Source organism: Mytilus trossulus, chromosome 3 (genome assembly GCF_036588685.1).
Source record: "Mytilus trossulus isolate FHL-02 chromosome 3, PNRI_Mtr1.1.1.hap1, whole genome shotgun sequence".
NCBI classification, from domain to species: Eukaryota; Metazoa; Mollusca; class Bivalvia; order Mytilida; family Mytilidae; genus Mytilus; species Mytilus trossulus.
The window spans coordinates 11527148-11599236 of record NC_086375.1 but is presented as its reverse complement, the minus strand read 5'-3'; the positions used below and the strand labels follow the sequence as shown (position 1 = coordinate 11599236).

The following is a 72089-nucleotide window of genomic DNA, read 5'->3' as shown; positions in this document are numbered from 1 at the left end:
AAATGTACTGAGAGAAAAATTCACAGATCCTGCATAAAAACTATCTCACTAACATAAAAATGTGCCAAAGCTATATCCATAACAAAAAAAGCGAATAATGCATCTTACGAACAATGTGTTTGGTTTCAAAAAATTACACGCTATTTCAAATAAATACTACCATTTTGAAATATATGTGAACCAAAAAATTGAAATACGAATTTTTAGTTGAATTTTATTAGATTTTCAATGCAAAAGCTAATATTCTATGAATTAATTAGGGTTAAAAGCTTTAAAAAAACTGTAAAATAAATATTTGTTTTTTAGTAAACTTTTTTCTGAGAAAAATTTACAGATTTATTTTAATTTTTACTAGCATTATAATTATATATGATATTATTGTTATTATCCATTTTATTATTATAATTATTATCATTATTGGTGTATTGTTGTTCGTGTTGGTTTTGATTTGAATATATTTTTTTTGTGTGCGTTAAATTATGCTTTTTATACATTATGTAAACATTGCAATGGAAAATAAATTATACATACCAACAGTTGCTTTAATTCCTACAAAATAATTACATGTTTTAAAAACTAGATTTATCATGCAAAATTATTTTTTAATGTGGTAAAGCCATAAAATCTTAATGCAAAAATAGTAGACGCGCTTCTGATTGTTAAATTTGCGACAACTGCTTTAGGGCAGAAATGACCATTTAGATGTCTGTAGAAGTCAATTCCTCTGAAGAGGTGCCATGGTCAGTAACCTACGGTATAGTAGCTCATCATCTTATTAATTTGATAAAAATAATAATTTGTTTATGACGAGGCGCATAAGTGACTTTCGTCAAACGAGACAAAAGTCTGGCCATCAACTTGGGTTGATATTGAGGTAATAATCATTACTTCATGTTATCTACTTTGCTTCTATGATTGACATTCCAGTTTCATTTTGTGCAGTAATGAACTGCAAAAGTATAGTTCTATTCTCTAGTGTATGTTATGTGACGTCACGTATAGTTACATATACACCTCCCATGTCTGTGATCTTATATCAGAGTTACCATGATGAACTCTGCTTGATTCCCTTCTGTCCAAAATCACCACACAAATTAATATTGTAATTGACTGTTTGAAAAACTGTCTAAGTGACACAGGTAATCTATCTGTGTGGTATGATTTATTAAGCGATCAATGTGTGTGGTTAAACCATAAAAAACACACATCTTTATGAGAAAAATTATCAGCGAAACCTTGAATATTCATCCCAATTTGTTATTTGATTTCTTTGTCATCTTTAAAACATAAGCTTGGAAGAATGCTGATAAGGGTGTTTAATTTCGATTGCAAACAAAGTTTTTGGCTTTTAACTTATTTTGTAATAGAGCATTATCTACCGCTGTAAAACTCACGTACTAAGATCTAACGTAAACCGTTCAGTGATATGATTATATCATCGAGGTTTCACCTAACATTGATAGCATTTTCTTTTCTTCATATCAAACTTCTTTTGATCCACGTCCTCAACAACGACAGCGTAGACACTGATACACTAATGTTGAGCCACTAATTAAACAAAACCAATAATGTTTAATTATAAGCCAGTGCAAATCATCACAAATTAAGTGACCTTCCAACGAACTTATGAATAATACTAATTTTGAAGTGGAGAAAAAACATATGTTTATATTTAGCATGAATTGTGCAGGGGAAGAAACAACAACTAAAATCAAACAGACTATAAACAGGTTGCGAAATTCCTTAACAGATTATACCCATCACCTCACAACTGAGCTCCATAAATACATTAATACATACATATGTATTAGAAAACAACTACCGCTATAAAGAGTTCTGGTGAAGTTCCTGACCTGTGATAGTAACGTGAAAAGGTAAAAGAATTCAACAATTTTGGTACTTTGAGGTCAAGGTACAGATATATGTAGATGTCACAAAATTATTTTTTTCTAGAATGCAAGTTTTGCTTTTTAAACTAGTACTGAAAATAGGAAAATAATGCATCTATTTTGTTTATTTTATGAAATATTACCAATTGAATTATTTCATAAAATGGTGAAAACTTATATAACATGCACATAAATCAGCAAAAAAAAAATCTTGAATGTGTCTTTAAATCAAAAAATTTCATATCGATATTGTTTATTTCATAAATATAAGTAGTATAATATGTGTTTTCATGTCTGGTACATGTCGGGTTCGCTCTATCTTATTTATTTCTCTTTAGTGATATATTGACTTTTGTATGCATTTCTTTTATGGTTTTCATTGTTCATACACGTTTTATGGTTAAAAATTTTCTATAAAGGGCAATAACTCCTAAAGTGGTCAACTGACCATTTCGGTCAAGTTGCCTTATTTGTAAATCTGACTTTGCTGAACATTGTCGCTGTTCACAGTTTATCTCCATCTATAAAAATATTCAAGATAATTACCAAAAACAGTAATTTCCTTTAAATTACCAATTCAGGAGCAGCAACCCAACCAAGAGTTGTCCGATTCATCTGAAAATTTCAGGGCAGATAGATCTTGGAAATACTGAGCTTCTTAAAAAGTTAAAATTTAACTGTTGAGCGTGGAGAAATATCGTGATACACGAGTTACAGTGGTGGAATCTGTTCCTCTTATGATTTTTATCTTTTCTTTTCAAAGATTTGAGGAAAGCTGTGTACTTTTGATGTGACGTCATCAGGCATGGTCGCCTTTTCATGACGTCATAATAAGAAAAATCAGAAGAAAACAAGAAAATTTAATCACAATTAAATGTCAACCAATCTTTTGCCGAGAACAGATTTTTTACTAGTGAGGAGAAATATTTTTCTCACACCGGTTATGAAATGTGAAAATAGCACAAAAATTAGAGAAACTAGTATTCAAACTCATTTTGCGGAGAAAAACGGACAACGACGTAGATACTAACAAAAACAGACAAAAGATTAACAACAAACCACAAAAAAACATCGCAAGTGAGCAACACAAACCACATAAAAACACAGGATAATTTCAGAGCTTCAGAACGGTAAGAAGTTTCTGCTCAATATGTTTTCGACCTGGTTTTAGAGCTAAAGACTCTAGGCGAGATATGCATACGGTGTCGATCTAAAAGGAATGTTAGTATAAAAACTATGTAAGTGTCTATTCTCTCGTAACGGAATCAAAGCATTTAACCTTCCTTATTCATAGTCTTCTCCATTCTAAACTAAAGACAGATTGAAAAAAGTCCTCATTTTTTTCATAAAAAAGATAGACCAATTGTAGACATAAATATCTTGATTTAAAAATAAATTAATTATAATTTGAAAATAATACATTCCATTAAAAAAAAACTCTAGGTGACTAATTTGATTAGAATGCTTACTGTATTATTATTTTTATTTTTGACTAAATCTTTCTTATGAAAGAATACGTATAATAAATTGTAGGTACTGACGTTGTTTGTCATCTTAGTAACGTGTTATAATATTCTTTTATTTGTCCTTGTGAATATTGCTTTTGCTGGGTTTTTTTTTTTTTTATTGATATCCATTTAGCATGGCTCGGTACCGATACATTCTCTCATTGTGTTAATGTTCGATGATAATTCTCGTATTCTTGTTTTTCGTTTTTGCTATATAATGTGCTTTGTCTATATGCCTTTTTGTGTTTCTTTGATACATATGACTTTGCTCTGTACTTATACATCCCATTATTGTGCTTTTGTAAAATAAAAATGGAAAATTGTCTTTCATTTTTGCTTATGTGTTTTGTCTTTTTGCCTTTTTATGTTTCTTTGGTACATATATGTCGTGACTCTGAACTTATACATCCCGTCCTTCTGGTATTTTCCTATGGTATATTTGTGTATTTTTGTCTTAAAATTTTGCTAATATGATTGGTCTATATGCTATTTGGTGCTTCTCTATTAAATATTTGTTGGTTTAAATAGTGATTAAGATGTTGACTGCTGTGCCTTTTTTTTTTTTTGACATTTTAACTAGTGTGTTCTTTTTTTGTTGTTGTCACATCGATGTCAATATGATGGAATTTGATGCGACTTTCATACAAGTAAGAGGTTTAGCTAGCTTTAAAATCAGAATTAATCCACCTTTTTTCATAAGAAAATAACAGTACCAAGTTAGGAATATGACAGTTGTCATCCATTCGTCCGATGCGTTTGAGCTTTTCATTTCGCCATTGATTAGGAACTTTCTTTTTTGAATTTTCCTCGGAGTTTTTTTGTGATTTGACATTTTACGTTTGGAGGAAAAGTTTTTCACAAACAATCGGCGTTCCTATGGTAACCAATTGTGCTCCTCATTTTGTTTTCTGGTTCCTTTATTCACATAATGCAGATTCCATACAGGAGCTTCCCCAAAAGAATGGCAGTCTAAAATTCTCTTTTGATTCATGTTCCACCATAAAGATGATGTCCTTTTACTAAATATTTGAAATTTTGTAGATTGTTGAACGCATATTTCCAATCAAATTTGAACGAAGGTTCAAGTTAAGTCTGCTCTATACTTTGACTTACATCTAGAAATTAACAATATGGGTCGTTTGAGAACAGAATTATGAAAAATCGACGATTTAAGCTTTCAAATTCTGAACTTTCTATATCATTCCAACAGAACATTCATAATGAGTATAAACCTCATTGATGGTACAAAATTGCGTTTTCCATAATGACGGTATTGGTAGAATATTCCTGTTAAACAAAGAGTTATTGAACCAAAGGATTCATCTCTACAAAAGTCGTACAGTCTCTACCACGAGCTGGTTGGCTTGTATAAAATATATGTGTCACACATTATAACGTATATGTTTCCAATTTTTGTAACAACAATCATGTCCCTTTTACTCTATTCTGACATCGCCGAATAAAATAATCACAGAATTTTTACTTTGCATGGGTCTATTGTATTTTACTAATTGTAGCTTTTGACTGTGTTCGCAACCAATAGCTTTTTTTTTATATATTCTTCGTCAGCCTTCTGTTATTGACAAAGATTGGCGTATGAGTGAACAAAAAATAGAACTGCAGTACTGTGTATAAACAGGCAAATATACTGTCTTTTTTATGATTTGATGAAATCCATTTAAAAGTCAATAATAATGGCCCTTTTGTGGTGGTATACTTAGTTAAAAGCCTGATTTCTTTTTTACATATTACCATATCGAATGCAACAAAATAGTATGTATCTTTACCAACGTTAATAAATGACAATAATACTCACATTTGATGGTTCTGGCGCGCTTTTCATTGTTTAAACCCCTAAATAAAAGAGTCATTTCAGTCACGGAATATTTAATGCAACAGGCTAGAAAATTTTACCAAATTTGATAAAGCTGTGAAGTTATAATATTTAAAAAAGAAAACTTAATGAGTCTAATAACTCTCATGCTACATTGACCTTTAAAGACCCAGTTGTTGCTAAGCAAAAGACTTTCCTTCATGATATATACGTTGTCCCCGTAGATAACTCCCGAAAAACGTCGTGTCTGCGTGTAAACTGATATCCTATTATTCCTGGCAAAAAAAAATCCTGGATAATCATGTCTGTTCTATATTCATTTTGCAATTGGAAGAACTGGAATTTCCTTCGTTGAAATTGTTACTAGTATATGAGTGTCCTTGCAGACAACGTTATAAAGCTGGTTCTTCCCATTGCTCAAAGATTACTCTTTTGGAAGAATAAAGATTTGTTTCAACAGCAACCAAAGCGGGGACTTCAAATCAATTGTGAAACTACCTATTCCATCGGCGGTGCAAATGAGATGTGGATACTGAAGAATGAAATATATGTTATAGTAAAAACAAAAACAAAAAACTTCTAAGAAAGACAAAAACACAAATAAACAAAGGATGAACAATATTTGCTAAACGAATTAATAAAACAATGTATAAAGCAAAATGAAAAAAAAAACGTTTTTACTTAAAACGTTTCCTTGGGCAATTAAAACTGTTTATAAAATGCTGGTAGAAATTGTGAGTTTTAAAATTATGAATCATTATCGTTACTTGGCGACAAAAAAGTTATACTTGTTATTTTTTAATAAAGTGTCAAATATTTGTGAGTTTGATATTGATACGAACAAAAGCGATTGTTTTGAATAGAGGATAGATACAAGAGATTTTTTCACCATCTTTAAAGATCTTGATTCAACAATTCATCATCCATACAAAAGAGTGGGAATGACGAGAGTTGCAAGCAGCTGGATATTTTTGTTATTTGTGATTAATACATGTCCAATGTGTGTTTCTTGTGATGACGTATCACCGACACAACGTCAAAACCGTATCATGGTACCAAACAGACGAAAAAAAGTTATTACTAATCCCAGTAATTACCGGATCCTTTTTCATTTCGTAATCAATCTAGTATCAAATGTCGTGTAAAATTCATGGTTATACGGTGTCATCTATCTACAAGACACAAAATTATCTGGCGTAAATAACTATTTCAATACCTGATACTGAAACAGAAGATTTAATGGTCTAACAATAATGCCTTAAAGGATATCAAATCCTGCCGGTGGTCCCTTGATATCATAACGCAGCTACTAGTTAAAATCAGATTTACACCGCAAATAAAATATTAATATATTGCATTTAAAAATCCGATTTCGTTTAAAATGCAAATGGATTTCTTTTTTACATTTATGCCATAAAACTAGGATGTTTTCATTGTAAAATCTGTTAACTTGTGTATGACAAAACCACACAAACATCTAAATATAACACTGGTTAAAAGAACGTACTCTTAACTATTTTATTTTATTTTGGGAGTATACTTTATAAGTTTGATTAACTGTGTTTCATCAGTTTGCATAATTCAGCAGTGGTTAATATATAATTATAATTTAAGTAATATAAAACGTTATCAAAGAGATAAACATAAATAATATCAAGAGTACCGAAATAAAAAGTAAATTAAAAATCGTCCTTAAAACCTAAAAAAGTCAAACTTCGACTACTGAGGATTTTTTTTTTCTTTTTGTGTGGAGGCTTGTTTATTTTATTATGCCAAAGTCTGCATACATTCTTAAACAACGATTTTTTAAAACTTATAAATCGTTGTATAGTTGAATTCGTTATTCCCCTTTACCCAGAACATATACGAAAGTGTCTATTCAAATAGTATCAATCAACAGAACGAATAAGAATTTAACATCCCTATATGGTGACGTTTGACATGTGTCGCATGTGGAGCAGCATCTGCTTACCCTTCCGGAGCACCTGAGATCACCCCTGGTTTTTGGTGGGGTTCGTGTTGTTTGTTCTTTAGTTTTCTATGTTGTGTCATGTGTACTATTGTTTTTCTGTTTGTCTTTTTCATTTTTAGCCATGGCGTTGTCAGTTTGTTTTAGATTTATGAGTTTGACTGTCCCTTTGGTATCTTTCGTCCCTCTTTTGATATCGACTTTGGTGTGCACGATATGTTTTTCTGGAAGCAAATCACATCAACTATCTGGAGTATAAAGTGAGAGGTTAAGCGCTATAAAACAAGGTTCAATCCACTATTTGATACATTTAAGAATGCCTGTACCAAGTCAAGAATTTAACAGTTGTTGTCCATTCATTTGATGTGTTTAATCATTTGATTTTGTCATTTGAATGAGGACTTTTTGTTTTGAATTTGCCTCGGAGTTCAGTCTTTTAAATGTCTTATTTGTTTATATTTCTATTGAGAAAAAAAACCTGGGTTAAGGGAGATAGCTCATTACATCAATAATTTGATTGTTGAAGGCAGTTTAATCAATACTTTTCAAGTATTCTTGTGAAATAGAATTTAAATTGTCTGTTTTACTTAGAAACTTAAAATATATAATTATGAAATTAATTGATACAAACATTCGAGTGATTTGTCAGAGGAAAGTCCCTATTTTAACTACTTAAATACGAAATTGCACTTTTAGTGTACACGACACATATTCTTTTAAAAAAGTCAAAACATCCGCTGAAGACTGAATGTTTATTAAGCAAAAATAGAAATATTCTTATCCTTGAGGTATCAGGCTTTTTTTTTTCAAAAAATATATTTTATTTTTAAATCTCACTGGCAATTGAACACTTAAGAAAGTTAATTATTGACTTGAGAGGAAGGCGGAGTATACCAAGGAAACAGTAGTCGAGATAAACTGGAAAGGCCTTGTAAAAAATTAAAATTTAACGTTCACAAACCCTCAATAACAACTAAAGGCTGAGCAACACGGACCTTTCAAAGTCTCTCTGGTGCCTCTATTGCTCGCGGTAAGTGCACTGTATGCCCTTTCAGTAATGTCACAATCGATAAGGAATGGATTGTAGATATGTATTTATCCATGGTCATCTGTAAGATTCGTACTTTCGAAGCGAAAACTCCAATTGTACCCCTTTAGATCATTGTCTAAATATCTTCATTGTAAACACAAGCATATCTGAAGAAAAATCGAATATCGTATCATTCAGGAGCTACTCGAATGTTGTTGTGCTGTGGTGGGTTTTTATATTCCTGTCAGTCGTTTTGGGGAATGTGCTTTTTTCTCTTAGCCTTTTATGTTTCTTATGTTATATACCGGTATTTGAAAGGTTTTTTTAAAGTGATTAAGATTATAACACAATTTTGACTGCTGTATCTTATAATACATACTATGTCTGTTTGTTTTGTTCACAAAGTTTTCAATATGATGTAAAAACAAATTCGACTGTCATTCAAGTGAGAGGTTTAGTTAGCTATAAAAAAAAAGGTTTTATTCACCGTTTTCTAAATATCTGTACATATTAGTAGTCAGGAAATTGACAGTTGTTATCCATTTGTTTGATGATTTGAGCTTTTGATTTTGACATTTGATAACGGATTTTTGGTTTTGAATTTTCCTTGGAGTTCGGTATTTTTGTTATTTGACTTATCGGCAACCGAAAATCATCCCTTTTGTATGTTTGCCAATTTTAAGAGGTAAGTTAATATATGAGACATGCAGATTGCATAAAGTAAGTCACCAAACCTAAACTTATTAAGTCTAAGGCTATCATCTATATAACGAAATGTAAAATTAGTTGATATCCCTAGCTTCTTTAACATTATGTCCAAAAAAAATTCCTGTATGAAGTCTGTCACTATCATTCAAGCTAAAGGTCGGATAGTAGAGCAAATAAGTTCCGGTAGGAATGTTTTTTATCTTCAGACGTAAAAATATGCTGTCAATAAGAAAATATAGCATCCTGATTATATTATGTTAATTTTTTGTCTTAGGTTTTTTTAATCGTGAATTATCTCTTGAAAACATTATATTTGCATCTACGTTAGACATTATAAAAGAGAGCCGAAAGATGCCAGAGTACAATCAAACTCATAGATAAAAAAAGTAACTGACAACCCCATAGCTTAAAAAAGAAAAAAGACAGATAAATAATAGAACACAAGACAAAACGTAAAAAACTTACGACTTAGCAACACGAAATCCATCAAACACTTGGGGTGATCTCAGAGGCACTGGAAGGGTAAACAGATCCTGCTGCACATGTGTTTCTCATGTTATTACAAACCCGGTAAATAGTCTTATTCGGTACGTCACATTTGTGAAAAGGGAACATGATTGGAGTGACGACGAAGTGTACATATCCGATTTGTGTATCAATTTGATGACTTTATAAACTGATTTTCATTGTTTATCTTATGTTAAACTGCCACACTCCTGTCCAAGGTTAGGGGAAGGTTGAGCACTGACCAAAATTTTCAACCCCACCACATACTTTATAATACTGTCAGAAGTCAGGAACCTGTTGTTCAGCGGTTGTCTTTGGTTCATGTCTTTCATATTTTTGGTTTTTTTTGTAAATTGTTATGTTATGAATTAGTCCCTTTCTTTTCTCACTTGAATTGTTTCATTTTTTTTTTTTATGTCGGGACCTTTTATGACCAACCATACGGTATGGATTGCCCGTAATTGCTTACATCCAATTCATTTGAACTTTTTGTAGGCACTTGTAGTTGTCGCATTGGCTATCATACCACATTTCCTTATTTTAATACTAAATGTATATACTTAACAGATCTTTTTGTAGACATATCTGATTAACAATTCCTTTAGAGTAGATAGGTTTACAGAAACTGTGAAGCTCGATTTTTATAGCCAATAAAATTGATGTAAATAGTTTGGAAAGAGGTTTGAGAAACGATATCGCGTTGTTTGTAAGGCACTTACATCAAAATGTATCTAGCACAATGTAGAAAAATCACGTTGTTTATAGTTGGTTGAAACAAAAAAGAAAACAAAATATAAATTTTTGGTCATAAACTCTGATTTATAACATTACAGAAACAAGTCCGCTATTAAAGGGATACAATTGGTGCCCATAGGAATACCTACACCTTTCGATAAACTTGATTCCCGAAACGTTCATAACAGTTGTCAAAGAGAAAATGTTCAGCTTTTATCACCTAATCACACCTCTTTCAGTAGGTAAATCTAGCATGTAAACCTGGTTCAGCAGATACAGTTGGGTTTTTAACGACCATTTAATTACATAGGAAAACCTTTGTTTGAAAATATTGTGCAGAAGTGTTGTGTAAAGAGATGCTAAACTGTCAACCGAAATAACATGACCATTTAAAGCATGGTTTTATCAAAAGCATCTAGAGATTTTTTTTATTTTCCAAAAATAGTTTATTCTACTATCTTCATGTGGAAAGCATATCTCATTTTTATATAAAATTGAGAATTTTAATTGGGAATATGTCGAAGAGACAACAACCTGATCAAAATACAGACAACAGCCGAAGGCCACAAATGAGTCTTTAACGCAACGAGAATATCCCGCACTCAGAGGCGGTCCTAAGATGGCCCCTAAGTGAAATTGTGTACTAATTCAGTGAAAATGAACGTCACACATAACTTAAAAACATATGAATGAACTTAAATTACTTTAAAATCATAAAGACTAAAAAAGAACAGAGGCTCCGGACAGGCGCAAAAAATTAGTCGGGGTTAAACAGGTATTGTGAGATCTCAACCCTCCCCTATGCCTATATCAAATTTAGTATAAAGAAAAACATAGCAAAACGCACAGTAAAACTCAGTTTAAAAAGAAGTCCTAGTCCGATGTCAGAATAGGTAACAAAAGAAACTTAGTAAAAGACAAAGCTACATAAATTAACAAAGGACTACTAGCAGTTACTGACATGCAAGCTTTAAGCCTTAATTGAACCACCAGAAAGATTATGTCTGAGTTTTCCGATTAACTGCTGTCATTTAATGTTATGCTATATTTCAATTAATTTCTTAAGGGCAAAAAAACTAAATTAGGTTTACGATAAAGGTTAAGATCACTTTTATATTTACCAGTGGTTTTATTAACTGAATGCTATTTGGCTTATACGTGCAAAGCACATTTGTATTATATAATCGTGTTGAAAATGTCAATTCCTTCAAATAAAAAATGAATAAAACTACAAAAATACATACTTTTGCAAAAACAAAATGCCAAGACTTAAAAAGACAATAGAATAATGCATTAATTTGTTAAACTTTGAATTTCAGATTCCACTTAAATCCACCGTTTAAATCCATTTGAATTTTTACATCAAACGCTGACTTAACGTAAATACATTTGTTTGCCCTTTGGATTATTCAGCTGAACTTTGTCTTTATCTTTCTTCTCCGAAATACCAATTGCAGTCTCCTGGTTGTGAAAATGTATGCTATGTGCACGTTTGCCTTCTACGTATAGACCTTTTTTCTAAATAAAAGAAAAAATAGGCGTCATTATTCATATCAAATTATATTGCAAATGAAGTATATTTTCTATGATGAGTATGCTCTATCCTATTTGAGTTTCAACACCAAATTGGATATAAGTAGCTAGTAGTGTGCTCTTTGGAAAACGTCCGCTCAACAATTTGAGTTAAAATTACCATTCGCTTCAAAGAAGACAGTATGATAATGCAGCTTTTTGGTCTCTTAATTTGGAAAATTAATAAGTATAATACCTTATCACATATCTGCCAGATTTCATGACATAGTCATGCATTACCCCCTATCACAATTGAGCGGTCGAGAAGAAATGGAAACATGCTTTTGAGAAAATATTCAGGAATAAAATAGCTGGTTCCCGAATATTAACTTTTCTGAAGGTAGACAATCATGATTAGCGATAATGGGTCTTTCAATAATGGTATTTCCTTTTATCCTGATATATGTAACTATTCAAATATCAAAAGCACTAACCGAAATTATATTCAATGATTGTCCATTTTTAATTCTAAATGTGTGTTGTCCGTAAAAACAGTTGATGTAAGCGGCATATCTTTCTTATCTTTATTAATTTTATTTACAACTGTATTCGTGTATTGTTTAATTTGTTGTTTCGTTGCTATCACATTGCCATATACCTTTACGTTTCCTTTATTTGTGTAAAACATAATGTTGAATAGTAAGCTATTAATAACACATTTTAAAATGTATGAGAAAAGGTTTATTCTCGTGGTGTTTTGTCTGATGCTTGGTCCGTTTCCGTGTGTGTTTCGTTTCGGTGTTATGTCGTTGTTCTCCTCTTATATTTAATGCGTTTCCCTCGGTTTTAGTTTGATACCCCGATTTTGTTTTTTGTCCATGGATTTATGCGTTTTGAACAGCGGTATACTACTGTTGCCTTTATTTAATGGTTGTAAGACAGCAATCCAATACTAAAAGAGGAAAGACATTGTCTGCATCAAAGAGGGGCGAAAGATTCTGAAGGGACAGTCAAAGTCATAGAGCGAAAATTGTTTATAACAAATGTCATACATTTAGACAAGTTCTTTTATTGGTTCTAAGAAAGCACTGTTGAATTAGCACAAGCTGAACGATTGTAAAAATATTCTCCGGTTAAAATTTGTTATATAAAAAGAAAGGTAACTCTATTTGCTTTTGTGTGAAAAGTTGATTTAGGTGTGATACTGGTATCCAATAATTTGTATTTTTTTTAAATTAATGGTCTGCATCAAAGATCCAAATATTTCAGCTTTTCAACAATTGTAGTAAAAAGGCAATGTCCCACTTGTAAAGAAATATATGATTGTAAAATAATATTCGCATAAAAACTTTAAAGTTTTAACTTTAAATATATCAAAAGAAAAGTAACTCTATTTACTTTATGGAAAATGTTGGCCTTTACGGTTTTCCAATTTTGATATTGGCATCTAATTATCTTTGATCATAAAGCAGGATAAGTGACCAAAGAATCGTAAAAAATAAATAAATTCGCGACATGTTTCATTTGTCAAAATTACGAGATGGCTAACTTGTGTTTTATAGATGTATAGACATCTATTTTTCACTAACACGCACTTGTTGGAGGCAGCTATATATCACTGTGTGGCCTTCAACAATGATTTCGTAGGTAAAAGTTAACCGCAATTTTTTTTGTTTTTGAAAATAAATATGTGTGTTTAAACGCTCAACAGAAGTTTAAAAATCAAGAATCTACGCAAAAAACTAGCTGAATGAAAAATAAATGAATCCAAAATCATGAAAATGTGAAATTTGTCATTTGGTATTATGAATATTTGATTTATTGGCAAGTGTGCATCAGTTTAAAGTTGTTTGATGTCTTTTTTTTTAAAGTTATACATGTGCATAATACATATATCAAGAAAACGAAATATTAGGCAATACAAACCCCATCAACACCGGTGAATGAACCCAAGTACTCAATAATGTTTAGCAGGCCTTAGAGCAGCAGTGGCATCCGTGGAGGTTGTGCATTGATGATATATGAAGTTGTAATATTTCAAACGGGTACTTGCTGCACGGAAGATGTAAACATTGCCTACATTATATAACTACGCATTATAAAGCTAAATTATCCAATTTCAAAATCATTCCCTTCTATAGAAAAACACTTACCCTTAGGAACAGTGAAACTTGTAAATCGACAATAAACTGAATACGACATGGCTAAAAATTAAAAAGACAAACAGACAATAATAGTTCATTTATAAGAAACAACACACAAAACTAAAGACTGAACAACATGAACCCCACAAAAAACTGGGGGTGATCCCAGGTGCTCCGTAAAAGGTAAGCGGATCCTGCACCACATGTGGCAACCGTCGTGTTTCTCATTTTATAACAAACCCGGTAAATTGCCTGAAGACATAAAAATTGCCTACATTATATAACTAAACATTATAAAGCTAAATTATCCAATTTCAAAATCATACCCCTCTATAGAAAAACACTTACCCTTAGGAACAGTCAAACTTATAAATCGAAAATAAACTGACACGCCATGGCTAAAAATTAAAAAAAACAAACACCAAATAATAGTACATAAGAAACAACACAAAAAACTAAAGACTGAACAACATGAACCCTATAAAAAAAACTGGGGGTGATCCCAGGTGCTCCGGAAAGGTAACCGGATCCTGCTCCAGATGTTGCACCCGTCGTGTTGCTCACTTTATTACCAACCCGGTAAATAGTCTGATTCGGAAGGTCACAATCATGACAAGGGAAGGGGATTGTAGTTACGACGTAGGAAACATATCCGATATCATCTGTGAAAGGTTTATTCCATAACGGTCAACGAACTCGTGATGGCGTCCGTAAAATTTACGAAGGGATGATTTTCAAACTCTTTGTTTGATAGCTTCCTTGTGAACAGCAACCCTCTATCGGAGACATCATGATAGAAAATACAAGCGCGGGAATTTAGTATCAACGGGCAGATACATACTCCGTATGCCGGCGCTGCTGGAATATTGCTACATAGAAATGGAAAGTTTACAATTGGGAAGCTGAAATCCATCTCGTATGTCGTAAAGTTTTGTTTTCAACCGACCCTTATTGTCGATTTTGAGATGTAGGTCAAGATATGAGACAGACTTAATTGTGTTTGTTGTATTGAATATCATTGAATAACCCACTGGCCAGTCTTGAATTATATCCTAATTCTATCCTATATTTTTGGAAAATTTTAGAAATTCAAATATGACGTCACTGTGTGCGCCAACCTCTTCGGCTAATATTGCTGTTACTTTTTATGTACAGGTTGTTTTATGTATTCGTTTTTATTCTGTAGCTAGTCACCACTTCGGAGTTATCATGTATATCTATTATATAGTCATTTTTATAATTTTACTGTTTGCAAAAGTATGAATTATTCTTAATACTAAATATGTTCTAATCCCAGGCAGAAAACCTTATCCGCATGAGGCACTTTGTTTGAAACATTTTGTCATTAATGATCTTCTACTTTGTACTTGTTTTGACTTTCGAACTTTTTTATCTGACCGTCACTGATAAGTCTTGTGTAGACGAAACGCACGTTCGTCTGGCATATTGGATTATAAACCTGGTACATTTTGTTAGCTATTATTTGTGTGTTTCTCTGTCCTATATGTTCACCAATTTATTTGTATTGTAGTCCTGTCATGTAATGTTGTCAGTTTAATGTTATATTTAACACTGTCATAGAGCGGCAGGTTTTGCTAGACACAAGACCAGGTTAAACCCAACCATTTTTTTCTTGAAATGTTCTGTACCAAGTCGGGAAAATGGCCATTTTTATATTATAGTTCGTTTCTCTGTGTGTTACATTTAAGTGTTGTGTTTCTGTTTATCGTAGTTCTCCTCTTATATTTGATATTATTCCCTCAGTTTTAGTTTGTAACCCAGATTTGTTTTTTTTTCTAAATCGATTTATGAATTTAGAACAGCGGTATACTACTGTTGCCGTTATGTATCCTTGTACAACTTTATAATTGAATATACTTCGACTTCCTCTAGCTTGCTGAATATTGACACAAATTGCAACTCTTAAAATTTAGAATGGAAATGGGCAATATGCCAAAAGACAACAACCCGATAAAGGAGCAGAATACAGCCAAAAGCCACCTAGAAAATCCCGCATCTGGAGTTAAGATTCAGCTAGCACCTTAATACAAATGTGTATATGTGCTTGTTTATATAAAAAGTATATAAGCTATGTTCAAATCTTATAGTTGATGTGTTGCCCTCAGTTTTAGTTTGTAACCATGATTTGTTTTCTCTCAATCGAGTTATTACTTTCGAACAGCGGTATACTACTGTTGACTTTATGCATTACCATTTGCTTAATTTGGTTTAATTGGTGAAGGGTTTAGCTAGCTATCAAACCAGGTTCAATTTATCATTTTAACATAAGGAAATGACTTTACAAAATCAAGAATATGACAGTTGTTTACCAGTTGTTTCATGTTTGTGATTCTGATTATAAAATTTGATAAAAAAAAACTCTCCGTTTAAAACTTCCGTTAATTTCGATATTTTTGTCATTTTTTTTACCAAAAAAAATTATAACAGATTACTAAAAAAATGCAAAGAATGTCTGTTTATGATTAGATTTGATGACAAGTATACAATAGCGGTTTCTTCATTTGTGTCAGGCGACCAATCGCAATTTAATATAGAAGTTATATGAGAGTATAATATAATTATATTTAATAATTTTTGACAATTTTTAGATGCAGCTCCTCGAGTTTGGGTATACAAAAATTTCTCAAAAGCCTAAAAACATCTTAATCATATGAACATGAAGTTCACCTTTTAAATGAAGACTGTTCATTGAAATTGTAAGGATCGATCCACAAAATAAGCCGACACTTAACAATAGGATCGAATAATATAATGAAGTAAAACTGAAGAAAATCACGATTTGCTGTTAACAAAAATATTCATCAATCTTATTTAAAATTTGGGTCCTCAAAGTTCTTCAACTTTTACTTGATTGGCTTTCTACCTATTTCGATCTGAGCGTCACTAAGTCTTAATGTAGACAAAATGCGCGTCTCGCGTATAAAATCATTATCCTGGTACCTTTGATAACTATGTACGCCACTGGTTCGATGGCACTGCTGATGGACGTTTCGTCTTCGAATGTATCACCGGCCCAGTAGTCACCACTTCGGTGTTGACATGCATATCAATTATATAGTCATTTTTATAAATTTACTGTTTGCAAAGGTATGAATTATTCGAAAGAATAAAGATTGTCTTCGCCAAGGCATATATTAACTAAACCGTATTTGACACATCTTCGCTAGCCAAGGGTTACGATTCACTCCCGCTCTCTTCACATCTTCGCTAGCCAAGGGTTACGATCCACTCCCGCTCTCTTCACATCTTCGCTAGCCAAGGGTTACGATCCACTCGCGCTCTCTTCACCCTTGGCGGATTGAGATAAAATTTCGGAGACACAAGGTAAGGATTTTTATTGATTGCAGTCAAAACTCGCTGCATCAAATCAAAATGCGCCTATAACATGATCACGTGAAAATGTAGAAAGTGTTTGTAAAAAATTGCCCCGTGTTCTTTGTGCAACAAGCCTTTACATCCTTAAACATACGACTATATTTAGTGAAAACTTGAATGTTTTTAATCAACAAATAGAAGTTCCTGTGTATGTTCCATGCACAAATGCATGAATGTTGACGTATGCTTTCATTTCTGGCTTTACCAAGTGTGTAGAATCTAGACGCTACCGTGTTTTCACCTCCAAATTGAAGAGTGCAAGTGCTACCATTGGTCAAGACTACTGTATTCGGAATTGGCGTGATTTTTATCTTCCGATAGATGGCGCAACATTGTTATCACAAATGTTATCTCAATCCGCCAAGGGTGAAGACAGCGGGAGTGGATCGGAACCCTTGGCTAGCGGAGGAATTTCGGTCCTCATTTCTCTTCAACTTTGTGCGTATTTGACTTTCTAACAATTTTGATTTGAGCGTCACTGATGAGTCTAATGTAGACGAAACGCGCTTAGCATATTAAAGCATAAGCCTGGCACATTTTATAACTTATTACCATTGCACCAAACAACGCGTTAAGCATAAAATATTTTTCTAAACGACTTTTACTAAAAGGGGGTGGGGGGACTTTCCTATGTGTCATATTTAGATATTGAATGGTTATTTGAAAGACAGGTGAATTCAAAAATATGTAATCGGGTAGGTGCTACTACAAATCAGTCTGCAGAAATTAATAAATCTTGGTAATAGTTCCTGACAGATTATATATATTTTTATATCCACACAAACGTATTGACAATTTGACATAAGAAACGATAGGAAAAAAAGTGAAACAAAATCTAATAAATAAATATGGGTCTTTGATAGCAAATGAAAAAGTCAAACGAAAATGGTAGGAGGGGGAAAATACAATATTGGGAGGTTAAGAGGCAATAGACAAAAACAGAACAGTAAGCTGTGCTTGTTAAGCGGTTTGGCTTTCGTTTTTGGTTGAAGGTCGAACGGAAAGCTATAGTTGCTGAACTTGTACGTCGTTTTGTTTCTGGTGGAGAGCTGTTTCATGAACATTATACCATATCTTCTCGTTTTTATATTAAAGAAGATACAATCTAGAAATTGTCAACGAGGGTCGGTTGAAAAAAAAAATTACGACACAAGAGACTTTTTAAGCTTCTCAATTGTAAACTTTCCTTTTCTATGTAGAAACATTCCAGTAGCGCCTGTATACGAAGTATATATCTCCCAATTGATACGATATTCACGGGCTCGTATTTCCAATAATGATTTCCTTGATAGATGGTTTCTGGAGTTTGTTGTTCAACATGTGATTAAACTAATCATATGATTAATTTTAATCAGTCGTTAAACGTTAATCGCATGATAACTAAATACAATGATTAAATGGTCACTAGGAAGCTTTTAAACAAAGAGTTTCAAATTGTGATTTTTACAGACGCCATTACGAGATGGTTGGCCGTAATGGAATATCCGTTTCATAGATCTAGCGGATAAGTTCCTATTGTCGTAACTACAATATTGTCCCCTTTTCACGAATATGACCTACCAAGTTAAGACTTGTTAACGGGTTTGTACTAAATGGAGCACCACGACGATTACCAAATGTGGATCAGGGTCTGCTTAACCTAACAGAGCACATAAGAGCATACCAAGTTCTAAATGGGGTTCATGTTGTTTGGTATTTAGTTTTCTATGTTAAGTTTTGTGTACAATAATTTGTCATTTTTACTTGGCAAATAGTGAAAAAGACAAACACACAACCAATAAGGGACTGTGATAGTTATGTAATTTTATTTGGTTCAAAGTGATCTTTAACAGTCTTGTTACATTTGCTACATCACGCACTTCGGTTTAATTATTCAACGTCGGAAATATCAGCATTGTTCCAAACGTTTATTCCGAAACAACAGACAGTCGCATAAATTCCATTATATTGACAACGATATGTGAAAAAAAACTAGACATGTATATGAGGCCGTTACTAATTTAGGTCTCATGTAGACAATTGTATCATTGGCAATCATACCACATCTTCTTTTTTATATAATAGGTAAACGTGTTAAAAAGGGAGAACAGTTTGTTGTAATCTTATTCTTTAAACAGATAATCATATAGACAAAGCAATTAGGCAAAATTGAAAGACAAGTATACAAAATACGACCACAACACAACAACACATTGGTGGGATGCATAAGTACCGAGCCACACCAAAAGAATACAAGTATTACCAAATATTGACTAATCAGTAATGGTTTATATATCAAATTTAAAAGATAAATAAAGAACAAAAAGACCACATCTTCTTATTTTTATAGATTTTTTGACTGGTCCGTTTGTAGCATATTGCTTTAAAACTTTTGTCACAGGCCAACTTTTTTTTAAATGACAGTCTATATTTACACACTTTCATTCGATCGACCAATTTTGAAGAACAAATTTGTTGTACTCATGGTCACACTATATATGAAATTTGCAACGTGAGGTTAGGCAAACGAAAATCAATTTAAAAATAACCAAGTTAACACCTATTGTCTTTTTTGGCAGATCAACGTTTGAGCTAATTGGTGTAACAATTTGGCTAAAAGGAAATTCGTTTCGGCCAGAAAGGTATTATAAAACAGTTTTAAAAATATATATTAACAGAGAGGCGAAAGACCAGGAGACATTCAAACTCATAAGTCGAAAGTAAAGTGTAAACGCAATGGTTAAAAGAGATAAAGACCAACAGATAAATAATAGTAAACAAAACACATCTAAAGAGTAAGCAACACAAACCCCCACCAAAAAAAGGGGCTGAACTCGGGCAAGAGCAGACAAATACCTGCTCCACATGTGGCACCCGTCATCACGGTTGCTCATGTTAGCACAAACCAAGTAATAAATATAATTTTGAAGGTCACGTGTAGTCATGTTTGATAAAGCACATTCGTTTGCCAGACAATATATGCTCCTTGATCTCCAGTAAGGTCGAAGTTGGATAACGAGTCTTAACAGCAGCAAATGACATTTTTAAACTAAGTACTTAGTGAGGATGTAAAAAAAACAATTGATTGTTCTAAACACTGCTTGTGGCCCTCAATTTAAAGCTTAAAGACTTAAAAAAACATAATCTTGTGAAACTACAAACTACTTTTTACTTAAATGGTGTAAAGCCTTTAGTTTTATTCTTAAGATCAAATTATTTACTAGTAGTCCAAATATAATATTGACCCGCCAATGTTTAGCCAAAATGATAGCATACTCTTGTGATTAAATCCAAGTATCTTGCGTTCGTTTACTGTATCAACAGGTTTTCGGGCGACGTATATGCAAGGTTTTTGTTGGGGTTCATGTTCCGCCAATTTTTTATTTTTCAGTGAAGTGTTTTGTGGACTAAATATTGTCTTTTCTCCATATTTCTTTTTGGTCATCTTGTTGTCTAATATCATTGGCAGTATTATGTATTTATACCTCCTCCTTTTTTTCTTCTTATTCATGTTGTGGTTGTTGTTTCAGTTCTATTCTAATGAAAACTCATTTTTGTCTGAATATATGGGAAAAAATCACTAATAATTATGTATTGCTGATGATACTTTCAAATACATGTTTTTCACACATTTCATCTTTTCCTATGAAATTGAAAGCTGCCGACCGTAAATTATACCTTGATTCTCTATCATAATTTCCGTTAGTGCTTTCCTTTGGGTGTATATTCACACTATTGATTTACTAATCTGATCAGTCAGTTTAATAATAATCTGGATATAAATATTAAGACTTCTGGTTTAAATAGTCGTCATGGCATGAGGTAACAGTTCAGGTCATGGAAAGTTCACTTGCTTTTCTATTGACTATACGAAATTTTCTTATTTTCTAACTTGCACGGCGATGAAACTAACATATAACTATGCATGTTCAATGATTTATTCCAAATGTGTCTGCATTCTTGTCAAATCTATTGAAAATTACTTTTGCATCCGAAATATGAAAATAGGCACATAAACACAGACACTTGTTTCTATCCATACGAAGGTCAACTATCCAAAAAACTTCTATTTATATGGATAGCCGACCTTCGTATGCATAGAAACAAGTGCCTGTGCTCATAAACGAATTCTGAAGTCTGTAAACATTTCAATTCATTCATTTTTCATGTAGAGTTTTAATAGTAGAAAGAACCATGGGACATCTCAATTTGTTCAATTTTCCAGAACTTAATTATTATGATTTGATATTTAAGAATAGATGGCGAAAAAAAACATTTGCTGGGGTTTTTTTTCCTTTATGTCGTATTTAAATTTTAAAGATCTACTGCCTCCCAAATTCCACATCCGTTTAAAAAAAAGAACTCATCAAAACAAAGGCTACGACTATCTCTAACAAAGATTGCACTGATGAAAAAATACTGAACTCCGAGGAAATTCAAAACGGAAAGTCCCTAATCAAAAGACAATGGCAAAATCAAATGATAAAAAAAATCAAACGAATGGACAAAGAGTTTATCTACAACCAAAAGGTAGATGCTTATGTTTGCGGGTGATACCTCCCCGAGGGTACCACAAGCTGGGTAGTCAGCACTTATGTCTTAACATTAATTATTATTGATATGGCCATAATTATTAATCAACTGTTTAAAAAACTTCAAATGTCCGAGAAGATTACCTTAGCTGGATTTGGCAAAAACCTGTTGGAATTGTGTGTCCTCAATACTATATATATATTTAAATTCGTGCTTTATTTTACAGTTTTAACCTTTTTCATTCGAGCTTTACTGATGAGTCTTTTGTAGATGAAACGCACGTCTAGCGTATAATATTTTAACCCTGATATGAGTATTTATATAATTTATTTAGACAACTTTGGGTGTTCTGATTAGCTTTTGTTACTATAATATGGTTCGTTTGTTATGCATTTAACGTAACATGTACATGTAAATCCACAATTTCTTTTGACCCAAATGTACTCAATGAAGGTTCTACCAGAATCACTTATCATGTGCTCTATAGAATCGGTATCATATTTTTACATTATACCTACGAAGAACATATACATCTGATATCTTGCATGTGCTTCTGTCGACTTTTCCTTGTTATCAGCAAGACAAGTGTCTGCTGTCATAATAAATATAATGTATTTCACTTAATTTTATTGTTATAACATGTATAAAGCTACATATCATGATGTAATAAAAAGCTAACATAAAGGTATAAGTATTATTTTGAAATTTGTTTATGATTGTCTGTATTATAAGCTTTTATATTTTAGAACTATCTATCTGTACTCAAAGCAAGAAAGAATTGTGCAGAATAATAAGTTATCATCACAAAAAACTGTGTAAATGGTACGGAAAATTTCCATTTGTCAACTGCTATCAGGAAATCTGAGAAAATAAACAACATGCTACCGACACATGCAGCCAGTGCCGGAAATGTTTTTGTTCTTTCGTATGTATTTGTCGCTCTCCAAGACATCACAAGGATCAATGTCATATATATCATCACAAGACAAAACATTATAAAACTATCAATGTCTGCGTGCAATGTCACTGCAAGAGCTAAATATCCTAAAATATACAAATTCTGTAATCTGCTTTTGCCACTGGACGGTTCGAAGGCCAAGATATAGAACAAATGCGCAACACCAAAGACCAGCATACCTGGAATGAAGAGAGCGGTACGAGCCACTAAAAATGCGTCTCCCAGACTGGATGTTAGTAATCCAATGAAAATGAATTTCTTATAGTCATTGTCCATAAGTGCAGACAATTTTCCTTTGACGGTGGACCGCACAAAATATGCCAACGACAATACTGGAAGGATTTTAAAGAATGCGGCGAAGAATGTTATAGGAGGATACCCTATAAAGGGCTGGTATAACACGAAGTATAAAAGAAGTGTCCCATAGAAGGGGTATAGTGTAGGTTTAGGCAGGTATCCTAACAGCTTCGTCTTCATCATATCCATGTCCTGTAAAAATAATAACAATAAATTATTACATAAACTCCTTTGTCCTGATTTAGGATAATTTCTAGCAATTTGATTGGCTGATATTGACGTAATAAATTTCAGTACAATTTTTTTTATTTCGTCAATTTGAATTATCTCCCTTCTAACGTTGACCTAATAAAATTTTTTAAAAATTGGCACATGCAGATAACCACGAGTATATTTGGCGGCTTTATAACCACTTAGAGCATGAGCGGGAACTCCTTATCTTAGTTTTTTAGGTTCTCGATGGGGTTTATATCCTTCGCAATCTTTAGTTTCCCGTATACTGTTGTATGTAATGAAGATTAATTGTACGGGATGTATAAACATGCAGCCTCATCAGTTAAAAAATGGGACGGAATGCCAAGTTTCCAATACGATAAGAACCCATGCAGCCACTTTTTTAGGGGTCCGTTGCAATGCTAATTTATTCCATATGCAATTTACACTCATTTTTCATGGTCTGATCTTTTGTACTTATTGTTAATTAGTTATCGTCCTTGATATGCATGAACCATTTGTCACTGGACAAAAAGCAAACAGTAAACAATCAGTCAGTTTAAAACAAACTCCATATATTCATTTCAAATGTCTGCTTTCGGTCAATTTGTAGATCAAATTTACACGTATCGATGATTAATGATTCTGATGATGTCTTCAAGGTGAACAAGAGATATTTGTCAGCCCTGATTAACGGAGTAATTTATCTAACTGTTCTCAGCGGGGCTCAGTTTGATAAATGTTTGGTTTTCTGAATGTTTGTCTGTTTTTTGCCATGATGATTTTATTTTGTCCTCGACTTATGCTTGAGATTGCCCCTATCTGCTCCCTTTTTGCATTAATCAAGATGTCTCAAGGGGTATTTTTTAAATCTGATTTAAACATCGACTTCATTTGATAATTTAACCCTACTTGCAAGCAGCCAGGGATCAAACGAATTCAACTTCCGTGGACCATTTCTTTTGTGAAGTAATAATGGGTGGCAGAGCGACCGTAGGTTGTTCTGAGAATGATAATCCTGGCAGACAGATATTGGAGCAATATGATTATCGGACCAATAAAGGCCACCGAAATAAGATTCGATGTGAGATTACATTGATAGAAGTATAAGAAAAGATTGCGATAAAAAAAATCATCAATTGCTTATTCTAAATAATGAACCCGGAAATATAGCTTCGATTCTCTATAATATGACAATATCAATAAGTGACACCACTTCATTGAAAACTAAACCTGGTTCTTTGACAACAGGTTGGCAAATACGAGCGAATAAAACGCTTATTGACATAAAATGTTCAGAGTGTTACACAATATCGAACAAGTACCATTTGTTAAAAGTTCTTTAACGTTTGCGCATTGTGCAAATTATTAATCATCAAATTTTTTAATGAATGTTTTGAAAAAATTGTTAAACTACAAAGATATAAAATTTCACCTACCATATTTCAAGTACGGATATCCTTGATATAATGTGTACAATGGGGTGTGTCGACACTCAGACAGACAAAGATAAAATTAATATTTACTCACCTTGAATATATTATCAGCGAATCTATGCAGTAAACTTAATATAATATTTAGTCATGTGGTTGCAAATAAGGTACAAACGAGATTTAAATACATTAATAGCTTTACCTTTCACTTTCAATAAATTGTAAACTAAATCAAACTTAGTTCGGATTGTTATTAAATCGACCTTCATTGTACAAAGCTTACATATTGCACAATTGCGTATTATAAATATTGAACAGGTGTCTACGTATATTTGGCACTGTTTTACTTAAAATTAAACTTGATCTTTCGATCTTTATACATTCATATTTTACGGTCCGTATATAAAAAATTTAAATATACTATGCCATAAATATACCAATAAAATATTAAATATGGATTGTTTCTCCTCTTAGTAACGCTGAACGTCTTCGACGCATCATGTGGATAAATCCATTAACTATTCTCCTTTAAAGGGCATTGCCCTTCAAAATCTGGATAATAAAGTACTTTAGCTTATTCTACTATTCTTATTTGTATGTTTTGTATGCCTACTTAGCTGCGAAGTGTACGTTCTTTACTTTGAAATAGATAGTATTGAAAGACCATACAACAACCCTTATATGTTATTATCATATATATGCATAAAAATGAACAGCAACCCAACACACAGAAAAACACAAGAAATGTATGATCAACTATGCTAAGCGACATATCTTCGGTTTTAAAAATAGTTGCAGGCAAACAATGTAAGCTAGTCCCTCCCCCCTTAATTTTCATTTTTAACCGAGAGTTTTTCGTTCGTTATGATCGATTGTCAAATGTTCTATCGTCAATTATCGATGATCTCATGTTCCATCGAGCTCCATCTTACGAGACTCGATGTCAAGCCAGAAAAGAGACGTTAAATTCGAAGCTTCGTGTAAAGAGAGTACAAACCCCGTTAAGAACCCTTGCAAAAAATCTATGTGTTCCTTTTGTGATTTGTTGCCAGGCTAAATTTCTGTCCCTATTCAATATATCCTTATTTTCCCGTGGCATTCCAAATTTGCCACACTGCCTCTATTACATGACTTATTTTTTGTTTCTAGTTAAAAAAAAATCGTCCTGAACATTCATTATATATTTGCCACTGGACGTTAAGCAACCAACAATCAATCAAGCAATCCATTATCATACATGGCATGGCATGCGACAATCTGTTTCAATCGTATACTTTTCCGAACGAGTGGGTAAGTGTTTTTTCTTCTTCAGAAAATTGACTTACGGGGACATTTTTAAACGTTTTTTATTCTTATATATTCTCTAGTGTACGTTCATCCCACGCTTGAAAATTGTTTATCAATATTTACACAGAATTCTACACCATGTATCAGCAAAAACTGCACGGTTCAGCTACTAAATCTTTTAAGGGGATATCTTTATTGAGATATTCGATGAGGTCGACAATGACAAGATACCAATGGTGATTACAAGTATAAAGAAATTTGAAAATTAATGGGTTTCTTCAAATACTTATTTTATAAAACATCACTTATTTAAAGCAAAACTACTGTATATCATAAATATCTGGTATATTGTGAAGAAACATGTTAAATTAGCCTCTATTGTTTCTATATAAAATCAAATATTTCTAGAATATCATCTATCATCAGATACCAATGCGTCATCAGATAGATAAGCGGTCAATCAAAAACATTTTAAAATAGCAAATATAACGCTCTGCAATCTTACTCGTTTTAACAGAAAAACAAATAATGTACAATAATAAAATTCTACTGCATTGCTATTACTTACCTTTGAATGTCGCTATCAGATATCACCATTACGGCTTCACTGTTCAAGGCTAGCGCAACAATGTCCTTGATTCTGACAACTAACCTGCGCAACGAAGTTACATCAGAAACAATTATTGATTGTACTGGCAGTACCTAACTTTCTCAAATCACATGCTATTAAGCTTTACAAAGTAAGCTCATTTGTCAGCGGTAAAGTTGTAGTTGTCTAGATTATTGATTGAGTATTTCTACAGTTCATATAGATCTTAGAAAGATAAGAACGTGAATAAAATAGCACATGGTATATCATGCTTTGTTGTCTTGTTAATCAATATGTAGGTATGTCTGTTTTGTAATCAGTTACATAAAGAAACTGGATATTTCTTTAAAACTGCATTCAATCAAAGGAGCGTGTCTCAGGTTTCAATGGAAATATTAAATACATGTACTGTTCGGATGTTTTCTGCTCTTTGGTCGGGTTGTTGTCTCTTTGTCGCATTCCACATTTTCATTCTCTATTTACATAACTAATCGTTAAGTAGTTAAATGGTATGTATGTGAATACTTTTATCAACTACGGAAGGTCCTGTTGACATGCTTCTAACTGTATACAAGATCAGTTAAAAAGTTTATCAACGTAAAATATAAAGCTTTATGTTTTAAAGCGCTCTTCTAGCGTATCCTGCGATAATCAATGACACCAAACGCCAAAAGATGGATTGGTGCTGGTCAGATATCTAGCGACAAATATTACACATTTAGGAAGAGATCAGATTAATTATTAGCAATAAATGTAATTTGTAGAATATTGACTGTGCAGATAACATAATGGTAACTAAAAGAATGACGAAAGATACCAAAGGGACAGTCAAACTCATAAATCTAAAAAAAAACTGACAACGCCATGGCTAAAAATGAAAAAGACAAACAGAAAAACAATAGTATACATGACACAACATAGAAAACTAAAGAATAAAAAACACGAACCCCACCAAAATCTAGGGGTGATCTCAGGTGCTCCGGAAGGGTAAGCAGATCCTGCTCCACATGCGACACCCTTCGTGTTGCTTATGTGATTACAAATCCGGTAAATAGTCAAATTCATGAAAGGGAAGGGGATTGTAGTTACGACGTAAGGAACATATCCGATATCATTTGTGAAACGGTTATAGCATAACGGTCAACCAACTTGTGATGGCGTCCGTAAAATTTACGAAGGGGTGATTTCACCATTTGGAACTCTTGGTTTAATAGCTTCCATGTGAGCAGTAACTCTCTATCAAGAAAATGATGGTAGGAAATGCAAGCACGGGAATATCTTATCAATTGGGAGATATATACCCCGTATGCAGGTGCTGCTGGAATGTTGCTAATTAGAAACGGAAAGTTCACAATTGGAAAGCTGAAATCATCTCTTTTGTCGTAAATTTTTGTCTTCAACCGACCCTCATTGTCAATTTTCTAGATGTAAGTCAAGATATGAAGCCGACTTAACTGTATCTGTAGTATCCTTTATCTCAAATTCGATTGGATAGATGCGTTCCACATAGTCACCAAATTTTGAATTGTTTAGTGAAAGAACGTCATCTATATAGCGGAAAGTAGAGTTAAAGGATATTGCTAACTGCTTATCTTTCTTCCTAACAAGTTCCTGCATGAAGTAAGCCTCATAATAATAAAAAAACAAGTCAGCAAGTAGAGGGGCACAGTTTGTTTCCATTGGGATGCCGACAGTCTGTAGAAAAACACGTCCTCCGAACGTAACAAATATTTTGTCAATCAAGAAATCACGCATCTTGATAATATCGGTTTCAGATAATTTTTTGTTTGAATCAGAGTGATTCTTTACAAAGTAGGATTTATCCCTCCCTAAAACAAGATACTTGTATCTACGTTGACCATTCTTTTTTATGAAGCAAAGTTATACCAACTCTTTTAATTTGTCTTTTAGTTTGGAATGTGAAATATTTGTGTAAAGAGAAGTAAAGTCAAATGTGTTAATACTGTTACAAGATGAAAGAGAGTTAGATTGTATGTACTCTAAAAAAATCTTTGGAATTTTTAAGTATCCAGTAACAGTCATTTTTCGGTTGCTTTTTTTTTCCAATGGCGTTTTCAGTTTGTTGAAAAAAGCAAAATGCCAGAATACAAATACAAATGTTAAATTAAAAAAAACTTCCAAGATTTGTGGATCATTTACATCAAAAAGAAAATGTAAGTACAAACTAAATGTTGAATATAAGGGTAAAAGGATAGATAAATATAAAAAGATGTGGTATGAGTGCCAATGAGACAACTCTCCATCCAAGTATCAATTTATAAAAATTAACCATTACAGGTCCAGGTACGGCCTTCAACACGGAGCTTTTGCCTTCACCAAACAGCAAGCTATAAAAGGCCCCAAAAATTACTAGTGTCAAACCAATCAAACGGGAAAACCAACGGTCTTTTCTATACACTTACGAAAAACGAGAAACACCTATGAATCACATAAACAGACGACAAACACTGAACATCTGATTCCTGACTTAGGACAGGTGCATCAATTGCAGAGTCTGTTTATCTAATGATGTATACAATGTATGAAAAAACACTCAGAAGATTATTTGACATCACACGCGACAATGTAATCAGTCAGCTTTGGAGCAAAAGATAAATAATATAAGTATCATAAATTTTCATACGCAATCATCACTAGTTTACATTAATATTAAAACTTGGGGTTTTATCTATCCTCTACATTTATTATACTATTCCGTATGTGTAATTGAATGCTTCACATATTGACAGAACAATTTAGCTTCTAGTTATTCATGATTGCCCTTTTTCTACTAAGTTCTTGATACAAATTTCTTATTTAAGTATAAAAAAATCATACTTCGTGACAAACCACATTGATTTAATCTTAGATCTATGATTCAACAAACAGTCGATAGTTCAATCGATACTGAATGTGACATCCTACTAACGGACTTTTAATTCACAAAGCCGTCATAATGACCTGATGTTATAATCAGTGTGGTGTCCGTCCGTCCGTCCGTCTTAGTATACATTTTTTTTAAATTTTCTCTAATAACTGCTTTCTCTTATATTTTCCATATTTTACCTTAATTTTTATGATAGTCATAGTTTTAAAAGCATATCTGGGAATTTCAACCATCAATAAGAAGGTCGCTGTAGCAAAAAATAAAACACAGAGGTAAAAGATTTGCCTATTATCTCAAAAACTATACTCAAAGAATCGTCTGATCTCTAAAATATGCGCGATTGTGTCCTTCCCTATCATTAATGTTTTGCTGTCTGGATTTGTCTAACGTAGCATGATGCATACAATGTATCTAGTTAATTATTGCCCAAACTGTAAACCCAAAGGGGCACATCTCCTAGAAAAAAAACATTGAATCGTAACTCCCTGTGGATGAACACATACATATATATCTAAAATATGTCCGGAGTATCTGAAAGTTTCATGAAATTTCGTTGTCAGTTTCATGGGAGTTGCTATAAAAAAATTGCTGCAGTAGAATATTTAGGTCAAAATTCTAAGTTCAAAGGGCATAACTCATAGACAAAAATTGAATCATAATTCTTGTCGATATGCACGTCTACATAGAATGTCCTTATCATAAAGTTTTGCAAACTTTGTTTTGTGGTTTCAGAAGAGTTGCGATGTCAAAATGATTAAGTAGTGAAATTGAGAATGGAAATGGGGAATGTATCAAAGAGACAACAACCCGACCATAGTAAAAACAACAGCAGAAAGTCACCAACAGGTCTTCAATGTAGCGAGAAATTCCTGCACCCGGAGGCGTCCTTCAGCTGGCCCCTAAACAAATATATACTAGTTCAGTGATAATGAACGCCATAATAATTTCCAAATTGTACACAAGAAACTAAATTTAAAATAATACAAGACTAACAAAGACCAGAGGCCTCTGACTTGGGACAGGCGCAAAAATGTGGCGGGGTTAAACATGTTTATAAGATATCAACCCTCCCCCTATACCTCTAGCCAATGTAGAAAAGTAAACGCATAACAATACGTACATTTAAAATGCAATTCAAGAGAAGTCCGAGTCTGATGTCAGAAGATGTAACCAAAGAAAATAAACAAAATGACAATTATACATAAATAACAACAGACATGCCAGCTCCAGACTTCAATTAAACTGATTGAAAGATTATGATTTCATCAAATGAATATCAGGCACAATCTTTCCCGCTAGAGGTTTAGTATCATACCATCATAACATATATGAGAAGAACATACCCCGAGTCATACCAACAACTGTTTTTTAATAAATGTGTTTAGTTCCGATGCAAATACCCTATTAGTGAATCAATATTAACGCCAAAATATGCAATCTTAAATGACCTGGCAACAGTATCCTAACTATATCCCTTCTTCATAAGTCTATTTAAACATTTTGTTAGTTTCTGCGGTGAATACTGACATTTTTGTGCTTTATAAAGAATATTTCCATAAAAAAATGGATGTGAAATACCTAAACGTATAAGAAGTCTGCACGTTGAGCTATATTTATGAATGATGTCCTTATACCGATGATAACATTTAGTAAATGTTTTGACTAGTTTGTGATATCGAAAACCCTGGTGTAATAATTTTTCAGTAATACATAAATTTCTCTCGTCAAAATCTAAAACATTGTTACATACACTAGCGAATCGTACAAGTTGAGATATATAAACACCGTAAGATGGTGACAAGGGAACGTCACCATCTAAAAAGGGATAATTAACGATAGGAAATGAAAAATCATCTCTTTTATCATAAATTTTGGTATAAAGCTTTCCGTAAGTGATATAGGTATCAAGATCGAGGAAAGGGCAGTGGTCATTGTTAGTATTAGCTTTATTTAAAGTAAGTTCAACAGGATAAATTTCTTTAGTATACATACTAAAGTCGTCATTATTGAGAGCCAAAATGGCATCCAAATATAGAAAAGTATTATTAAATTTGTTTATCAGATATTGTTTCGATGGGTCTTTGCTGATTTTTGTCATAAATTGTAACTCATAGCAATACAAAAACAGGTCCGCAATAAGTGGTGCACAGTTAGTACCCATTGGAATTCCGATAACCTGACGATATACGGAATCTCCAAAGCGAACAAAAATGTTATCTAGTAAAAATTCAAGGGCATATATAGTATCAAAGCATGTCCAATTGACATTTTTTGTTTTTGTTTATTGCTACTAAAAAATGACCTAAAAGAGTTGGAACATATATTTCACATTCTGACTTTTTAAATGCCAATTTAATTAGGTGGGTGATTTTTTTTTCTTAATGAGAATGTGAGGCAATGTAGTATACAGGGTAGAAAAATCAAAACTTTATTTGACTAAGATTTTAAAGTTAAGGGGTATAACTCATAGAAAAAAATGAACCATAATTTCCTACCCGGCGATATGTGCATCTGCATAGTATGTCTTTATTATCTACAATGATCTTCAATTCTTCCTGAAATTTTGTTGTTTGGTTTCAGAGCCCTGATTTGCATACGATGACTAACACAGAATTGACGGATTGACGGACAGATCAACGAAAACATAATACCGACTAATTATAAAAAAAGATGTAGTATGATTGCCAATGAGACATCTCTCCACAAGAGACCAAAATGACACAGAAATCAACAACTTTGGGTCACAGTACGGTCTTCAACAATGCCGGAGCAAATCCCATATCACATACTCACCTGCAAAAGGCCCCAAAATGACAATGTAAAACAATTCAAACGAGAAAACTAAACAGCCTTATTTATTTAAATTAATGAAGGAAAAACAAATATGTAACACATAAACAAACGACAACCACTGACCTCCAGGCTCCTGACTTGGGATAGGCATGTACATTACACAACTACCGACTAACACAACTTGCGTGTGTATAGTTAGGTTCTTCTGTTTGTAATACATTGATGTACTATTATTAAATAAAAAACTGATACCGTTAATCCGTATAAGCACTCCGATTAAACAGGCACATTTTGTAAATCTTTATAATACAAGCCGCGACAATTACGCAAACGCTTGACATCGACATATATATATATAGAAATGCAATAAATTAAACAAGCATAGCACCATGCAATCGCAAAAATATGTTAGTGAAATGTATCCTAACTAGGTATGGGTTCAACATTTAGGATACTCTGTTCTTGTGTTGACAATTAAAAGAATATCAATGACATTTAAAAATTGCTTGAAAATGATGATAAATTAAAAGAGGACAATGTTCGGCTTGCTCTTTTTATTTCCCGTTTGTAAATTTTCCTTTTCGTGTTGATGATTGAAGTTATTATATATCACCCAATTTCAAAATTCTTTTAAAGAACATATTTTCTTTTGTGTTTGGAAATAAAAACAGTCTTCTTTTTTTTTACCAAAGGTGATTTTATTTACACTTTTGAAAACGGTATGATGTTTGTTTTTCATTTTATTATGCACAAAGCGGCAATCGTCATAAGTAAACTAATTATGACACATAATTATATATCACAAAGTCTGAATTCGTTCATTTCGTTCATGCAATGATGGTAGAGATATGTATCTGCATTTGCATATAAACTTACCTGTTCACCGACTTTATGTACAACTTTCCAGGACCGTGGCTGTTGGTCATTTTTAAAATATTCTTTTGGGTTTTAGGTAATATTGTAACTTCCGGTTATCTCCCTTGCGTCTCCAACATAAACAAATTTTATTCTGACATTTACAATTTAGTGATTATTATAATGTAGATGGGACTGGCATGCACAAGACCTGATATTAACAATGTCATAGACTTTCCACAAAAAATATTGTTGCTCGGGAAAAGCGGCGCAGGTACAATGACAAAATAATATGAAATAAATCGCACCCCCCCTTTTTATATTTTTAGTTGATAATTTAATTTATTTACGTGGAAAATTAAAATAGAAGGGTATCATATTGTTATGATGTGTATAGTTAAATCTTACAGATAAGTAAATAGTACAGATAAGAGCAAGAACATATTTGATAAGCTTAATATATAATAATAAATTACTAATATGAGGCAGGCATAACCTGTGAATGGGGACGAAGTCTGTATGTATTATTTTTTTTAATTCAATCATGTTGATAAAAAAAAAAACGAAATACCGTACGTAACGTTCCCGATTTTGGTTCTGTTGTTAGAGAATTAGCTGTGACGTTCTCTAAGTTATGACGTCATATTCGATGTAAACAAAAGAAACGCTTTCATCAGGTAACGTTTTTTTTCATATCAAACAATTATCAAAATTGAACTTGTATTGAGATCCAATCTTAAATTTTACTAGACTGATAACTATAAAAAAAATTAAAAGTCTCATGCAAACAAGACAGATATCTGCGCAAATGCGGGGAAAACCGGAACAGGAAGTAGATCTGAAAAAAAAAGTTAACGATTTTGAGTTCATTAGTAGAATAAAAAATTCGGGAAATTTTCCCGATTTTTTTTTTTGATTTTTCTAACGTAATTGGGGACTTCGTCCCCATATAAAAAAAATAAACGTAGTGTTTTGGGCAACACAGCAGTTGAGGACAAATAGTTAAATTCACGTTCATAAGCAGTCATAGGCTTCATGTACCAGCTTCAAATTATCTTATTGAACGTCATTGAATCAGGAATAAAACATGAAGTAATGACACAAACTATCACAATTTTATAGTAAATAAATTGTTTCGATTAACATGTTTTATTAGTTTTTAAATATTTTTGATATAAGTATTAACTTAAACTATAATTACAGTTAATACTGATATAATGGATTTTATGATAGAATTCTGCTTCTGTCAGATAATGGCCACAATCAACAAACTGATTATACTGCCATGGATTTGGTATGCATACTAGTCTTAGTAATAGACCACCCCCTCCCCAAAATTTGTTAATTCAGTTTAGCTTTGTCATCAAAACTTTACAGGCCTTGACTGGCGATGCTGATATGAAACTAGGAAGAAGAGCATTCCAATCCTGGATAGTTCTTTGAAAGAATGAGTATTTGTGATAATCACTGGATGCTGATGGAACATGTATCTTCCGAGTTTTATTATCCCTTTGGAACATGTATCTTCCAAGTTTTATTATCCCTTTGGAACATCTTCCGAGTTTTATTATCCCTTTGGAACATGTATCTTCCGAGTTCAATTATCCCTTTGGAACATAGACAAATTAAATTCTTGAACTAAGTTTATGATTAAAATCAATGGAAATAGATTAAGGTTAAAGTATAGATAAAAATGTTTAAAAAGTAACAAGGGACATTTATTACACGTTTCATGGTTTGACTCCTGATCCGATGACATTCAATAATGATTTTAATTATAAATCCAGATGCTGGTTGGTGTAGCTTAGAAATGCCAATTTGGATACTCATCCCCTATGTGGGGTTGCAAAATCAAACACACAAAAAAGTTACGGAAATATGGAGGTCCACTCCCTTTATGCCTGTGACAGAAACCAGTAAAGACATATGGGAAAAAAAACACTTGTCGCTGATGTGTTAAATAGGACAGTTTGCAATTTTGATTCCTTTGAATTGTTTGCATGTTGAATAATTGATTTTTGCATAAAGGAATCAATTTTAAATAATAAAGTTTATTAATATGAATATATTTTTTTATTCAAAGGTAAAACAAGCTTGCTGTATGGTTGGAAGCTAGGGTGTGATTCTGTCATAAAACCAATACCTACAGAGGATTTTAATGTTGAGAAGATTGAACATAAAGGACAAATCTACATAGTATGGGATTTGAGTGGTGCTCCCTATTACCATCCAAGATGGAGACAGTTTTACCATGGAACTAATGGTATATATTTATCTCCATTTTATTTGATAATGAATGATAATTTCACTGATTATCTTCCTGCATGATTAGAGAGGCTACTTAGTGGCAGGTTTAGAATTATATTGTACATAATCTTCAGGAATTGTAGTACATTTGTAAATGATGATATTTTTAGTTTAAAACGTTTTACTAATCCCAAAACTTCAATGTAACAAAATATTGCTATAGTTATACAATGTTTATCACATTTAATACATCAGCAATACACAGATTATATATTCCTTTCAATAATGAATTTACTAGATGTAAAAATATTAGTTAAAACCAAAGAAATAAAAAAAACATTTATGAGCCCTCACTTTGTTTTGGGATATTTTTTCTGACATCCTGACATCACCTATTTTGTATCAAGTCAAAGGAGTCATAACTATTTGAGAATAACAAAAAAAAAAGTAATTGAAATTGATAGATTGTTGTTTGCTTAATGTGCATCAACAACTGATTTTTAATCTTGACATGCAAATGTACATGTATGTTGCTGTACGATGTCAGGCCTTTAATAATTTAAGCTTGAAATATTGTATAGACACTTATCTATTCTTGAAGACTTTATTTTGTATTCTCAAAGTCTGAGTTATTTCAAATTTGTGTTGTCTGTTTGCTCCTGTCTGTATATTACACATCTCATTTAATTCATAATTACTCCCCCTTGTTTTGCAGTGTTAGTTATAGTCGTGGACAGTAGTGATAAAGATGTTATGAAATCACTGAGGGAAGATGTCACCTCCATTCTACAGGAGAGAGATTTAGATGACATTCCATGTGTACTTATACTCAATAAATCTGACATAACTGGTAGGTTTCATTCATAAAAATTCATGAACCAAACAAAACAAAATCAATCATTTATATAAATTTAAATTAAAAAGTAAAATCACAAAAATACTGAATTTAGAGGAAAATCAATTTGGAAAGTCCATAATCACATAAATCAAATAACAAAACACATTAAAAACGAATGGACAAGAACTGTCATAATTCCTGACTTGGTACAGGCATTTTCAAATGTAGAAAATAGTGCCAGGATTAAACCTTGTTTTATAGGGCTAACCCTCTCACTTTAAACTGCTTCTGTCCAATACAAATATTTTTAAAAGTAGACAAAGCTAAGGCAAAGTTAATATCCTTAACTATTATTATGATGGTTGAAAATTTTAGGCTCTTAAAAACTTTTATTTCATTTTTTTACAAACATAAAACCACACACTTCTTCCAAATATGTTCCTTGCACACACAAGGTCAATGTTCAGTTTCAGTAGCAAAAAATATGTTTTATGTTTGAATTTTTACCATATATTCTCTGCAAGGTTTCCCTAGAAAGCTCCATTTAGAACTTCTATAATCAAACAAACAGTGATGATTTAATACCACACATAATTAAAAGTCACAATTTTATTACAAAATTCATCTATTAAGGTGTTACCTAACACTTTAACTAAAATTAATTTGGCTCGTTTAATTTTCTTAAAATTTTGACAAAGTGTAACTTTGAACCTTTGACAAAAATAGATTTTTTTTTAAAATTTGTACCAATCGTTTATTCTGAAAATGACACTGGTTATATAGCAGTTTGACAAGCACTTATTTTGATCATTGAGAAGCTTAAATTCCCTTATGAACACAAAGTCATTAAAACATTCTGTTGATTTTACAGAGTTATCTCCCTGAAGTGTTAGGTACCACCTTAATTCTTCTTCTAAAAGTTTTAAAAAAAATCTATTTTTAGATGAGAAACCAGAAGCAATGGAGAAGACTATAGACTTTCCAAGTTCACCTAATCTTCATGTTATCTCCTGCTGTGCCAAAGATGACAAAAGTTGTAAAGCTGCTTTAGAAAAAATATCTGATGTGTGTAGGAATTCAAAACGTTTAGAACAATAGATGAAGTTTATCGCTATAATCAAAGCACATTGTTTATTATATTGAAAGAACCTTAAAATACTCAATGTATAAGATCTGTAATTTGTCTTTTTAATTAGTTTATATTTCAAATCTATTCAAAAAATTAAAAATAAGTTAAGGGCTCATCCAGAATAAAACACATATGTAAGGCCTTGGGAGGCTTTTTTTACTCCCACTTATCAATTTTGGAACAGCTCCCAAATAATAGTCATCAATGAGTTGTGTATAAATATTAAAGCATTTAGTGTAATCTTTAAACTTAAAAATATTATAAAATAAAAAGATTTTGGTTAATGGAGTTCAAAATGAAGTCTTTTCAACAACTGATGTATATTCATCAAGATACGTTTGTGTTTTTTTGTTTTTTTTGTAAGTTAGTTTTTTTTTTTTAGATTCAGGTACTGGTACTTTTTTTAAATTAGAACTTTTGGCAGATAAAAATGTCTTTTGATTGTCATAGTTAACCCCGCCACATTATTTATGTATGTGCCTATCCCAAGTCAGGAGCCTATAATTCAGTGGTTGTCTTTTGTTTATGTGTTACATATTTGTTTTTCCTTCATTTTTAGCTCACCTGGCCTAAAAGGCCATGTGAGCTTTTCTTATCAATTGGCGTCCGTCGTCGTCGTTAACAATTTTTCAAACATCTTCTCCTCTGAAACTACTGAATGGATTTGAATGAAACTTAGCATGATTGTTCCTTAGATTATCCTGCACAAAGTGTGCGCTTCGATTTTTGATCCGTTAAAAAACATGGCCGCCATTACTTAAAATAGAACATAGGGGTCAAATGCAGTTTTTGGCTTATATCTCAAAAACGAAAGCATTTAGAGCAAATCTGACATGGGATAAAAATGTTCATTAGGTCAAGATCTATCAGCCCTGAAATTTTCAGATGAATCAAACAAACCATTGTTGGGTTGCTGCCACTTAATTGGTAATTTTAAGGAAATTTTGCAGTTTTTGGTCATTATCTTGAATATTATTATAGATAAAGATAAACTGTAAACAGCAAAAATGATCAGCAAAGTAAGATCTACAAATAAGTCAATTTGACCAAAATTGTCAATTGACCTCTTAAGGAGTTATTGCCCTTTAAAGACTTTTTTACAATTTGTTCATCATGTTGACTTACTTTAAAAAATCTTCGCCTTTGAAACTGCTGTATCAATTTCAGCCAAACTCAGGCTAAATGAGTTTCAGAGTTTCAGAGTATCTAGTATAAATTTTATATTTCATTTCCTTGTATGTCAAGAAACATAGCTCCTATGGCTAAAATAGAACATAGGAGAACATGATTTTTTTTTTGGCTTTTGAAGAGAATAGGAATATTTAAAGAACATTTAAATAAATTGAAAAGCCAAAATAATCATTGATGAGAGATTAACCCAAAAAAATTCAGGTGAGCGATTCAGGCTCTTGAGAGCCTCTTGTTTTACATTAATAAGGCTGTTAGTTTTTCTTGTTTGAATTGTTTCACATTGTCTTACTGGGGCCTATTATAGCTGACTATGCGGCATTGGCTTTGCTCATTGTTGAAGACTGTACGGTGACCTATAATTGTTAATGTCTGTGTCATTTTGGTCTTTTGTGGATAGTTGTCTCATTGGCAATCATACCACATCTTTTTTTATATATATATATGTTGAAGTGTATGCAAAAGTGTTAGAAAGAAACAGGACTAAATATTTTGCCAGAAGTGTATAGAGATGTAGGTACAAAAGTTGTTTCAATGCATTGCCTATTAAAGCCTTTGGCCTAAAAAAAAGTAAGAGTTGAAAATATGAGAAACACAATTTTTTATCATTTATAGAAGAAGCCTTGGTGCAAACATCAAAGAGACAGCAACCCAATGACACACATAAAAGACAACTTGAGTGATAATTCATTGTCTAATTACTTCAGTAATCAATTTCAAATCTTTTAAGTTAACAACGGTTTTGAACATTCAGTAATTTTTGTAAACAACTGAAACTAAATCAAACAGTTTTGTTGAATTTGCAATAATATATCAATTTAATAAATTTCATCCTAAGCTAAAGTATAAAGGTTTAGTGTGGTTAAATATTTAAAAAACATCAATAAAATTAGTCAGACCTTCATAATAAACATAAAGCATCTAAAAAAAAATTATTTAAAAAAAAATCCATATTTAATGAAATAGATTTTAAGCTTATTGTACAATTTTGTCTGACCATGTGTGGCATATATTTGTTTTTCACTGTATGTTGCAATTCAGCTTGTACTAAAATGTATGAAAAGCTTTACGTTTACGCAGCATTAACATTAGACAAAGACTTATTAATATTTTGATAACTTATTGAGATCAGGTTGTATTTTATTTAATAATTGTTTTGTTTTACTTTTTTTACATACATGATTTCATTTGTTTTGTTTTAGAGCTATTACACACATTGTTGTCTATTTATATGTATTGTGTAAACATTTTTCAAATTTTATATTAAAATTTCATTAATTTTGTGATGCCAAGTACATAAAGCCATTAGAAACCACCAAAATTATTATAAAGTGCATATGTCTTTGACAAGATTTATCTCACCATAACCTCATTTTTGTTGTTCATCAGTCAGTGTAAAGTTTTCATGGTACAGTAAACAATGGTATATCAGGTGTATGGAATGATTGCAAGTTGAAAAAGTCAATTTAAGTATCTGTTTGTCTGTTTGTCTTTTTCATTTTTAGCCATGGCTTTGTCAGTTTGTTTTAGATTTATGAGTTTGACTGTCCCTTTGGTATCTTTTGTCCCTCTTTTATAAGATTTTTGAAAATATGTATTTATTTGAGAGAATGTAGGAACAGCATACCTATGTCTTGCTTTATAACTCTGTCAAGTCAGACAATAACAAGTAGGTAAAAGTCATCACCAAGTGCTGTTATATATATATATGTGTTTTGGTATAACCTACTTATTTATTTTTCATTATTTTCCCCCACTGATGCACATATGGCTCCAACTCGAGCACCAATCCAACTATTATGTTTAGAGACCTCTTTATGTCAGTTTTCTCTTTATTACATGTATAAATCCAATGTTGGAAGTTGCAGTTGTAACATAATATCAAAATCTCTTCTAACCACACTTGTATTTTGCATAAGGAAAATTCACACAGATATTTTTTTTACATTTTATATCAAGAACTTCATGTACAATCATTACTGACTGACAGCCAATATTAAATATAAACAATTTGTCAACTAAAAAAATCTCTATACAGATACATTTATCTTAAAAACTGTGTTTCTCACAACTTTAACAATACCATTCAAAGAAATAATACATGTCTTTAGTTCGTTAGTAAAATTGTTTACAATTTAGTTGATGGTTTATGCTTATACACAAACTTAAAATAATGTCTTTAAAAAATCATTTTCTTGCATAAACAAATGGTATAAAATATTTCAATTTGACTTAAAATCTATTGTGTTTTACATAGATATTACCCACGATAACCACTTCAGGCGTTGGTTCACCTTGTTCAAATTCATAGATAAAAAGAGTATGATTGTTTTTTTCCCATAAAATTAATGTTACACTTGTATCTTTTTAGCACTTCATTAATTTATTTAACATTCAATAAGCTGTTTTGATTTCATTACATGAAATATCATCACATTTAATTTTTCCACCAAGGAAAAAATTCGTTAAAGAAATGTTGTTCCTTCCATTCTTTTTTTGAGTGCTAAATTTAATTACACCACTTCATATCAAATGAATATATCTGTTCATCTGCCTGTAATTCGTACCATTGCTAAATTCTGATTTTGACCTTGCTGTGATGATTGAGTCTGTGACTTTGATGTTCTTGGAGTACTTGTGCCACGAGGTACATTTGATGAAGCACCACGTTGGTTAATCATTTGCTGCTGTTGTTGATATGCCTGTTGACCTCCGGCTGTGTTGTAAGGACTTGGAACTGATGATGTGGGAGGATACTGACCTGGGTACTGTTGTTGCCCCTGCTGGTACTGCTGATAGTTGGCACCTTGTGGATAAACCTGCTGTTGACCAGGAACCTGTTGACCTGCAGGATATGCTTGTTGCGGATATCCAGGATATTGGCCCTGGGCAGAATACTGTTGTTGAGCTGCCTGTGCATAATTTGCCTGTTGGTAGCCAGGAGGATATTGAGAGTAGTGGGCCATACCCTGGGGTGTTTGTTGCCCTGGTGGATAATTCTCAGCAGAGCCTCCGCCTCCACCACCACCACCGCCCCCACTCATTAAATTCTGTATAGACTTACTACCCTCTCCTGATAAGAATGATGAACTGTACATGCTACGTGACATATATGGATTATAAGATGAGAACTCTGTAGTTTGTGCAGCACCTACTGTCTGTATAGTTTGTATATTTGCGTCATCTGAGGAATGTGATTTAGACGCAGCGTTTACCATGGCGGTTTGTCTGAGATCAGAACTAGAATTAGATTCTTTTACTTTTGGTGTTGTTGTTCGACTATCTACTCTTGCTAATTTACTATCTGGTGCCCCATCTGCTGGAGTGGTCTGTAATTATAATATTAAAAATACATTTACTTTCTTTTATAACTGAGGTAGAAGGAAGATAATGTAGGGGGGCAAACATTTTAATTTTAATTCAGTAAAATACATTTTTATTTGCCTTCTTCTCAAAAGTCTGTTCCCCAACTTTTGAATAGAAGGAAATTAGAGGTACATATATACTTGAATAAGACAGCAAACAACCACCACCAAAGAGACTTTAACCCTACCACATTCTAAATGTTCCTAAGTCAGGAGCCTGTAACTCAGTGGTTATCATTTGTTGCTGTATTTCATATTTGATTTTAGTCTATTGTTTTATACATAAGTATTCTCATTTCATTTCAAAACTTTTATAGTTGACTATAGGATACAGCCTTTTCTAATTGTTGAATGATGTACAGTGACCTATAGTTGTAAACTTCTATGTCATTTTGACTTTGTTTTATTGACAACCATACCACATCTTTTTATTTTTATATTTTGTTATAGACAGGTTCATATTCAATATGTCTTTCAGTTTCTATAATATTATTTTTAGAAGGAGTATTTTTTGAAAGCGCAGTAATAAGTAAACCTTTTATGCCACATAAGCCCCATTAATTATTGATTACCATTGCCAAAAAATCAACTGAATGTAATGGTCCTGAACTCACATGCTTTTCCCATTAGTTTATTCCAATTTATGAATTTTTGCAATTATGGGGTACTTATGCCTGAATCATTTCATTATATACTTATCAAATGTTTAAATATAGATAAAATTCAGAGTCTGCATACCATACTTACACTACGTTTCTGTGGAGGTGGTGGTGGGGGTGTTTGTCTGTGTGATTTACTAGGTGTGACTGGAGGTGAATCTTCATGTTGCTGGGGATTTTTACTATACAAATCTAACACCTTATGACATATGTCTGAAAATAAAAGGTTATATGTTAATATATAATAAACATGGAAAATATATACATTATTTTAAATGTTCTACATCTTTGAAATACAATTGAATTTTTTGAAACAAAATATTACCATAAGTCTTGTTCTTATATCTAATTAAATTCAATCAAAGTTATCTATTATCTAATTTATTCTTGTTTATGTATACTCATATTCTTTGAAGCAAAAATTCTTAGATTTGTATGCCATTTATAATTTTAAAAGTATTACTGTGGTTTCATTATTTTTCGTTGAATACCAATTTCAGTGTATTTTGATGGAACAGGTATTAAACCAGGGGAAAAAAAATCAAACAATGACAAATTTCGGCAAAACCATTAAGGAAAATATCCACAAACATGCAAATGTTTCTTACTCCACGATAAATTAGTACCCACAAAAAAATGACGAATCAACAGTATCTGGTTTTGAGATTATATTTATTCTAAATATATGGACCTGTTCTTTAAGGTGGTACCTAACACTACAGGGAGATAACTCTGTAAAGTCAGCTAAACGTTTTAATTACTTTGTGTTGTAAAAGGAATATTAAGCTTCTCAATGATCAAAATTGTCAAACTGCTATATAACCAGTGTAACTTTTCTGACAAAACGGTTGGTTAAAAGTTTTTGAAATTTTTATATTTTTGTTAAAGGGTCAAAGTTAATATTTTGACAAAGTTTTATGAAAATTAAACGAGCCAAATTAATTTTAGTAATAGTGTTGAGTACCAACTTAAATGATTATTTTTCTATAATTGTAAAAATCAAGCTAAATCTTACCCTCCATTAATTCCACTGTGATATCTTCGACGATCCCTTCCCACCATTTTAATTTACTTCCTGGTGGCTTGCCTTGCCAGTCAGATATCTCAAACTTTGCCAATCGTGTTGCCAGATACATCAGTGATATACCTATTACCTCAGGTTCCCATTGTAAACATAGAGTTGTACATAAACTGAAATATTTATATAATGATTAATGTAAACACACAAGAGGGAGGAGCAATAAGGCTTGTATTACATGTACCCAAAATTGGTACAAAGTTACAGTAACAATACATTACATCATCCTAATATACACAGCCAATTTTGCATAGGTACTATGTCTGCACTAAAAATCTGTAGTACTGGCATGGAAATCTACTTTTCATCTTCAGTACTATTTTTTTACTCTAAAATTATTGTAATATTTAGGTACCTGTATTTTACAGTACCTGATTTGAACATGAAAATTTAAGTACTACATATTTTTGATTGCAACGTTAAATTTTCAGCATTTTGATAGTACATGTATGTCTATTTTTAATCTCTTAAAATTATGATTTTCAAACATGGAATATTGTGATCGCTTTGGTATTATTTCTGTACCTAAATTTTAAGTACAAATCAAGTACTGTAAAAATACAGGTATGTAAATAGTACAATATTTCTTAATCTTATGCATTTCTTTATATTTTGTTCAAATCTGAAGTAATCCTTTTAAATGTGCTTACCCTTTAGTTTAGCGACTATAATTTCAAATAATGGTGAATACTTTGTAGATTATGTGATAATTGCTGTCTACAGAGACAAAAAATAACATATCCCTTAAAGTTTTAACATCTTTTATTGTTCTAAAGAAATAAATAATTGGTAAATTTCTATGTGTTACTGAACCAACCTGTCATTTATAAATGTCCAAGCCATCTGTACAAGTTTCTGTGATTTTTCTTTTTCAACTGTAAAATAAAGTGATAATACAAGTAAAACCTAATAACAAAGTATAAATATTTTTTGCAAAAACAAGAGTGCACATGTTCACAAGTACACATTTGAAAGCTTCTGAAATTTTCATTCACCTTATATATTATGCATATCTCAAATGTTTGCTTAAAAGTATTAACGTAGAAAATAAAACTTAAAATTCAATAATGTTTGAAAAGAATGCATGCTTTTCCTATTCTGACTCTGTTCTGAACTTCACTGCTGTCAAGTCAACATATGGTATTAGAAAACAGTTATTATTAAAAAGTTAAACATTAGATTTTCTTATAAATGTGTTTGCATCAATAAAAAGCATCATGTGAATGTCAGACCGTTGATGCACACTTCAAATGTAGTTACATGTATCTGTTTTCATATTAGCCTTTGGGTTTTATTACCTTTTGTGAGGGGGGATAAGAGGGGTCCTGATCCCGAAATAATGGGCTTAAAAACATGAAATCCTGGGCTTAAAATCAAGAAATCCTGAAGCCCCCAAATTTGAAAAAAAGAATTCCAGGATCCCGAGCTTAAAAACACCTGATCCCGGAGTCCTGATAAAGGTCCTATCCCCCCCTCTTTTGTTTCATAGGTAAAAGGATTTTAAAAAAAAATAAAGATTTTAAAGTCTTGTGTAGAACAACTTACTTTTAACTTGTTTGGCAAACTTTAACAGACAAGCATAAGGATGGTCCACTTGTAAATCAAATTTGATTGTCTGTAGAAGTATTCTTTCCAGTGTCATTATTTCTTCCTGAAATATAAAATAAGAACATTGATAATAACTCCCAGCAATTATTCTGTTATATTTATAAAAGCAATGAAAACTATCCCAATGTTTTTTACATTTACAATACTGTTTGCAGGCTGACTCTGACTTTTACCTTATATTGGCATTGGTATTATTTGGGTCTCAACTCAAAAGAAAGAAAATCAAGAATCTGCCTAAATTTTGTCAAATGACCTTTTACTAGCTATAAAGACTAATGATAAAAGATAAATAGGTGTTATGGGGCAAAATATTGTACCATGTATTGTATGGAAAAACACCAAGGAGTCCGAACATTTGACACTCATTCCAAAACCTCACCTAAGTACATCCTTAAGCAGCTAAATAAGTTTATATAGATCATGTGTTTCAAATTTAAATAATTTACAATCTTACCTTAGGATCTTCTGAAAACACTGAAAATAATTGTGGAGACAGGATACTCTGTGTTATCTTTACAATGTCTTTACATTTCTTTGGTGTTTCCTCTACTTTACCAGCCAGAAATAAACAACCAGCAGCTGTTATCTGTAACAAAAATAAACAACTATAAGTCAGGATATTTTTTTCGGTGGTTGTAATTAGTATCAATAAAGATGATCTATAGCAAGTCATCATTGCTTAACCCTTTCCTCCATGGATGATCTAGGAGGGTCTGGATGGGGGGTCTGTTATTCTGTAAACATTTAATTTTCACCCCTTTTTTCTCTCTAATCTTTAAGAAATTAACCCCTTTTTTCTCTAATCTTTCAAAAAGTAACCCCTTTTTTCTCTAATCCTAATTTTTTTGCCTGATATTCTCTTATCTTCATTTTTTAAGGGCATTATTCTTAAATCATTTAACCTTATCCAAACCCTCATCTAGAGCAAGTCATCATTGCTTAAATTAGTGAAGAGATGTTTATACCAATAACTGTTTCATTAATTTATTATGACAAAAGCAGTCTGCACGGTTAGCCACAAGTCTGATGCCTCAAACTATAGGCATATAGGGACCAATTTTAATATTTAGTTTTTCAGATTATTAGATGTATGAAAAAAGATTTTGGCATAGACTGAAAGGATAAAATGTGGTGTCCAAAAAAAAAGAATTCAAATACTTACATATCTGTGGAAATCTTTGAATGAATGGAAAAGATAAAATCTGTGAAAATATACTACACCAGTGGCACATGTATCATATCTCCTGGGGCTATGTTAAGGAAATAAAGGATTTTTGTTTCCAAATTTATACTGTATTAATGTCATGTAAAGGTGTCATTTTAGTGTTATATTTAACATTGCCATAAAAGTGTGTGGTTTGGATAATCACAAAACCAGGTTCAACCTACAATGTTTTCTTAAAATGACCTGCACCAAGTCAGGAAAATGGTAATTGTTACCTTATAGTTTGTTTCTGTGTGTGTTGCATTGTCGTTTGTTTTTGTTCACTCCAGTGTTTTTGTTGTTTTCTTCTTATACATTAGTTGATGTTATGACTTTTGAAATGTGATATGCTACTGTGGCCTTTATTTATATAAATGTTGTACTAGTTGATTTACTTGATGCCTACCATCATGACCATACTAGTATACTGTTTTCTAAATCCGTAAAATTTGAGAAGCATCAGTAAAATCTTTTGTAAACACTTTTGTTGTCCTGTACAATTTTTTTGTTAAATCTGAAAGAATTACTGAAGTTTTGTCAGGCAAGCAGATTACATTTTCATCTGGTTCATGTGGTTACATTTGTACATAATTTTGAAAATGAACATAGTGAAATGATTTCTAAATTCATGTATCATAAAATTGAGAGAGGAAATGGGGAATGTGTAGAGGCGACAACAACCCGACCATAGAGCAGATATCCACCACATCAATCTAGAAAACAAAATGTTGTGTTTTAATTTTTTAAAGTTCTAGTCTGCATAAAATCTTACACTAATTTATTGCAAGATGCACTAGAACTTCCAGTATGTTATAGAGACGAAAATTTTGTGGTCCTCATCACAAAGGAAAACAAACAAACCAGGTTTGGCAAAGTATTACCTACCCAGGAATTCCCAAGTTGGAAAACCCGGGTTTTCCCGGGCTGGGCAATACTCCCAGAAATGGGTAATACTGGGCATTACTGGGCATAATGATTTTTTAAGCTTATTTTAACGCATAATAGTTAAGACTTGGTGTAATTTTATAGTATCACATCTAAATATATACTTTTTTATACAGATAACCATTGAGTTCTATTAGAATGAAAAATTCAATTTCATTCTGTTCTTCATTTATTCTATATATGTAAGCAGAATACAAGATTTGCACATTTAAGGATACCTTGTTCATATGTAATTTCCAAGCATTGTTTCAATAATCGAAACTTTGATAAAAATGCATTTTTAATTGTTATACATTCATACATGTCATATTGCTAAATAAACACCCTAAGGGGTCATGCCATTACAGGGTTGGCAAAAAAGTGGTCAGTACTAGTACAATGTATTAACCATGCCAGTGGTAAATACCGGTAATTACCGGCAAATACTGGGAAATACCGGCAAATACTAGTCGATTGAAATTTTGAGTGGTCATTACTATATAACATGTATAAACCATACCTGGTCAATTATAATTTCTATCAATAATTAAATATAGAAAGTGTTTAAATCATTTTTAATGCTTTCAATTCAATTTCTATTGTAAATTCAAACAGTGATCTATATTGATAAATGTGAAGTAAAAGATAAAAACTTTTTGTCCCTGCTTCAAAACTTCTATTTCCAGCATGAAGAAGGGTTTGTCACACAGTTATATAGACAGGAAATAATTTATTGTTTTAGGGGGTCTTCAAATATCACTTTTATTACTTTCAACCCATGTACTGTCAACTTTTATTGGGGGCTGTTGTTTTAGTAATTAAATTTTCACACCTAGCAATGCCAGGTGATAGGTAAACAGACACATGTAACTTCATTTACCTTTAATTTTAATTACCTGTAAAATCATACATTTTGAAGAAAAAAATATATTGATTTATAAATGTTGAAATAATATGTAAATTTATATATATATATATATTTTAAGTATACAATATTATAATTCATAATAACTAAATTTAAAATCACTAGGAATAAGTGTTATAAAAGCATAAAACATCAAGTTCATTAATTTTATAAGCTGACACATGCATAAAAATTAAAGTTTAGGTATATTTAACTTTTTATCAAGTTTTTACTTCAATTAATATTAAAAACATCCATGAAAATTTCAATTGACCAGTATTTGCCAGTATTGACCACTTGGGGAGTATTGTCCGGGCGTTAAATACCGGTAAATACCACTGGTAAATACCAGGGGTGGTATTTACCGTCCAACCTTGTGCCATTAGCATTTATAGAATTGAAAGGGCTGATTATTGTTACATAAACAAATCTGTGTTCTGAATACTTATTAATTAGTGACAGTTCACATATGGTACATATATATTATTTAAATGTATTTTTCTTACTTCTTGATAAGAATTATACTTATTTGAAAGAAAAAGATTGTTTTGCTGTATATTTACAGTTTGACCAATCTAGACAAATAAAATAAGTTATAAATATCTCAAATGTATTACATTTGTGTTTGATCACTGAATCCTTTGTAAAATGTAGACCAGTATTTTATATTGCCCAGTATTACCCACTAAAACCCAGTAAAACCCGGGTTTTCCCAGTATTTCCCACTGGGCTGGGCAATACTCATAAAACCCAGGTTTTTGCCAACCCTAAAACAAACATAAAATTGTATGACTAAATTAAAATGTTTATATTTTATACAAGGATACAGTCCCATCTTTGTTCCAGCATCAATGATAAATCTTGCTCCTTCTCTTCTGTACCTGGCTTCTGTTGTTGGATCAATCCCATCTCTGTGTGTTGGTGTGTTTCTTATCTCTTTCTTATCAAAGTACCAGCAAGGCATATCTATAATTATAATAATACAAGTTATGCTGAAATTAACTCTATATATCCTAATGAACATATAACTGCAACCTAATTTAGAAAAAAGACATGAATGAATATTGCTATACATTTTAGAAAAAGAATATCTTTATTCTGTCCCCTATACGTATACCCATAGGCTGACCTACAGACTTGGACTAAAAACAAGTTTTTTTTCCCTCATCAGCAACAAGATAGGTGTCACATTTGGACCAGGATCTGCCTACCCTTCCGTAGCTACGTGAGATTACCCTGTTTTCAGATTTTAGTTTATATGGGTATAATACACCAAAGTGACATGAAAGACCAACACACAAATTATAGTTCTCAAAATACAACATAGAAAAACAAAGACTCTGAAACATAAGCCCTGCTGCCTAATATGAGATAAAAATCTGTGTCACTATTCGACGTTACCTGATAACAGCGTTTCTTTGATTACCTTGAATAGGACGTCATAACTTAAAAACGTCACAACTAAATCCCTAACTACAGTTGAACAGAACCAGTATTGGAAACTTTACGGTAGAAAAATCAATAAAAAAAAATTAAAAATTTCAGGAAATTCTTACTTCTGTTTCCGGTCTTGTTGGCATGAGACTGAATAAAATGTATATCTATCAGCATATCAACAAATATAGGAAGGAATTCAACACCCAATCAGTTTAAATAATTGTTTGATATGAAAAAACGTTACCTGATAACAGCGTTTCTTTGATTACCTTGAATAGGATGTCATAACTTAAAAATGTCACAACTAAATCCCTAACTACAGTTGAACAGAACCAGTATTGGAAACTTTACAGTATTTCCTTTTCTTTTACCAACATGTTGGAATTAAAAAGAAATACTGACTCCGTCTCCATTCACAGGTAATGCCTGTCTCATATTAGGCAGCAGGGCTTATGTTTCAGAGTCTTTGTTTTTCTATGTTGTATTTTGAGAACTATAATTTGTGTGTTGGTCTTTCATGTCACTTTGGTGTCAGTTTATGTTTGACTTATTAGTTAGAATTCTTTTCCTCTGGTATATTTTCACACACAAAAAAATTGCGTCTTTGTGGATAATTACATATTTTTTTTAGTTTTATGACTAGCTTACTCCAAAAATCTGTGTCACTATTCGACCCAAATCTGTAAAAATCTGGTAATGTACTTTACATACCGTTAGGTTTCAATGTATCATACCTGTTTGAATCGTAAATAATCTGTTTTTACTGAAATATATCTTGTTTCTAAAAAAAAAATACCAAACGTAACGGCTCAGACTAGTTTTCGTAATGTCGTAAATATTTGTAATATTTTATAGCAGTAGTTTCAAATGATTTTTTTCATATTTTTTCTTTCTTTTTTAATACTTTTTTTTAACTTTAATAAAGTGCATTAGATTTCATTTTAATTTAAAATAATCGGGAGATTTTCACGACATACGAAATGTGGTGACGTAGAACACAGCGGAAGTTGGAATTAGTGAGATACTGCTGAAATTTAATATCACATTGTCAGCTTGTGGTAAAAACGACCAGATCCTTTGCCAAATAGTGTTGCAGTTCAGTTGTCCAATTACAACTTTCATTCATTATTTCTTTACTGGTAGGTAAATTGTTTGTGAAGTCTCTCTTTTTTTACCAAACACATGCTTTAAAAAGGTATTGCCCATTTAAGGTAAATTTTAAGATCATTTACTTTGACTACAAAAACAGTACCAATGCTATTAAGAAAAATTTTGTCATTAAAAAGAATAAGCCTTAACAAAATATGTTCTATTCATGTTACAATATTGCCTGTAAAAAATAATGAATTGAGGAATTTCAACTTCACAGCAGGGGAAATGTAAGAATGTAACACTTCAAGGCAAATTAAATGTACCATTTTGCCAAAATCCTGTTTATGATGGGTATACTTTAAACAGACGAACAATTGCATGATCCTAAGCAAAGATTTATTTCAGACATTTGTGACCACACCCTGCATGCCCTGCACTCTGCTACTCTGGGCATCAAATAATTGTTTATTTATCATCCACATCTTAGGGGTGTTTTTTTTTCTTGTTGAGTTTCAGTGTACATTGTGTATGTGATGAGACAGCTAACAAATCTATAGAACAAATTATCTTCTTCCACAAGCTCATATATTAGCTAAAAATCTGAACCTGAACAAAAAGCAGAGAAAGACCACCTATGGACCAATGAACAATGATGAAGGACAAGGACAGAGTATTAATATTCTGACAAAAAAAAGCAAAATTAACTCTGTTGAAAATTATTGACACATTATTGATCTAATCAAAATGTTCCCATGAAATTGCTCTCCCAAAACACACCCAGATCTACAAATCTTCCATTCTATTTTAGCAAAGAGCCCTTCATGATTAAATTTCAGGGAGATCTCTGCTTTGAGTATCTTATGAATTACCTCTGAGTTCTGAATCCCTCAAACTGATTTAGGCAAGATGAAACTTTATAGTTGGTATACAGTGGCAGATCCAGTGGGGGGTCCAGTGGTTGGAACCCCCCTTTTTTTGGACGATCAATGGATTTGAATGGGGACATGTGGTTGATTCTATGGGTCAACCTTAAATGCCATCAGTGATTATGGGAAATGGAAAAAAATGTCCTTGTATGTATTTATGTAATTGAATTTATTTAATTAAGCTAAGTTTATATTTAGTTATATATAATGTACATGTATCTATAGGTTTAAGAGAGACGTGAATAATAAACAATGGGAAAGAAAAGTAAAAAGAATAAAGAAAAGCCAGCTGCAGCTTCTCCTGAACATAAGGAATTATCTAAAGGTGAAAAGAAAGAAGTCTTGGATACAGTTAATCAGCTGTTAGAAGGTAAATATTTTGTAACATCATGTACAACATAATTTTATATAGATATAGGAAGATGTGGTGTGAGTGCCAATGAGACAACTCTCCATATATATTCATGTAAATAGGCGATATGGTTGGGAGGGCAGTGAACTGTTCATGAGGCTAAAATGAGTGGTCTAAAGAGTTAGAAATGAAGATAAGCAATTGGTGCTGTGGTGTATCAAAGGTGTGAGTTCAAATTTAAATTCCATTGAGGATAAAAAAGAATGTCAGCATAAAAATATAATCTAACATTTTGGGTTTAATTTTCAGACTTATATATATAAAATAGGTCAATTGTTTTTGGCCAGATTGATTGATGTCTAAAGCCATTTTCAGCACTGTTAGTTATTTCCTGATGGTAATTATAAGTTTTTATGAGAATGCAAGCGAGAACCACAACCTTTGGTAGAAAACTGACAATCCTGGTCAATTAATATTGGAGTAAAAAAGCACCTACAACCAAGTCACAACCTCAGCGCTTACAGGCTAGTGATACTGTTTGACGTCTTAGACGCCTCAGCCATCTACGCCTTTCAAATCAATGAAACCTGTTAACAAAAAACAGAATTAATATTCATGTGAAGCGACTAACTACTGACAAATGTAAAACTCAGGGATGATAGCAGGTTCTCAAGAAAGGTTATACATTTTTGTAATACAAAGAATGCAAATTTGTCATCCATTTTGAAACTGAATTGATCAAATATTTGTATATTATCAGCAAGTTTTTCACAACTATAACATACATTTCAGTTTGTTCTAATCCTGTGAATGCAGCTGGTCCAAAAGAGTTGGAGGAGTATATGAAGATCAAGGCTCTAGTTGAAAAAGTTATAGATTTACAATCAGGTTTGTTTAAATCTCTTCTCTCATTGGTTATAAATTAATATTGGTCCCAAAATAAGTTTCCTTTTTCTAACTTTAGTTTGCCTGAACTAAATATTTGAAACTAATACACAATGCTTATAAATGGAAAAAAACTGCTTAATTTTTTCATTTCCGTTCTTTGACTTGAATTTGCCTCAACCAAATGTTACGAAACTCATACACAATTTTTAAAACAAATATACCACAAAACTCAGATTAAATTAAAAAAATGGAAAAATTGATTCTTTAATAGTGTCCTCTTATAACAATGTATAATGTTACCGGGTATATGCAAGGTTTGGCATCATATGTGTCCTATGGACACATTCTCCTTTTATGTTAATAGCAGTTAATCAGTACATATTTAATATTTATCCAGGCATGAAATAATGAGTTGTCTTTCATTTCTAGGTCTATGTACTCCTGCAGTAGACAGAGAGAAGAATTTCCCAGGATTTATAGAATGGTTACATAGTAATGGTGTAGAAACAAGTGTTGTAGATATAAAGAACTTTCCTGGTTGTGGATTTGGCTTACAAGCCACCAAAGATCTCAAAGTAAGTAGTAAATTAATGAACATATGATAAAATTAAATTTATAGTTTTTAGAACTTTCATTTACACAAAGGTAATATTTTAGCAATTGATGAAAAATTTAATAACACAATAAAATAATAAACAATTCATTATACAAATGTATAAGAGTAGTAGTCATGGTTATAGCCATGGCAAATTGTGCTTTTCAGGTAAAAAAAAAAACCAACATGGAACTGAAATGGAACATGTTGTCCATGAAATATTGAATAAATTTTTTCAGCTACAAATGTTTATTTTGATTACACTCCTTTTAAGTTTTGTGTGAATCTTTTTCTAATTTTTTGTGCTATTTTCACATTTCCTGACCCTTGTGAGAAAAATATTTCTCCTCACTAGTGAAAAATCTGTTCTCAGCATATGATTGGTTGAAATTTTCTTGTTTTCTTCTGAATTTTCTTATTGTGACGTCATGAAAAAAGGCAACCATGCTTGATGACGTTATATCAAAAGTACACAACTTTCCTCAATTTAAAAGGAAGGATAAAAAAATCATAAGAGAAACAGATTCCACCACTTTAAATAGTGTATAAAGATATATCTCCGCTCTGAACAGTTAAATTTTAATTATTTAAAAAGCTTGACAAGCCTCACGCTTTAGATATTTAAATTTAACTGCCTTGAGTTGAGAAATATTGTAATACACTCGTTGAAGTTGTGGAATCTATATATAAATGTGTACATTTCAGAAGATTTACAAACTTTATTTCTTTTTCCAGGAAGCTGATCCATTTTTAACCATACCTAGAAAAGTCATGATGACAACACAAACAGCCAGAGATTCAGTATTGGGTAATATATATATATATATAGATTAGAGAGACTGTTCCATTTAAACAACATACCAGGAAGGCACTTTGAAAATGGAGTTACCTTCTGTAGATACAAATTTAGAACGTCTCTTACACTTTCACTGTACAAAGCTTTTGTTTGTGATACATGTAGATCTGCCTCACATTTTATAATAGAAATTTGATAACTAAAACATTCAACCGTTAAAAGAACTGTTGTTAACAGTGCATATAAAAAAGAAGATGTGGTATGATTGCCAATGAGATAACTGTCCACAAGAGACAAAAATGACACAGAAATTAACAACTACTGGTCACTGTATGGCCTTCAACAATGAGCTAAGTCCATACCGCATAGTCAGCTATAAATGGCTTTGAAATGACAATGTAAAACAGTGCATATCAGCTCATTTTTGAGGAAATAAAATTGTTCTGATTATATGAATGAATAGAAAGAGAAATATTAATGAAGACACACTGAATAAAGCATAAACTTTTCTGATATTAACAATTATATTTTATATTTGTATTGATTATTGTTCAATATATTCAAATGATTTATTAATGAACAAAATATGATAATAAAAAAAAGTACATGTCTATGTTTTTTATAGGACCATTAATTGGGCAAGATAAAATGTTACAAGCCATGCCAAGTATACTACTAGCCCTCCACCTGCTCTGTGAGAAGAAGATGCTTGAATCATTCTGGAAACCTTACATTGATATCCTTTTACATATTTTTTACTCAGCTGAAACTGTCAAGGTGAATTATTCATATAAAGCATTTTATCGCTATTTTGTGCATTTTTCATTTGATCTTTTTTTGTGATAATTTTCATATCATGCTTCTCGCTTGAGATGAAAAAATTATCACTAGAAAATTAGGAGGCCACGTGGCGTTGCTAACGAAATTGACATTGAAATTGACAACGTTGTCATAGGTAAAATAGCGATAAACAGATTATCATTGGTCATCTCAACTCGATTGCTTTTCTCACTTTCGCTGTTCCAGCTCAAGCGAGAAAATCAATCTCGTTGAGATAATCAACTATAATCTATAAATATCATGAACATATACACTCTATTATGTTGGATAACATTTTGGAAACAACATAATAAACAAATAGCCTGTTTTTACTTTTATTTGACTTTTTCAATATAAAAACAATGACTTATCTCCCCTTTTCCATGCTAGGAAAATGTAAGATATAATTTATATTAAATAAAACTTTTGGTAATTTTTTACCATTACTCTTGTGAAAAAGATACAAAATATTTTGTATAGCATTTATCAAGTTAATGATTCAAATCAGTTACAGACTTACACTGCTTTGGCTTTAAAATACAAGTTTTTCACCTTATATGCTTGCATATGTTGTTTTGATTTTAGAGAACATTGTTGTTCAGTTGAAAGTTTATTGTAAAACCAAGAAATTTGGAGGTGAAATCATAGTATCCCTCATTCTCAAAAATTGAAGAAAAACTTTGGTCCTTACATTCCATAGTCCTATGTAAATTGATTAAATTAAGCTCTAGCCACAATATCGCCTATAACAACTATCAATTTAGTGTCCCAATACAGTTGTTTCCTCCAACTTAAAACATAAAAAACATATACTTATAACCTTAACATATGATAAATGTATTACCAGATTCATATTGCACACCACTCTACTTTACAGAGGATGAAATTAAACTTCTAAAAGGCTCTCCTGTACAAAGTAAGTTATTATCTCCCTTGGCACAGGTAGGGTTATCTCCCTTTACTGCCAAGGTTCAGTGTTTTGTTTTTAGAATCGTGCTAACATTTTGTTTAGAGGTTATTCTAAAAAAAATTCTTACTGCCTTGATGTAACGTAAGGCAATAATACATCACTGTGTTCTGCTCTCATGGTCAGGTTGTGGTAAAAGATTTGGAAAAAAAATCTTATATGATTTTTAAAGAAACACCTGGTGTCTTTTTAATAAACATGCTAAATATGCCATTACTCTTCGCACTACTTTGTATGCATGTTGACCAAATTAAGTGTCTATGTTCTGTGAATTCACACCTGCATAATGGATCATCATAAATAACTACCGGTATAATATTAGTAAACAATAATGTTTCAGTGTTATGATGTTTTATTCAAAAAAAAATTCATGGAAGCCAAAGATTGTTGGAAATTTACACATGGCCTGAGCCGTGACATTCAAATTTTATCCTGAGCATTAGCCAGGGATAAAATTAACGAATATCACGACCCAGGCCATGTGTAAATTTTCAACAATCTATGGCTTCAATGAATATTATTTCCATTTTTATAGAACAAATACTGTTATCAAAATACTGAAGCAAGGGTTGGTTTGGTTTGTGTGTGGCTGATCTTTTTTACTCCCTGTTAGATAAAGCTCAAATATCTTAATGAATCTAGCTTGCATGGGTTATTTCATGAATAACTGCTAGAAAAAAATTGTTTAATTCTACTAATTCTCAAACCCAACATTTGCCATTTTAAATTTCCATGATTTTTTCATAAGCTTCTGTCAAATCCAAAGTGACTTGCTGAAATTAGTAAATATGCAAATAATGCAATAGAATAGAAAATAAAACAAAACCTCAAAAGTTGGTTTTAATACAATATCATACGAATTTCGCTGGTTCACATAACAGAAAACTTTCAACTTTAGCAGTTTCATTTGTATGACGTCATGTTTTGAAATCGGGCTTAACTATGGAGTGCCAAAAAAATAATTGACTTTCGTGGAATTTTATTTTATTTTTATTTGTTGATTTTTACCGAGCTCTTGTGCATAACTGCTTTTAATTATACATCCGAATAAGAATAACAGTTATTTTGTCCTTTTTAAATCAATAAAATCGGCAAAGGGTCTGCAAATAGGTTCCAATACATGTAGATTTACGTGGAAAGTAAATTGTAACAGCCATTATTATGTATATCTCTGAGTCTGCGCTAAGTTTAGATATATCGAGAATTTTATCACTGTGTTTTTTACAAAGGGAAAGAAGCACATCATATTAGAATATACATTTATTTTCTAGGTGATTGTTATAATCAGTTGAAAAACATAGCCAGACAGTATGCCTACTTTTACAGGTTATTTCAGGTGAGTAAATCCAGCACCTTTGAAAATGTTATTGTTTGTTGGGAAATCCTCTTTACAGGTACTCATTTTAACTCATATCTTGAAGTTTGATTCTCAACTGTTCCAGATATGTTTTGTATTGGTTTGTTGGTGAAGGGTTTACAACTTACAGGCTATTATTTGAACTTGGAATTATTTTTAATTATGGAATTTGCATTATTTCTTGTGTTAGAAATTTTAAATGAATTCCATGATTATTCTGTATTATAATGTTCATTTGCCGCCACACAACACTTTCTATTACAAAGAAGATAGAACATTTATAATAGAATGTATTGTGCCACGCACCAAACTATCTATACAAAATACACTATCTGGAAAGTGCTATGCTAGGCTCAAAACATAATATTTCAGAATAAACATGGAATTTATAAAAAAAATTCCACAACAAGAAATTAGGCAAATTCTATAACTAAAAATAATTTCAAGTTCAAATAATAGCCTGTTAACTGCTACTTATAGTCAAGTATTTGCCTCCTCCTGGCTTGATATTGGGAATTTCATTAGAAATTTTTAGGTTAAACACATAGTTAATGCATTGAATTAATTATTTGAATTTCTTATGGAATTTGCATATATCAACTTGTCACAACAAAATTAAAAAGAAAACATAGATATCACTTGTATTATCATAATTATGTTATATGGAGCTTTACTTAACAAGTTGAAAGTTTATAGATACAGTGTGATTCAAGAAAAGGAGAACAATTCCATAGAAGTTTTAAAAATGAATGTCTAGGTGAGTTACACTACCGTAACATTGGCGGATCCAGGGGGTGGTCCTTGGGTCAGGACCCCCTTTTTTGGGCCCATCAATGCATTTGAATGGGAGAATATAGTTGGAACCCCCACTTTTTAAAATGGCTGGATCCACCCCTGCATTATTTGTTGCAATTTTTATCTTTCTTTCTTTTTGTATTGATTTATTATAGAATCTACCAGCAACATCAAAGCTGCCAATTAAAGATTGTTTTACATTTGAAGATTACAGGTGAGATCCTTTTTTTTTGTTATTATTTTATGATCTTTTTGAAAATAAAGTGTTATAAACTCAAGTAAATTAGTTTATAGGTATTAGTATTTTATTTGTAAAAAGTAATTCTTTGATATTAACATAGGGGAGATAACTCGTCTGTTACAATGAATAAGAGTTTTGGTTTGTCACAATTTGTTCATGAATTGAAAAATAAAAAATTATCACCAAATCTCAGTGTAACCATTTATGATTTCAACCAACATTTCAATATTGTTTTACAGATGGGCAGTTTCAACAGTTATGACCAGACAAAATCAGATTCCAACACCAGATGGCAGTAAGATCACATTTGGTCTGATACCAATGTGGGATATGTGTAATCATTGTAACGGAACAGTAAGTTTGATTAGAAGCTCATTTATTTGTAACAAAAAAAATAGATTTTAAAATGAAGCTTTAACATTGAGGCTAGTCCACACATCCTAGACTCTTGAAAATCTGTCTGGACTCATTATTTTCAAAACTGAAAAAGATGCACCAAAATTGTAAAATGTTGCACATTGTATTAATTAAGCACAATATAAATATTTTATGACAAAAATATTTTAACAAAATGACATTTCCTTGCTCTATTTTGTCATGCCAACTGAATTAAGTAATGATATAGAAATAAAATTTCATTCTCTCAATGTAGGACTCACCATGGTGAAACATTGTGAGTCCCTGGATGTGCCATCAAAAATCCTTATTAAATGAGACTCTTGGCTTTTCTAGTGATCAAACAATTTAAATGTGGTGACATCTTTTTAGGTTCTTTTTATTGGACAGCTCATTTATTTGAACAAAGTTGTTTCTTGTTAGGGGGGATAGGGTTTTAGCAAGCCATATACATTTCAATGTATGAATTATAATGTTTCTCATTTGTAATTCGTTATTATTTTATATAATTGAATAAAGAAATAATTGTTTTCTGACAAACTATTTTTAGATAACAACAGATTATAACATGGAATCGGACTGCAGTGACTGTTTTGCCTTGAAGGAATTTAAACAAGGTGAACAGGTGAGTCAACTAGTAATTTGATAAGAAAAGAGTATATGAGGTCAGATCTGATATCATCTCTAATTCTTTTACTGATAGGATGCATTGAAACACCTTTACAATTGTATGAACTTCCATTATGCATGGTTCATCAAATATTTTGGTAAGTTCTTTTTTAGAACACTGTTATTGTGAACTGATTGATGATATAATATTCCCTATTCAATTCAATTACATTCAATGTAAATATAAAAGAATTTGATGAATTACCAAGTCAGGAATATGACAGTTCTTGTCTATTCATTTTTGATGGTTTTGTTATTTGATTTTGCCATGTGATTATGGATTTTCCAATTGATTTTCCTCTAGTTCAGTATTTTTTTTATTTTACTTCTTATTGATGACATTGTGTGCCTATTCATGATATGGTGTGCTTATTAAGGACATGATGTACTTATTAATGACATGGTGTACTTATTAATGACATAGTGTATTTATTGATGACATAATGTACTTTTTGATGACATAGTGTTCTTCTTGATGTCAATAAACAAAAAATAGTATTATGAGATTCTGCCAAGGTTATGCCTTCAAAGAAGCAAAATTTTCAAATGAACAGAATTGTATTTCTAAAAATCTTTCTGTGTATTGATAAGAACTGTATTCCTCTTGTGGCTTTTCAGATCAGTATATTTTACGGGGCCAGATCTAATGCAGAGTTATTGGTACATAATGGATTTGTTTACCCAGAGAATGATATGGATAGAACAGCTATTAAATTAGGTATAATTCATGGGATTACAAAGTTAAAAACTTCTACAATATTTTCTGCTTAGATAATACCTCACATTTAAGTTTCCTTTTCACAGAATGGATAACAAATTCTTAAGTTGACATAAGGCCACGGTTTTTTTATTTGTTGGTTTACGGATCCGCCGACCCGATTTTGCCGATTTTCAGAATAAAAATAAAATTGACTTTCATGCTTTTTTATTCCCGCCGACCCTTATCAATGCATTATCCCTGAAAAATAATTAAAATTTTCTTTTTTTATGAAATGAAATGCATTAATCATTAACAAAGTTGATAACACTTTCTGTTGTGAATAATAAAACTTCCAATTTACGTTTCTAAAAATAGACAAATCAATTATAACTGACCTTGAAATGTCTTTTGCGCAAATAATTTTGCGGAACGAAACCTGTGTTTAAAACCAATTACAAAATAAGTTTGTTTCACTTATTTGTCATCAGTCCGTAAGATGCATCATCTCAGAGAAATAGACTTGTCCAAATATGAACAGGTGGAATACATCAATTAAAGTACTGAATATTAACAAATCATTTGAAATTTTCTTGTTTCATAGATAATAAAAAATATCGATCATTGGGATAAAAACCGGATTGCATGACAACTGATTAACCCGATAATGTCGTTTTTCCAGTGGACGAGTCTATTACGTTTTTTGACACGTGTGTTGAAACTTATTTATGTACGACATTTTTACATTTTTTTTATTTATCAGTTTTTGTGATTGAAGATCATTATTTACCAAGTTTTCTGGAATTGATTGAGAGCTACCGGAATCTGTTTTTCTTGTTTGTTAAATGACGATTTAATTTCGCTTTGGCCGTGCAACCCCCCCCCCCCCCCCCCCCCCCCCCCCCCTTTTTTTTACAGGAAGTTATTAAACGATGTCATGCGATGTTCATGATCACTGATCAATGATATTTCATGGAACTAAATGTTAAGAAATGATGACAAAACAGCATATAAGACAAACATTTTGTTAGTGAGGTGAAATATATATTTATTTTGCATATTTTTCTGTTTTGAAAGATATTTTTTTTCTCTTTTTTTTCCGACCGACCGACCCCACTTTTTTATGGGGAAAATCTGTAAACCAACAAATAAAAAAACCGTGGCCTAAACATTGAGGAGTAAAATAAAAAAAAACATTTTTTTTTTTTTTTAACTATTTTTTAGAGTCAATGATGCAGTTTGGATTATAAACCTGTAAGGGTAATAGTTTTAAATTTAACAATAAAATCTCCCAATGTTTTCAACAACAAAAAATGTTCTTCTATCTATGAAAATTGGTATGCTCGAAAGTAACTGAATACACAGTATTTGTTTTATCAAACATTTTGATATTCATTTCTTCTTAATCAGTTCTTAAGAAAATCAGAAGACATCTTTTTCCCTGTCTAAAATTCTAATTTTTCCAATGCTTATGCTTATTATTAAGTTACCATAATTTTGGTGATGTAAACATTACATATTGAGAAATACTTAATTTTTGAAAATATTATTATTGTGAATTCAGCAGGTTACATCTTTAACATGTATGATCATAATTAAATAAGGATTTTTTTCAGGAATTAGTAAAAGTGATAACCTTATTGACAAAAAGACCAAATTATTAACAGCTCTTGGTTTAGCTCCGTAAGTAAAGATTTAATTTATAGATATAAAAAAAATGATGAATACACTTTACACTATTAAACAGATTAAATCATCAATTTAGGAGGTTCATATGTTCAATTGCCTAGGAAGGAGTAAACATAAAGAAAGTAGCCTTGAAAAGAACTTTTCAAATCTTCTATTTTTTGTACTTACAAAAAAAACATGTGTTAGTTTATCAAGGCTTAACAGTTGCTTTTATGCTCTATTATAACTCCTCTTAAGGATGTGCTTAGGTGAGGTTTTGGAATTTGTGTCAAATGTTCGCACTCCTTGGTGTTTTTCCATACAATACAATGTAAAATATTTTGCCCCATAACACCCATTTATTTTTCATATAAGACTTAAAATAGCTCATGAAAGGTAATTTTCCAAATTTTAGAAGCTTCTTGATTTTCTTTCTTTTGTTTTAAAACCCATATGATATCAATGCAAATATATTAAGGTAAAAGTCTGAGTCAGCCTTTTTCCGTCATATTTTAAATCTGAAATATCTGGAAAAAAGGTCCATGACATATCAATATTTTTAGCTTAACCAGTATCTTTATCCTTAATTGATGCTTTACCAGCTTATAGTATCAATTTTTATTATGCCCCACCTACGGTAGTAGAGGGGCATTATGTTTTCTGGTCTGTGTGTCCGTCTGTCTGTCTGTCTGTCTGTTCGTTCTTCCGTCTGTCCCGCTTCAGGTTAAAGTTTTTGGTCAAGGTAGTTTTTGATGAAGTTGAAGTCCAATCAACTTGAAACTTCATACACATGTTCCTTATGATATGATCTTTCTAATTTTAAAGCCAAATTATACTTTTTACCCCAATTTCACGGTCCACTGAACATAGAAAATGAAAGTGGGAATTTCAGGTTAAAGTTTTTGGTCAAGGTAGTTTTTGATGAAGTTGAAGTCCAATCAACTTGAAATTTAGTACACATGTTCCCTATGATATTATCTTTCTAATTTTAATGCCTAATTATATTTTTATCCAATTTCACGGTCCATTGAACATGGAAAATGATAGTGCGAGTGGGGCATTCGTGTACTTTGGACACATTCTTGTTTCTTTATTTTTTTAATTTTTACCTTACCTCACCTAATTAGTACATCCTTAAAACAGGTCATGGTTTAAGTCAATCATGAAAAAAGGATATAGTTTAGACATTTGTGACACAATATCAAAAATCTAAAAAACTCTTTATACTTACAATGTATACTGACACAGAAATGACTTTGTTTTATGTATTGTAGGTCCAGAATGTTCTTTATTTACTCTGGAGAGATCCCTGTGGATACACACCTTGTATCTTTTCTTAGAGTATTTAATATGACAGAAGGTAAGTGTTTCATATCTATATTTAGAAAGTTTACCCATGATGCTTTATTTACTAGGGGGAAATCCCTGTGGAAACACACCTTGTATCTTTTCTAAGAGTATTTAATACCACAGAAGGTAAGTGTTTTTACAATCCATTAAATATGAATTGAATATTGTTCTTTAATTGTAATATTATCAAATTTACAAATACAGCATTAGATTTTGAGCCTTAAAAATACAAGCATTGGATTTTAGGCATTACAAATACTGCATTAGATTTTGAGCATACTATCTTGCATACAGACATCAGATTTTATGATGATATTTGTCCTGAAGACTTCAATTTATATTTTTGTTTTCAATAATGCAGACCTTATTCAATACTTTTAAAACCACTATGGAATTTAATATATTTTTTTCCTAAATTATAATGTTTAAAACATTTGACTGATACATTGTGTTTTACTTAATTTTAGATGAAATCTCCTGTTATGACTGTGAGAACATGTCAGAAGAGGATCTAGAAAAGATGGGGGATGTCAACACACTAATAAATGCAGAGAATGAGGAAAAATTGTGGAAATTCTTAGAAACTAGACTGGCATTGCTACTGAGGGCTTATGATACCACAGCAGAGGTATGGTAGTTTTATTCCCCCCACTCCATCATTTAGTATTATAGAACAGAAGTATATATCAAGGAACTTCCTTTCTTCATTGACCAAATGTTTCTTTAGATATTAGGACGTTGGTAAAAATTTGATAATCTTCTAGTTTCATCTGAAAACTTTAGTAAAGAAATTATTTAATAATAATTTGAGTGAAATATGATTTGTTATTGATGTTCAGCATTACAGACATTCTTTTATTATCCAATTTTTAGCTCACCTGGCCAAAAGGCCAAGTGAGCTTTTCTCATCACTTGGCGTCCGGCGTCGTCGTCCTGCGTCCGTTGTCGTTAACTTTTACAAAAATCTTCTCCTCTGAAACTACTGAACCAATTCAAACCAAACTTCATCTGATTGAATCCTAGGGTATCTAGAATAAAGTTTGTGTTTTAATATCCATTTCATCAAAAAACATGGTCGCCATGGCTAAAAATAGAACAAAGGGGTAAAATGCAGTTTTTGGCTTATAACTCAAAAACCAAAGCATTTAGAGCAAATCTGACAAGGGTAAAATTGTTTATCAGGTCAAGATCTATCTGCCCTGAAATTTTTAGATGAATCAATGGGTTGCTGCCCCTAAATTGGTAATTTTAAGAAAATTTTGCTGTTTTTGGTTATTATCTTGAATACTATTATAGATGGGTATAAACTGTAAACAGCAATAATGTTCAGCAAAGTAAGATTTACAAATAAGTCAACACGATCAAAATGGTCAGTTGACCCCTTTAGGAGTTATTGCCCTTTATTGTCAATTTTTAACCATTATTTGTAAATCTCCATGATCTTTTACAAAAATCTTCTCCTCTGAAACTACTGATCCAATTCAAACCAAACTTCATCTGATTGAATCCTAGGGTATCTAGAATAAAGTTTGTGTTTTAATTTCCATTTCATCAAAAAACATGGCCGCCATTACAAAAAATAGAACATAGGGGTAAAATGCAGTTTTTGGCTTATAACTCAAAAACCAAAGCATTTAGAGCAAATCTGACAGGGTAAAATTGTTTATCAGGTCAAGATCTATCTGCCCTGAAATTTTCAGATGAATCAGACAACCCATTGTTGGGTTGCTGCCCCTAAATTGGTAATTTTAAGGAAATTTTGCTGTTTTTGGTTATTATCTTGAATAATATTATAGATGGATATAAACTGTAAACAGCAATAATGCTCAGAAAAGTAAGATTTACAAATAAGTCAAATATGATTGAAATGGTCAATTGACCCCCTAAGGAGTTATTGTCCTTTATAGTCAATTTTTTTAACCATTTTCATAAAATTTGGAAATTTTTACTAACATTTTCCAATTAAACTACTGAGCCAAGTTCATTATAGATAGAGATAATTGTAAGCAGCAAGAATGTTCATTAAAGTAAGATGTACAAACACATCACCATCACCAAAACACAATTTTGTCATGAATCTATCTGCTTTCTTTGTTTATTGTTCTCATAAACCAAGGTGAGCGACACAGGCTCTTAAGAGCCTCTAGTTTTTTTTCTTTTCTTTTTCTTTTCTTTTTTCTTTTCTATATCAAGCTCCTTGAGTGATATTGGAGTTTTTCTCACAACTGAGAGAACTAAAGGAAAATTGGACCCAATTTCCTTGGAATGAGGGTTAAACAAAAAAATGACAATCTGTGGTAGATTATCTATACTACTTTAGGAAGAGTCTGATTTCATTGAGCCACATCTCCTCTGAAACCAAACAAAGTTGAAAATATTTGTGATATGACATATAAATGTAGTGTTTTACACTTCCTTAATTTGTCTTTGAAACATTCTTTATAACCCAATTAGGAGTCCATTATCTGTGTCTTACCCGCATTTCCACATTCTCAGTGGACTTATGTCAACACAATTTAAAAAGTCTTATTTTCAACACTTGTTGCTATTTCTTTGGCATCTTCTTGTCAATGTTAATGTTATCATATTGTTTCTTACACATTTTTCTTTTTACTGTATATTATATATTCTTTGTCAATTGCAGGAGGATGAAAATTTGTTTAAGGAAGCTGGTATAACAGACAATAAACTATTTATAATACAGTTAAGGAGATGTGAGAAACTTATTCTGCAACATGCTGTTCAATTTGCTACAGAGAAAAAAAGTGACATTGTTCAAAGTTCAAAGGACAGCAAACAGATTGAATCTAAAGAAAAAGATGTGGAATCTTAAGATTTATTTTAAAGAAATGTACTGCATTTTTAAACATATTTAATATGGAAAGATTAGAAATTTCAAATATTCAAGTACTTTTAAAGTGCTTTAATTTGTTGATTCCAATTTCTAAATGTTTGTGGAAAATAACTTTATTTTTCCGGATATTGGAAAAGGAGTAGGTCCGGTAAGGACCGATTTTGGCCTCAAATTTCAGGTTCATCTGACGAAATATTTTGACCACTTTTTAAACACTTGAGTGTCTATTTCATTTGAATCAATTAGTTTATATCAAAGATTTTAACTGATTAAGTCATTAAAAACGATCCGATTCAAGCTCAAATATGAAAAATCAACCAAATATGCCGAAAAATGTCACTATTCAGATGGTTTTTGTCAAAAATGAAAGTAGCCCCATCCGTGTTCATCCTCAACCTTTAGATATGTTATGTATTTTCATAAAATACAACTTACATTTCAATATTAAGGATGAACACGAATGCGGCCACTTTCGTTTTACACGAAAACCGTCTAAAATTTAACTAAAATGCTAGAATTGTGAAGAGTTTAGTAATTTAGCATGACTATATGGTGCTAGTACCCGATATATGTGCATTTTTATGTTAAAAAAAAAACATATTTATGTAGCAGAAGCATTTTCCTGTCCAATAAATAACTAAAAGTTTACATTTTAACAACTTTGTAAAACTGCTATATTTTTGGGCCAAAAGGGGGTCTTACTGGACCTACTCCTTTGCAAAAACAAAAATCATAGGAATAATATGCATTTTGATGGGAAACAAAATTTCCATTTTATTGACCACAAAGTCTAAAGAAGATTTGAATCCCAAAAATTAAACTACTGTCAAATTACAGTGTAACTATCTTAAAGGCATGCTGCCCAATTTCAACGATCAATGTTATATTGCATATTATTTTGTATATATGTATTAACCTTTCTCAAGGGAACACAATTATTTGAACAAAAAGAAATATATTTGAATCAGGCTTTGTTGGCTTTTTTTTTGGCATATTTTGTTGGCTTTTTTTTTTTTGCATCATGAGATGATGATTGTGTTTATTATGCTTAGGCAGCTCATTTTTTGTTGGCATTAAAATCATGATTTAAAAAACTATGCACAAATTATGCAAAATGTCGTTTTAGTGGGTTCAATATTATAAAAAATGCATTACATCAATATTTTTTATTTAGGTGTGATATTTATGTCTGTTTATTCAAAATATTTCAATTAACCTTATTACCAATGTTAACCTGTAAGATTAAACTAAACTTCAGTTTATTTTTCTACATAAACAAATGTCACTTTATATGCATTTAATAGAATTATACTGCAATTGAAGTTTGGGGAGGACTTCAAATAAAGCATCTTTTGATCACACAACTCCTGTGAGCATTCAAAAACATCTACAATATTTTATGACCAACAATGAGTGAATTTTCCATTTATTAGTTTCAGAAAGAATCTAAAAATCTAAAAATAAGGGCTACTTCCTCAAGCCATGAATTGCAACCATGAATAAAAGTATTTTAGAGTATTTTGATATTTGTGTCAAAGTGGATTGTTATAATGATTATGCAATAATTTTAATGAAGGAATTGTATAATAAAATATTTGCTTCAATATCTGTGTTTAAAATTTGTTTTTCTTAACATTTACAAGTAGATGCAAGGAACTGACTTTTTGAAGGCACTTAAGGTGGTACCCAACACCTTAACTAAAATTAATTTGGCTCGTTTAATTTTCATAAAATTTTTACAAGGTATTTACTTTGACCCTTTGACAAAAATATAAAAATTTCAAAAATTTTGAACCAACCATTTTATCAGAAAAAAAACACTGGTTATATAGCAGTTTGACAAACACCAATTGTTATCATTGAGAAGCTTAATATTCCCTTAACAACAGAACGTAATTAAAACGCTTATCTGATTTTACAGAGTTATCTTCCTGTAGTGTTAGGTACCACCTTAAAACAAGCAATCAATATACATCTAGTAATCAACTTTTCTCTCCTTATCATAAGGGCCTAGATGACCAAGTGGTCTATGTTGTTCTACTTCTGTAATCACTAGCCAGTCAAAACTGAGATTTTTTTAGTTAGAACACCGCCCTTGTAGGTGCATTCTACTCCAATCTGAATTGACTAGGATTGTTAGTTTTCCTATTTAAGGTCAGTGGTTTTCCTAAGCCACTCATGCTTCCTCCACCAATAAGAAATGTCTGCCATGAAATAGCCCAAAAATGGTGCATACAAGTGGCGTTAAAACATCAACAATCATTCATTCGTAGTCATAACTATCGACTTTATTCAGATGGACCTGTCTTTCATCTTATGATGTATGCTACTCCACTGCAACAAACCTACATGACAGTTTTACTCTTAGACTTTTATATTGTAAGTCAATTTATAATTTATAAAATACTTCGAAAAAACCTTAGCTGCAAACACAATGAATTGTGACTGAGGAAGAAAAGGGGACAGCAAACCACATTTTGTGATTCTCCTTTGACTAACCATTAGTGTTTTTTCTTGAATTGACACTAACATAATGAAAGAGCTATGAAAAGTCCATGACTCTTTCAACCATTTATTTTGGAGGAGGTTCATGCTAAAAGTAATCAAAAATGAAAATGAAGTAAATGACAAATTTCTTGTGCCTGATTGAAACCTCTGAGAGAACATGATACTCTCTGACACAGCAATGTTTATTGGCTCCGACTACAATCAAAATATCAAGCTTGTAATCTCAATGTCGTTCTTAGAGGAAACAGCAAGCAAAACTCACTATTGGTACCCCATACCCTGATATTTATACATCTTAATTCCAGTATACTGTAAAATACAGATTTTGACTAGATCTAGCTGACATCTATTTAAATTTAACTAACAACCTTCTCTCCTTTATTGCGATTGGTTCAGATATTATCAAGCACTACAATGAATATCTTTGAAGGCATTCAAAATTCCAACATGACTTTGTATGTTTGAATATTAGGATGTACAGCTCGATTAATTGTGTGAATATGGCCTTGCAGACAGACCTTCTACCCTTGTCTGTGACAAAATCTCTGGTGGTGGGCAACCCTTATATCACATATCATAGTAATTATAATAGCTTATGGAATGCAACAGACTTGAGTTAGACATGGCATTGATTGCATGGAAACCGTTTATAACCTTGACATTGTAAACAGAAATTCCCACTTTATTCACAACGTGCATATTTGTATCTTTATCATTGTAATTTCCTAGATACATTTCAATATAAAAATAAGAAGATCAATCATTTTGTCTGCAACATGGGGTAGTCCAGCTAATCAGACATTATTTTGTTCCGACACTGACCCAGAAGTCCGATACATAAATAGTCTTACAGTGGTCGTAATTTTAAATCTACGTATAGAATCCGTAGAACTAGTGTTCACTCGCTGGTATGAAAGATTGATTGCTAGCGATCGCCCAGCTTTGCAAGGGTTTTACTAACAGACGGGATAAACAAAAAGTAAGCAAATGTCCATACATGTACCGCACCAACAAATATACCAATTTTTGCCAGAAGCATTCCCTTTATTCCGGTCGACTCATATTACAGGATTTACCTTATGTATTTATTATTAATTAGATCTCCTCCTTAACATTCATGAAATATTTGCCACTGGAATTATTTAAGTTCTTTCTTTAACTTCTCTACGCTAGCCTCGTATATTTTAAGAGTATTCGCATGTTCCTGTGACATATTCAGCTATTAGAGTTATTAAAAATTGATGGTTGGTTAGGTTATGACGAATTTGTTTAAATCCAAGAAGCATACTGGTTTTATACAAAACTCCAATAACCATTTAAAATACATTCTCATCGTTTGTAATTTGGAAAAGAAAATGAAATTATTTACTAACACATGAATCGCCTGTTCCCACGTGTTATATTAAGGTATATAAGATTTTTTACTGATACAAGTGCCTTTAGTTCCCACGAAGGACAAGATCGATTTTCTTTGACTTTGCACTTTTTCCGTTGGACTTTTGATATCAGATTATGAATTTTGGGTTTTGCACGTTTTCAGAAATGGTACGCTGACATATAGTTACTTACAATGACGTTATTTGGACTAGGGTGATATGTGTTAAATCTCACTGGCAATCACTACCACAGACGTTTTGTAAATGAAACCTTTATTTTTAGTCTGGTCTATTCCATGTATATAACTCGAAAAGAAGCAATTAGACCCTTTATTGTCTCTGCTGTACCAGTTCCTTTATTTATGTACTATCAATTCATAACAGTGCAAACAAAAATATTTTGAAACAGAGTAGAGAACAACCTCAAAGAAATTGTATTGTCCTTCAATGGAAAGTTTCGCGAATTACAACAATTTTGTATACCATGCCATGCATGTTGTTAACGGAATAAAAGATAGAGAAAACGCTGTGAAGTTGACATTAAGTCAAGTTTTAGGATAGAATAAGAGAATTTACATGGCAGATGGTTTCAGAAATTAGTGAAGTAGCAGAGTTAAATAAAAGACATTTACGAATCTGCTATTGCGTGATGCCTATTCATTGCATGGATTTTACTCCTCTGCGTGTTGTAACAGCACTTATACGAAGGATATCGCTATTGGAAGAGAGATTATTGACCCTTTCAATTGTTTGTCTTTTCGTTGTCTTTCTGTTTGGTTACAGTGCTGGTATTTTCGACTTTGAGTCCTACAATAAGCGTCCGCCACATTTGCTCCACTCAGCTCGGAAGCATCCGTCACATTGCTCACTCAGTTCGGAAGCGTCACTCAAATTGCTCCACTCAATTCGGAAGCATCCGTCACATTGCTTTACTCAATTCGGAAGCGTCCGTAACATTGCTTCAATCAGTTTGGAAGTATCCGTCACATTGCTCACTCAGTTCGGAAGCGACCGTCACATTGCTTCACTCAGTTTGAAAGCATCCGTCACATTTCTCACTCAGTTCGGAAGCGTCCGTCACATTGCTTCACTCAGTTTGGAAGCATCCGTCACATTGCTCACTCAGTTCGGAAGCGTCCGTCACATTGCTTTACTCAGTTCGAAAGCGTCAGTCACATTGCTTCACTCAGTTAGGACGCGTCACTCAAATTGCTGCACTCAGTTTGGAAGCATCCGTCACATTGCTCACTCAGTTCGGAAGCGTCCGTCACATTGCTTCATTCATTTTGGAAGCATCCGTCACATTGCTCACTCAGTTCGGAAGCGTCAGTCACATTGCTTCACTCAGTTTGGAAGCGTCCGGCACATTGCTTCACTCAGTTTGGAAGCATCCGTCACATTGCTTCACTCAGTTTGGAAGCATCCGTCACATTACTCACTCAGTTCGGAAGCGTCCGTCACATTGCTTCACTCAGTTCGAAAGCGTCAGTCACATTGCTTCACTCAGTTCGGAAGCGTTCGTTACATTGCTTCACTCAGTTTGGAAGCGTCACTCAAATTGCTGCACTCATTTCGGAAGCGTCACTCAAATTGCAGCACTCAGTTCGGAAGCGTCCGTCACATTGCTCAACTCAGTTAGGACGCGTCCGTCACATTGCTTCACTCAGTTCGAAATCGTCCGTCACATTGCTTCAATCGGGCTGAAAGCGTCACTCAAATTGCTGCACATAGTTTTGAAGCGTCGGTCACATTGCTACACTCATCTTGGAAGCGTAAAACACATTGCTCCAATCAGTTCGGAAAACGATGGCCGGCTTTGGAAACTGACCAAATGTCTGTCTTGAGTCGGTTCTATCGAACAGGGATCTATTTAATTTATGACAGAATTGTACGCAAGATTTACAATGAGGTTATAAGCAGTATATAATGTGCACTCACACCACATCTTCCTATATCTAGTATAAAATGTGGTCTAAACCCGATATCTAGTTTGTTTATGAGGTCTCTTTAGGAGTTTTTGCTTTCGTATTTTAACATTTTAGATGCGATCAAACTTTAAATGTGGTGGCGTTTGGATTATTATTTAATTTTTGGGGGCATATTTAC

The 72089-nt window shown here is 32.0% G+C and overlaps 4 protein-coding genes across 7 annotated transcripts; 2 read left to right on the top strand and 2 right to left on the bottom strand.

Annotated features, from left to right (window-relative positions):
- Positions 1–22428: 22428 nt before the first annotated feature.
- LOC134709241 (lysoplasmalogenase TMEM86A-like) lies at positions 22429–26602 on the bottom strand. Of its 4 annotated transcripts, none has more exons than XM_063569411.1 (2): positions 26501–26602; positions 22429–23191 (listed from the first exon to the last, which is right to left on the bottom strand). In XM_063569411.1, the coding sequence occupies exon 2, from the start codon at positions 23186–23188 to the stop codon at positions 22493–22495; it is 696 nt and encodes a 231-aa protein (XP_063425481.1). In that variant the 5' UTR covers positions 23189–23191; positions 26501–26602; the 3' UTR covers positions 22429–22492. The 4 variants fall into 4 exon arrangements, with proteins under 4 accessions (XP_063425481.1, XP_063425480.1, XP_063425479.1 ...); XM_063569410.1 differs by lacking the exon at positions 26501–26602 and adding an exon at positions 24848–24973; XM_063569409.1 differs by lacking the exon at positions 26501–26602 and adding an exon at positions 24743–24859.
- A 6574-nt stretch (positions 26603–33176) lies between these two features.
- Positions 33177–37536, top strand: LOC134709240 (uncharacterized). The gene is made up of 4 exons (XM_063569407.1): positions 33177–33330; positions 35140–35319; positions 36019–36153; positions 37085–37536. Exons 1-4 carry the CDS (start codon positions 33246–33248, stop codon positions 37237–37239), a joined length of 555 nt encoding a protein of 184 aa, XP_063425477.1. The 5' UTR covers positions 33177–33245; the 3' UTR covers positions 37240–37536.
- Positions 37537–40401: 2865 nt separating this feature from the next.
- Positions 40402–50461, bottom strand: LOC134710162 (cyclin-K-like). Its single transcript, XM_063570380.1, has 9 exons — positions 50372–50461; positions 49028–49166; positions 46331–46412; positions 45623–45754; positions 45106–45211; positions 44378–44435; positions 43498–43673; positions 42571–42695; positions 40402–41787 (listed from the first exon to the last, which is right to left on the bottom strand). Exons 2-9 carry the CDS (start codon positions 49162–49164, stop codon positions 41005–41007), a joined length of 1599 nt encoding a protein of 532 aa, XP_063426450.1. The 5' UTR covers positions 49165–49166; positions 50372–50461; the 3' UTR covers positions 40402–41004.
- Positions 50462–50603: 142 nt separating this feature from the next.
- Positions 50604–67671, top strand: LOC134710165 (actin-histidine N-methyltransferase-like). Its single transcript, XM_063570383.1, has 16 exons — positions 50604–50776; positions 51881–52025; positions 52800–52895; positions 53325–53470; positions 54226–54298; positions 54912–55022; positions 55932–56021; positions 57344–57408; positions 58380–58438; positions 58705–58819; positions 59412–59486; positions 60149–60248; positions 61844–61910; positions 63170–63255; positions 63713–63873; positions 65890–67671. The coding sequence occupies exons 2-16, from the start codon at positions 51908–51910 to the stop codon at positions 66076–66078; spliced, it is 1551 nt and encodes a 516-aa protein (XP_063426453.1). The 5' UTR covers positions 50604–50776; positions 51881–51907; the 3' UTR covers positions 66079–67671.
- The last annotated feature ends 4418 nt before the right edge of the window (positions 67672–72089 follow it).

What these genes read in the sequence shown, in the direction of transcription:
- LOC134710162 (XM_063570380.1), bottom strand. Translation starts at nt 49,164, where the DNA reads ATGCCTTGCTGGTACTTTGATAAGAAAGAGATAAGAAACACACCAACA. An exon ending in TGTTTTCAGAAGATCCTAAG is followed by an intron (nt 45,212 to 45,622) that starts GTAAGATTGTAA and finishes TTTATATTTCAG; the next exon opens with GAAGAAATAATGACACTGGA. An exon ending in TGGACATTTATAAATGACAG is followed by an intron (nt 43,674 to 44,377) that starts GTTGGTTCAGTA and finishes TAAATATTTCAG; the next exon opens with TTTATGTACAACTCTATGTT.
- LOC134710165 (XM_063570383.1), top strand. Translation starts at nt 51,908, where the DNA reads ATGGGAAAGAAAAGTAAAAAGAATAAAGAAAAGCCAGCTGCAGCTTCT. An exon ending in TTTACATTTGAAGATTACAG is followed by an intron (nt 58,439 to 58,704) that starts GTGAGATCCTTT and finishes ATTGTTTTACAG; the next exon opens with ATGGGCAGTTTCAACAGTTA. An exon ending in AGTATTTAATATGACAGAAG is followed by an intron (nt 63,256 to 63,712) that starts GTAAGTGTTTCA and finishes ACTTAATTTTAG; the next exon opens with ATGAAATCTCCTGTTATGAC.
- LOC134709240 (XM_063569407.1), top strand. Translation starts at nt 33,246, where the DNA reads ATGGGACTGGCATGCACAAGACCTGATATTAACAATGTCATAGACTTT. An exon ending in GCTCGGGAAAAGCGGCGCAG is followed by an intron (nt 33,331 to 35,139) that starts GTACAATGACAA and finishes TTTTATTCAAAG; the next exon opens with GTAAAACAAGCTTGCTGTAT. An exon ending in CAATAAATCTGACATAACTG is followed by an intron (nt 36,154 to 37,084) that starts GTAGGTTTCATT and finishes ATCTATTTTTAG; the next exon opens with ATGAGAAACCAGAAGCAATG.